At 39.6% G+C, this 72,089-nt stretch overlaps 1 protein-coding gene across 1 annotated transcript; it reads right to left on the bottom strand.

Annotated features, from left to right (window-relative positions):
- Positions 1 to 14,887: 14,887 nt before the first annotated feature.
- LOC148033488 (phosphatidylinositol 4-phosphate 5-kinase 9-like) lies at positions 14,888 to 48,615 on the bottom strand. The gene is made up of 9 exons (XM_087681426.1): positions 47,379 to 48,615; positions 44,849 to 46,581; positions 44,501 to 44,665; positions 34,230 to 34,395; positions 33,978 to 34,088; positions 33,672 to 33,859; positions 29,053 to 29,204; positions 16,101 to 16,248; positions 14,888 to 15,924 (listed from the first exon to the last, which is right to left on the bottom strand). The coding sequence occupies exons 2-9, from the start codon at positions 46,336 to 46,338 to the stop codon at positions 15,654 to 15,656; spliced, it is 2,691 nt and encodes an 896-aa protein (XP_087537552.1). The 5' UTR covers positions 46,339 to 46,581; positions 47,379 to 48,615; the 3' UTR covers positions 14,888 to 15,653.
- Positions 48,616 to 72,089: the final 23,474 nt, after the last annotated feature.

Genomic DNA, 72,089 nt, shown 5'->3' on the forward strand with positions numbered 1-72,089 from the left:
CCCCTCTATTCTTGTTCCACATAGTTTATTTATTCCACACTTAGATGCGCCCACCTCCACTTTCACTTCCACCATCACCACCACCACCACCTTCACACACACACACACACACACACACACTCTCTCTCTCTCTCTCTCTCTCTCTCTCTCTCTCTCTCTCTCTCTCTCTCTCTCTCTCTCTCTCTCTCTCTCATGTTTGCGATATGGAAACATTTGTGCAAACATTCTAGATTGATAGAACTTGTATTACATTGGAGTGTGAAATGTGTTGCAATAAACAATTATCTCTTTACTTATATATAGCTCTCTCTCTCTCTCTCTCTCTTACAATACAAAATAAATTTTGCAAGAAATAGTGAATCTAGATTTATATTATATTGATCTCTAGTGTACTATTGTTCCATAAAATGAGAGACAATAATACTAAAAGATTATCATAAATTTGATCATAGCTAACCAAGAGAGGTATGTCTATATTTTCTTAACAAAATAAAATGCATTTTCTCTAAGAATTAGCATTGACTTTGCTTTGCTAGTCACACCATGGGCAACGTTGGGAAAGTTCTTCTACTTCCAAATATGAGATGAAAGTTCTCTTTGGTAAGCATGGATTGGTATATTAACATGTTCACATTTGCATCCATTCCAAATAATCACTAAATATATTTGTTTATACATGGCTCTAGCAACCTCATTAAACATTGGTTTAAAAATAAAAACTCATTATTTAAAAATACACATTTGTGGATTATTTATTGTGGTGGGGCAAGAAGGGATATTGATTGGTGAAAACAAGTATAAATTCGATGCTCAATCAATATGCTTAATAAGAGAGAGCGAGAGAGACTATAATCTTGGTCTCTCATTGTGCATGTCTTTGCTAACTTGACATCATGTTGTTGTAATATTCATATTCATAGGCTATAAAATATAGTTATACTTCTTTGACTAATCATATGTGTGTGCATGTGTGTATGCACGTACTAAAACTTCCAATATACACACACAAGTACATGCATACATACATATGTATATATATTAATGAGAGAGAGGGAGAGAAAGAGAGAGATTTTTAGTGACAACAGTTTTTGAATAAGAGAAAGAGATAAGGTAGACACATCCTGTAGGAAAAGCATGAGTGACACAACATATAGAACAAAGCTTCTCAAGATCAAGCGCGTGCGAAACGTGAGCTTTTTTTGGCAACCTCAAGTTTTATTCCACATAGTCCGCTTGGTCCTGTTTTTCCTTTGGGCATATATCAAGCACCAATGCTGCTCTGCCACACTGCGGCCGCCACCACCACCACCACATCTTACTCTCCCCCTCCTCATTAGAGCCACAACCAATTCTCCTCTCTCTCTCCTCATATGTTGGGGACCAACCACTGACATCTCACTCCCCTTCAATAACATTACCACTACTAGCCCCGCCACTACACCACCACATCTTACTCTCCTCCTCCTCATCAGAACCACAATTCTCTCTCTCTCTCTCTCTCTCTCTCTCTCTCTCTCTCTCTCTCTCTCTCTCTCTCTCTCTCATATCTTGGAGACCCAAAACATGCATCTCCCTCTCCTCCTTCCCCTCAGTAACACCCTCTCTCTCTCTCTCTCTCTATCTCTATCTCTCTTTCTCTTTCTCTTTTTTACCTCCAACTCTCTCTCTCTCTCTCTCTCTCTCTCTCTCTCTCTCTCTCTCTCTCTCTCTCTAACAACACATTAGTAGTTCTCTCTCGTTCATTGCTTTACATCACTACATTAAGCTTGTGTGATTATTTTTTATAATAGTATCATAATGTTAGTGGTTGAATTACACATATACAAGCGATATCACACTCTGTATGCATTCACATCTCCCCTCTCCCAATTATTTGTATATATGTTATAATTACATTATGATATATTAGTACTTCTATTGTGCACATATAAGCAAAACCACATGCACTTACACATTCCTCTCTCTCTCTCTCTCTCTCTCTCTCTCTCTCTCTCTCTCTCTCTCTCATATGTTGGGGATCCAAGACATCCATTTCCCTCTCCTCCTTCTGAATAACAACCTCTCTCTCTCTCTCTCTCTCTCTCTCTCTCTCTCTCTCTCTCTCTCTCTCTCTCTCTCTCTCTCTCTCTCTCTCTCAATTTATTTATATCACTAGATTAATCTTATGTGCTTATCTTTGATAATATTATCACAATGTTAATAGTTCAATTATGCATGCATATGAGATATCACACTACATATACATTCACATCTTCCCTCTCTTCTTTGCACATATTTTATAATTACATCTTGATGTGTTAGTACTTTAGTTATGTACACGCGAGCAAACTGTAGACACATCCACTTATACTTGCACATTGCTCTCTCTCTTCCTCATTTGATTAGGCTTACATATAGATTGAAGTTATGCATTCGTTTAAAATAGACCCTTGCAAACAATTGCTTCACAATCTCTGTAAAATATAGCTATGTATCATTTCATTACTTGTAACTGTTATTCCTTTCAAGAATTCTTCATTATAAACTCCAAACTTCAACAATCAAATATTTTAATATACTGATATATTTCACATTATATTGCATGAACTTACTACAAAAACTACCAAAAAAAATTCTAAATCCACAAATGCATTTGCAAGTTAGTGAACTATTATATGCAAAGCAAATGAACATATTTTTTGTCGAACATGTGTTGCTAACAAATAGCTCTCTCTCTCTCTCTCTCTCTCTCTCTCTCTCTCTCTCTCTCTCTCTCTCTCTCTCTCTCTCTCTCTCTCTCTCTCTCTCTCTCTCTCTCTCTCTCTCTCTCTCTCCTTGTTTGCAATATATAAACATTTGTGCAAGCACTCCAAGTCAATAGAACTTGTATTACATTATTGGGTTGTGACATGTGTTCCAATGAATAATTCTCTTTATCGATATATAGTTCTCTCTCTCTCTCTCTCTCTCTCTCTCTCTCTCTCTCTCTCTCTCTCTCTCTCTCTCTCTCTCTCTCTCTCTCTCTCTCTCTCTCGTTTGCAATACAAAAGTATTTCTGTGAGTACTTTAGGTTTGATAAAACTTGTTTTACATTGGATTATGACATGTGTCGCAACAAATAGTTCATTTTTTACTTGTAAATAGTTCTCTCTCTCTCTCTCTCTCTCTCTCTCTCTCTCTCTCTCTCTCTCTCTCTCTCTCTCTCTCTCTCTCATATTTACAATACAAAAAATATTCTGCAAGCAATATGGATCTAGATTCACATTATGGTGATCTCTGGCAAGTGTACTATTGTTTCACAAATTGACAGATAATGACAGTAAAAGATTATCATAAATTTAATCATAGCTAACCAAAGCGAGATATGTTTGTATTTTCTCAACAAAATAAAAAGCATTTACTCTAATAATTAGCAAACTCTTTGCTTTGTTGGTCACACTATGGGCGACATTGGTTATTCTCTTTTCAAATATGAGATATAAGTTTTCTTTGGTAAGCATGGGTTGATGTATAAGCATATCTTCATTTGCATCCATTCCAAATACTCACTAAATATTTTTCTTTATACATGGCTCTAGCAACCTTATTAAACATTAGTTAAAAAATAAACACTCATTATTAAAGCTTGCACACTTTTAGATTATTTATTATAGTGGCAAGAAGGGATATTGATTGGTGAAAACAAGTATAAATTCGATGCTCAATCAATATGCTCTGTGTCTGTGTGTGTGACCATGATCTTGGTCTCTCATTGTGCATGTCTTTGCTAAGTTGACATAATGTTGTTGAAATATTAATATTCATAGGCTATAAAATATAGTTATACTTCTTTGAACTAATCATATGTGTGTGCACATGTTAAGACTTCTAATATATACAAATAAATATATGCACACATACATATGTATATATATTAATGAGAGAGATAAAAACAAGTTCTTAATGAGACACACACATATACATGCCTGCATGCATGCACACACACATACACATAGAGAGAACAATCAAGGTAGGTTTGTCTAGTGTATATTAGAGAACTAAAGACACTTATTGCTCATATAAACTCTAATCCACCTTAACTAAGTAATTCATCAATGGTTTGTCTAGTCTTTAAAATAAAAACTATATTCTAGATACTTTGAATGTAAGGAATTTCAATGGAAGGGTTTTAGGACTCAATGGAGAAGAGAGGGAGGACAGACAGAGAGATAAAAATAACTTTTGGATGAGAGAGAGAGAGAGAGAGAGAGAGAGAGGAGATATAAATAATTATTGACGAGAGACAAGAAAGATGTCTTTTTAAAAATCATTGATAAGAGAGAAGATAAATAAATGTGAAAAATAGTTTGGATAGAGAGATATCTTTTTCAAAGTAATGTAGGAGAGGCCCAAAAGTAGTATTGTAGTATTATAAGAAAGAGTGCTAGAAAAAGAATTCCTTCTTTGGCTTCAAATTTTCTAGCACTCTCTCTTATAATACTACCTTAGACCCTCTCCTACATTAATAGCCTTGGATCTTTACACACCTGCACACACACACACACACACACACACACACTCTCTCTCTCTCTCTCTCTCAATACTACAATATTATCTTTTGACTTTTCTTACATATTAATAGCTTTGAATTTTTATCAAAACACACACACACACAAAATCTCTCTCTCTCTCTCTCTCTCTCTCTCATGTGGCTTAAAAAAAATCTAGCAACTCTCTCCTATAACATCACAATACTACCTTTGAACTTCTCCTATATTAATAGCTTTGGATCTTTTTTTAACACACACACACACACACACTCTCTCTCTCTCTCTCTCTCTCTCTCTCTCTCTCTCTCTCTGTGCACATGTGTGTGTGTGTATGTGTGTGGCTCCCAAAAATTCTTTTAACTTTCTCTTACAATTCTACATTTGGGCCTTTCTTATACATTAATAACTTTGTATCTTCAACACACACACACAGTGTATGTGTGGCTTGAAACAATTATAGCAAATCTCTCCTATAATAATATAATACTACCTTTGGGCTTCTCTTACATTAATAACTTTGGACCTTTATGAAAATACACACACACACACACACACACTCTCTCTCTCTCTCTCTCTCTCTCTCTCTCTCTATAAGTGAGATCAAAATCCTCTATTTAAAAGTTTTTAGCTCAAGTACAATTAGACTAAAAAGTCACATTTTGATTATAGTTTTAATAGTATAAAACTTTTTAAAATATTTGATAAGGTTTTTATTTTTCCAAATACACAATGCAAAAGACAATAGCCATTGTATGTTATGTTAATTATTAGTTTTTTATGTTAGGAGAAAAAAAATTTCCAAAAGAGAGGATTGTTTTTTGTTCATAAGGTCCAAACTTTTCAATATGGTTCATTCAAAAAGTCTCAATTTACTATGTCTCACATTAAAGCATATCATAAATATACACATAATTTGATCTTCCTAGCTAATAATTATTTTTTATCTCTTCTCTCTCATCAAACATTATTTTAAAGCTTTCTTTTCCTCTTCTCTCTCTCTCTCATATATATATATATATATATATATATATATATATATATATATATATATATATATATATATATTCTCTTCTCTCTTGACTCTATTGAGTCCTAATGACTTTAGAGAGAGAGAGAGAGAGAGAGAGAGAGAGAGAGAGAGAGAGAGATTATCTGACTTGCTTTGACTTTTTTTGGGTCGAGAAGGGGGTTCCTAGAAACTTGTCAAGAAGAGGATTGCTTGCAACCCATTTTTTAGATTTTTTTTTTCACAAGTCTCCTCCATCATTTCTTTGAGGGGACTTGTGAAGTTTTTTTCCGCGGAATATATATATATGAGAGAGAGAAGAGGAAAAGAAAGCTTTAAAATAAGGTTTGATGAGAGAGGAGATAAAAATAATTAACATACAAAGCATATTGAATGAGCATCGAATTTATACTTGTTTTCACCAATCAATATCCCTTCTTGCCACCATAATAAATAATTCAAAAATGTGTAAGCTTTAATAATAAGTGTTTATTTTTTAACCAACGTTTAATAAGGTTGCTAGAGCCATGTATAAAGAAAAATGTTTAGTGAGTATTTGGAATGTATGCAAATGAAGATATGTTTATGCATCAACCCATGCTTACCGAAGAAAACTTGCATCTCATATTTGGAAAGAGAAGAACTTTTCCAACATTGCCCATCCAACTTTAATGTGACCAGCAAAGCAAAGGCTTTTCTAATTATTAGAGTAAATGCATTTTATTTTGTTGAGAAAATAAAATATATCTCGCTTTGGTTAGCTATGATTAAATTTATAATAATCTTTTATTGTCATTATATGTCAATTTATGAAACAATAGTACACTTGCTAGATATCAACATAATATGAATCTAGATCCAAATTGCTTGCATAAATTATTTTGTATTATAAATATGAGAGAGAGAGAGAGAGAGAGAGAGAGAGAGAGAGAGAGAGAGGGAGGGAGAGAATTATTTACAAGAAAAAAATGAACTATTTGTTGCGACACATGTCATAATCCAATGTAAAACAAATTCTATCAAACCTAGAGTACTCGCAAAAATACTTTTATATTGCGAGAGAGAGAGAGAGAGAGAGAGAGAGAGAGAGAGAGAGAGAGAGAGAGAGAGAGAGAGAGCGCTATATATCGGTAAAGAGAGAATTGTTCGTTGGGACACATGTCATAATTCAATAATGTAATATAAGTTCTATCGATTTGGACTGCTTGCACAAATGTTTCTATATTGCAAACATGAGAGAGAGAGAGAGAGAGAGAGAGAGAGAGAGAGAGAGAGAGAGAGAGAGAGAGAACTATTTGTTGATACACCTTTCATAACATAATATAATACAAATTCTATCAATCCATAGTACTAGCACAAATTATTTTTGGGTTGCAAAAGAGAGAGAGAGAGAGAGAGAGAGAGAGAATGTGTATTGTGTGAGAGGAGAGAAATAGAGAGAGACAAAGAGAATGAACTACTTACACGTAGAGAGAGAGAGAGAGAGAGAGTGTGTGTGTGTGTGTGTGTGACTGTGACTGAGTGAGTGAAGGTGGTGGCAAAGGTAGTGATGGTGGTAGAGCTAGCGATTACAACAGTGGTGATGACGGTGATAGTGGTGGCGGCAGTGGTAATGGTGGTGGTGGAAGTGAAAGTGGAGGTGGATACATCTAAGGCTGGAATAAGTGAACTATGTGGAATAAGAATAGAGGGGTTGCCAAAAAAAACTCACTCAAAAGCTCGCTCAAAAAACTCGCTTCTTGCCCTTCCCCCTCAAGATCCATCAATATCAATGGCCCATGCCTGTCACGATCCCTTCAGCATCAGCCGTCACATCTCCCTTCCTCTTCAACTAACCTAACATACTTTGAGTCTCTCAATCCCGCTACCTTGCCCAAGTAACATCTTTTCTATCACACCACACTATCCAGCCCTAACAAACTCCCTCATCAAGCACCCCAGAGCCCTTCACTAGTAGTAGCACCATACCCGCAAGAAGAAGACAAAGAAATAGGCCCACAATTTTTGGACAAATAGAAATTTTTGTAACATTTTATGTTGTTATTTTTATAAGAGTCAAGCTCACTCCCATGCAAATTGTATTTAATCAGCTAGCATCACAATTGCAACTTGTGTCATGTCTTTTTTCATGAAGACTAAGATTTGGTTGCATGTAAAAAGATCCATGACCAACTAGAAGGACTATAAAAGGGGAAGGATACCCAAGGGAAATGGGGAATCCCTAACCCTAATTTTCATGTATTTAAAGAATGAGAAAGAATTGAATAGGCTAGTCATGCATGTGCATACTTTGTGTGCTTTCCCTCTTGCTTTTCATTGTGATAGAGGGGGAGAGTGAGAGTTTGAGAGAGTTGAGAGGAGAGAGAGAGACTGAGGATGAGGGACCATGTGGGTGGACCCTCCTTCTTCCTCTTAAGTACTCTCATACCTATGTTCATGCTTCTTCCTTGCATGCTAAGGCTGTACAGAGTTGGAAACAAAGGAGCACATTCATGGATCATGGAGTTTCATGAGTGCATTCTTCATGCTTGAGGAAAGGCCATGCAAGATCACTACAAGCAAATCTTGGTATCTATAACTCATACAAGAAGCCATGCAAGCTCACTACAAGAAAATATTGGTGTCTATAATGCGAACCAAAGGCAAGGTGAGAGATAGTCATTGTCATTCGTGGTTGAATCTCTTGAACAAATAAGAGGGTGTCCAAAGTCCCATTATTGAGCTCGTGTAGCACAACACTTTCACACAATGTTGAGAGATAGATTGATGCATAAACTACATGTTATAGTAGTGCCTAGGGAGATGAGTTGGAGTATTTTGGCATTGTATAAGAGGGTTGTTGGTAGAGTATAGTCAGTTGAACACCACCACTGGGGTGAAGCAGGGATGCCCTCTCTCTCTAATACTATTTGGCCTATACATTGATGGGATTGTTGACTACATATCCTAAGGGGAGATGGAGGAGCTCCACTAGTTGGCACTTGGATACCTCTCCTCTTATATGCAAATGATATTGTATTGGTTGATTCCCCAAAGGGACTACAAAGACATTTGGATGCACTACACTGTTATGCATTGGATAGTGAGCTCTTAGTGAACCTTGGTTAACCAAGTTGATGGTGTTTAACACTACACCATAGTGGGCCAGAAGCTTAGGATCTAAACTCACATATGAGCGAGAGGATTTGGAGTATGTAGATTCATATACATATTTAGGGATGCTATTTACAAGTTCCACTTTCTCTATGGGGAAGGCAACAATACTAGACTAACACTAGGATATGCATCACTAGAGGACATGCTCAAAGGTGCAATTTCAAGAACCTAGCACTAAGATGTGGTTCTTTGATGCATTTATCATATCCACATTACTCTATGGAGTATAGGTATAGGGCCCTAATCTTAATCACCATAGCCAATCAAATTGCACATATGATGGATGGAGGTCGATAGAGAGGCCACTTGTATTCATGATTTCTAGGATGATCAATCATTGTAAGGCCACGATACCACACATGAGATCATTAGAGCTAAAGATAATGGATACATTGATTGTAGTAGAGGCCCTCACCCAATCAGTCACATATGTATATAGCATGTGGGATCTACCTAGAGATAGATATGCATGGCTCCCTCTTGAGTCTTCTCAACAGCGTGCCAAGGAGGTTGACACTTTGTGTTGGTATGCACAAATGTTAGCTTGCCTTGAGTTATAGGGCTTTATCATGAACATATTATCCTGCTTCCAATACTCCCTTGATGCACCATCACTTAGGTTGATGCACCATCTCTCTCTCTCTCTCTCTCTCTCTCTCTCTCTCTCTCTCTCTCTCTCTCTCTCTCTCTCTCTCTCTCTCTCTCTCTCTCTCTCTCTCTCTCTCTCTCTCTCTCTCTCTCTCTCTCTCTCTCTCTCTCTCTCTCTCTCTCTCTCTCTCTCTCTCTCTCTCTCTCTCTCTCTCCAATTGTTCATGATATTCTCAGCCACATGCTCACCATTTACTCAACCTTGTCCACCATTTTTTGCAGATCTAAAAAAAACATAAAACCCATAATTTTTTTAAATTTGGGGGTTTTCAAATCTTTTTGCAAATTCTCATCCATCTTGCTCATCTCATCCCCGATTTCAAAGAATTTTTCAATTTCCCACTCTCGTGCTAAGAAATTCGGGGGGGTTTTTTACCAATTTTTAAAACTTGTTGAAATTTCTTTGAAAATTTTGGGCCTTTTGTCCAATTTGAGCTCCCGTGCCACAATCTTCACCAAAATTGCCAACAATGCACAATTTCTTCGACATTAATGAAACAAATTTAGGGCTTCTGTGATTCCTACATTTGGCATGCATCCCAAGGTGCCTTGGAGTTGCTAGTTACTATCAACACGCATCCTGAGTGACACTCCATCAGATTTTTAGGCTATAAGTATAAATCTTTGAAATTTCTCAAAACTTGTTCACCAAAATTTGGTGCTTTTGCATGGCACATATCCCAAAGCACATTACGTGCAAAAATAGCATTATTTTATTGTTTATGTGACATTGGATAGAGAAATCACAATAGATCTAAAAATTACTGTGAAAAATTGGGGATTTTCAACATTAAGTTGCTGCATTTTTTGTTAGGCATGCATATCGATGCATATACAATTATACATCACTTAATTGTTGTAAATTGTACTTTAGGTGTTGTTTATGCAGTTTGGGCACATTCTTCAAGAAGAGAGAGAGCTTTGATAGTTTTGTACTTACTTTAGTATCCCGTGCTGGGATTTTGATACTCAGTTTTAGACTTCAATTTTGGAAGTGTTTGGCTGTTGAGTTTGTTCATAAATTGCAGAAATGTCAAATCACAAAACCCAAGATCAAAGAAACATTTTGGGAGTGCTCACTCAGGAGGACAAACTAAATGGCCCTAATTATTTTATACGGAGTTTTATGGTGTGCAATCTTCTCATCACAAAGGATATATGGGATTATGTTACAAGTGATTTGCTAAGACTGAGTGAGCTTTCTTCTTAAACACCTCAATGTGGTGCTAGAGGACAACTAGCTACTCCTACTATTGCTCCAATTGCTACCCCTACTCCTCCTACAGCTCATCAGAAAAGATGGGACTCAAAAGATGCGCATGCTTTGTTATAGATTTCCTTGCTAGTTAAGAGAGCCATCATACCTCATATACAGACATGCAGGACTTCTAAAGCAACATGGGATATTTTGGAGTGCATGTTTGCAACTCTTAATGAAGCCAGAACCTCCTACTTATGGAGAAAATTGGCTAATGCACATATGGATCAGGGTGAGAGCATGACTAATCACCTGACACACTTGCAAGATATCCATGAGCAACAGTTGAATATGATGAGGTTATTTTGGATGCGGTGATTGTAAATGTCACTCTAAGGCCTCTTATTACAAGAGGAATAGAATCATAGAAATATTGCTATGAGTTTAGGGGATGTTGCCATGCTCTCTAAATATAAGGGCAAGGGTAAAGTGAAGCAATTTGTAAAAAATCAGCAAAAGATTGATTTGGGACAACAATCAAACAAGGCTACCCAAGAGATAGAGAAGACAAAGAAAAAAGGGAAATGCCACCACTACAAGAAACCATGACATTATATTGATGAATGCAAGAAAAGGTTAGCCAAGGAGAAGAAAAAGGACTCTGGTTTGGCTATTCAAGAGACATTTGCCACACTCGATCTTTAGATGGGGATGCTACAACCAACTTTGTAGAGGAGGACTATGCTTTCTTGACATGTAGTTATAACACATCCATGGCTAATAGCGCATTTAATGCTATTGAAATGTAGCATACTTGGTATTTTGATAGTGGGACATCCATGCACATCACTTCATGGAAGTGTCTGTCCACATCTTTGCATTCAACCTTGCAAGAAAGCATATTGTGTGTGCCAATAATGGCAACTATGATGTATCTAGCATTGGTTCAGTGTTGATCACTACTGTAAATGGTTCAAGTTTCATGCTTCTTGATGTTCTATTTGTTCTTGGTATCTCAAAAATAACTTATTGTCCATTTCAGATTTTAATAAGGATGGATTTCAGGTCATCTTTGAGAATGACAAGTGTATTGTCATAGTAGACAGAGAGATGGATTATGATGTTTGATTGTCATGTACCTTGTTAAAGGGCCTGTTTTTGTTGAACACATATGAGAGAAGTTCTCATGATGCTCTATTAGTTAGCTTTCTTACGCTCGCAATGCAAAATGCAGAGCTTTGGCACACTTGCAATGGTCACATGAGCTTTTGGCAATCTCATGACTCTCGAGAGGTGTCAAATGGTAGATTCTTTACCTACTTTGGATACTTCACGTCCCCAAGCTTATGAGGGTTACATTCTTGGGAAAATGCATAGCTTTTCTTTCAAGAAGGATGGTGCAGTGTGTGCTATCCAAAAATTACAACTCATACACTCTAATGTGTGTGGTCCTACGAGGACTAGAGCACTTGGTGGTCATTTGTATTTTATTATATTTAGCCATGACTACTCTAGGTACACTTGGGTATATGGTTTGAAGGAAAAATCTAATGTATTTATGAACTTCAAACATTTACTTGCAAAATTGAAAATAGAAATAGGTCTAAAGGGTGCAAACTCTACACATGGATAGAGGGGGAGAGTATATGTATCGTGCATTTGAGACATTTTTGCTTGAGCATGATAACATTGCACATCAAGCCACTATGAGGATGACACCTCGATAGAATGGAGTGGCTAAAAGAAAGAATCACACCCATAGAGATGGCTAAATGTATGCTTAAGTGTAAAGGGCTATAGTGCAAGTTTTGGTTACAGGGTATTAAGTGCCAAATCATGTTTTGAATCATGCACCCACAAAGGCCCTAAAGACTATCACACACCTTGAGGCTTGGAATGGCAAGAAACCAAAGGTTGATTGCTTTCAAGTATTTGGATGCATAGCTTATGTGTATGTACCGAAGAAGCTTCATGGCAAGGTCGATGATAAGGCCATAAAATGCATTTTTATTGGCTATAGTTCGGAAAGCAATAGCTATTGCTTGTATGATCCACACATGAAGAAAGTATTTGTCAATATAGGGATGTGATCTTTGCTCAAAATGTAATATTTTTGCAAGATCCGTTTGAAATGCTAGCCACCTATGACTTAGATGATGTATTTGAAGGCCTTCTACCACTTTCTTGGGGGTCCTGGCATGCTAAAAATGGCTGAACAAATTTATTACCAGTTGTTGCTACACCACATGAACATGTAGTAAAACAAGAAAGGGCTACTATATATGCACAAAAATAGTCCTAAGATGGTTGTTACAGACTCTCCACGAGAGTTAAATAAATGCTCCCTTACCTCAGCACACTAAAAGGGCTGCTAAACATGCAATATACCATGTAGGGGGGCTTGTTTGGCTACTTTTTGAAAGTAGATGATTCTTGTGACAAATATGCATTTATGAGCTCACTATTAGATGGCGACAAGTCTACTTCCTTTGAAGAAGCCAAACAAGATGTACATTGGATGTAGGCCATGCAAGAAGAATTCAATTCTATTGCCACCAATCATTCGTGGAATCTTGTTGAGTCGCCCCATGGCAAGAAGGCTAGCGAAACCAAATGGATTTATAAACTAAAGCACAAGGTTGATGACACTATAGACAGATATAAAGCACATTTGGTAGCCAAGGGATATGTATAGAAAAAGAGTATTGATTATGAGGAGACATTTGCTCCTACATCCCATATGAGTACAATTAGTTGTATGATTGCAATGGTTGCACATTATGGATACAAGGTATACTAGTTAAACATCAAGATGACATTCTTGAATGGTGACCTACATGAGGATATTTATGTATCAATCTTCAAGGTTTGTGGTGAAAGATATGAGTACATGGTTTGCAAATTGCATAAAGCTCTTTGTGGTTCAAAAAAACAAGCTCCTCATGTATAGTATGCTAATATTGATGCTTATTGGGCCAACATTGAGTTAACAATTTATCCAATTGTACACTCTACATGGTTTGCAAGTTGCATAAAGCTTTTTGTGGTTTAAAACAAGCTCCACATATATGGTATGCTAAGATTGATGCTTATTGGGCCAGCATTGGATTCACAAATTGTCCAACTGTACCAACTCAACACTAAGAATGAAGGGAGAGAGACCATTTGGTTATCATTCTATATGTAGATGATATGCTGCTCACCCAACTAAAAGAGCATAAATTTGTATATTTCAAGGTTGAACTTAAATATACTTTTGGTATGTTGGATATGAATTGTTTATAATACTATTTGGAGATTATATTCACCCAAAATTGATATAACATCATCATGTCAAAATAACAGTATGTGGATAAGCTTTTGTATAGATTTAATATACAAGATTATAAGCCTAGTGCACTTCTATGGAGCCTACACTCAAGCTGTCCATGTATAATGGTGAAGAGATATCTAACGTTGTGATTTATAACGAGGCTATTAGCTGTTTTATTTATCTTTGCATCACGTCATCCTGACATATAATATGCAATATCTCATGTAAGCATGTCTACCCACAACCCATAGACAATACATTGGCAAACTGTCAAGCTGATCTTCTTTATTATTTCTCAAAGAGGAAGACTTGTAATTATAAGCTTACAAGGATTGAGATTAGACTGATAATTCAAACACTAAAAAGTCTACTAGTGGACATTGTTTCTTTCTGCGCCATTTAAGCATTTCATAGATAAGTAAAAACTATCCTACAGTGACTACCTCGTCTTATGAGGCTAAGTCTACACCACAACAATGAAATGTGTATGGTTGCATGCATAGATTGTTGGCTTCTCTATAGATTTCTTTGAAGGGTTCTCCATACATTTTTTTTGACAATCAATGTGTTATTACAATGATACAAAATCTTGTGTTTCATGCATAGGAAACACATTGAGATACATTATCATTATGTCAAATAGAGATGTTATGTAGGAGAGATCAGTTTGATATATATCCCTACACATGCGATTATTACAGACATTTTCACGTCCCTACAAGAAGTTTGAGGCTTTTCTAAAGTCCTTCAACTTGCTATCCTTTGGTGATTGATCTCCCTATACTTTTACCACATTGACACTACAAGAGGAATTTCAAGATTTGCCAATTCTATGGGCAATGATCAATGTCTTAATTATTTGTTTTGTAGTGTGAATAAAACTACATTAATAAGTTGTGTCACCACTACTAGAGTTAGTTTTATTAATCTAGAGGTACCATGCTGATTAGAAAAGCTTATGAAACTTTTTGTTAAGTCAAATTTTGACACTTGTAAAGTAGAACATCCTTGACATCCAAAATTTTTAACCAAGGGTGTGAGGCTAGTAGAAGTTGTAGTGGGTCGAGAGAAGGAAACTATATTTTGGCTTTCAAATGAAAACTACACACATTGGATTATGGCCCTTTTCTTGTTCCTTCCGCGACTTAGTGCGAAAACTACATACATTGGATCAAAAGCGGTTTTTGAAAACACCAAGGAGATGTGAACAAAGGCGAGATTCCTCTACTCCAATAGGCTGTTGACATGTGGCCAAATGGAGCTAGGAGATTGGTCCCTTCCATTCAAACGAAGGAATTTCTGCTGGTAAGCCTTAATCTAAGGAGGCTACGAAAAAAGATGCTAACAAATCACTATTTTACCACGCATGAGAGAGAGAACAGCCCTCGTGTGCGTGGTCTATCACGAGAGACTCAATAAGAGATAGCAAGTACGTTCACGTGAGACAAGCCGAAGGTCTCACTTGTTTTGCGACTGATCATTGTACATTGCAAGGACAATTCCTTCCTATGTCACGGACCCAGCTTGTTATTTGGATGCTTCAAGGTCGAAGATGGAGATGGCCTATGGCGTGATCTTTGGTACTCACAATAGAATACACTCTGACAAAATTGCTACCTTCGGAGGGAATTGCAGGTATCGCATGGCCGTTTTACAATGGCTTTTGAGGTGCCAGCAATTTTTGGCATGGCCGGTTTGCAATGAATTTTGAGTCCCAGCAGCTTCGGCATGGCCAACTTCATGTCAGGATGAGTAAGTCCCAAATTAGGGCTTCACCCTTGCCATGGCAGGCAGTGGCAAAAACACAGGCCTCCCAAAAAAAGCTTAGTACGAGGCCTCAGGGAACACGTTCCTGAGACAGTCCTGAAACCTCTGAGAATACAGGTGAGGATCTACAGCAGATATTGACACTGAATCAAATTGCAGTGATTTGTAGGCATGTTCTATCTTCTTCACCATGTTATACTCTTGCAGGGTGTCAATTATTCCCAGGCATAGAACCACGTCTTCGGTCTCCAAAACACTCTCCGTGTCTGCCACATCGGGTCTGCGGTCTGCTCTAGCCGGCATGTTGACCCCGAGCTGTATGCGCAGTCTGTACAAAACACAAACATCTTCTTCAATTAAGTGTATATTCTTGCATGTTGTTAGATATGAATCTTGCACATACAAGTTTTATACAGTGAATGCTGTGTCTGGGCAGGCCTGCATGCATGTGGAACATTAATGAACATAAAACCGTAGCTTTATATAAAAGAGGGATTAGTTGACCTTGCCGTCCCTGCAAGCAAAAGATCAACTTGTTCATCGCCCGCAACCGCTGCTCTGAGAGAGCTACCTCGAATGTGTGAACCTGAAGTTCTGTCATTTGGTTCATGCGTCACCAGCACTAGACCTTCTGGATAGGCTCCAGCCTCATCTGAAGAACAAAGTAAAAAAATACTACTGGAAGATTCTCTCTCTCTCTCTCTCTCTCTCTCTCTCTCTCTCTTAGCATTGGTAGCTAGGGCATATGCTTTTACAATGCTAAAGTTGACATAGTGAATCATTCTTCAAAATATGCTTTGTGAATGACCTGAAGGGCGAGTTGGTTTATGCCAGCAGTGTGTGTGTGTGTGTGTGTGCGCACGTGCGCGCGTGCCTTTGGTATGAGTTCGAATCGAGTCCCATGGACGGCTCAGTCTTCATCTGCCTCACCCATATGGGGGACTTGGCACCTTAATAAAAATCTAGTATTACAAATAAATATGCTTTTACAATGCTAAGGTGACATGGTGAATCGTTCTTTAAAACATTACTCCTCATCTAACTTTTTCATCTATGTCACGCCTCGTCTGACTGTGATCATGTTAATCCCTCCATTCAATCAAAATCCCAAAAATATCTCTGTTGAAATGGCTTAGTATGACCAAATCAGGCTCACCATCAGATGCAAAGGTTTGTACTTTGTTTTTGTTTGCCAGAAAACAAAAGAAATATGACCCCATTCACACACATCCCCCGCACCCACCCACATGCGCACGCATGCCCGCCCTCACACACACACACACACACACACACAGAGACACACACACACTCTCTCTCTCTCTCTCATATGCCACTCATATCACGTCTGTCTATCACGCACCAGCCTGTCATGCAACAGGTTGAATCGTTGCATTAGACCCCTTTGACTCAGCATCTTTTGTTTTAAGCTGCCTTGCACATGTGCCACTCTTTCAATAGCCAAACACCAATATGCATCTCCAAGCAAGCATTCACACCCCTAGCTTGCACTTTTCAATGTTGGTGGCATAGTTGTTAGGTACAAAAGTTATAGTACGATAAAATACAGTACTAAATGGTACCTTAAGATTTTATAAGGTGTGGTACGATACTAGTACGAAAAAAAAAACTTGATTATTTTGGACTAAAGATAATAGAATAGATATTTCAAGTCTAAATAGCAATGCTATTAGAGTATATAAGATGAATACTTGAGGGTAAAATGCCAAAACCTAATGTTGCATACGCAACATGCGCTATTGCTACCTACAACTTACATTGTTTGAATCTCAAATAACCTAATCTCATGGGAGAATCATATTAATATAAGGAGCATTTAGCTCATCTCCCAAAGTGCAGTTCGAATAGGAAAAGATGTATCCATTAAGTTGGTACCTTATGGTACTAATATGTAAGGTACGGTACCTTTAAGTATGGTATAGTATGAAACCTTTCGTACGTGGTGCTAGTGCAACTATAGTTGAGAGAGAGAGAGAGAGAGAGAGAGACTTGGGGGAGAGAAATAAGAAAGAAAGAAAGGAAAAAAAAAGAAATGAGAAAGAAAAAAAGAAAGTTGTAAGCTTGAAGGAGAGTGGCCAAAAAGTGCCTATTTTTTCGTACTAAATCGTACGGATATGTACTGTACCATACCGTACGGATCAGTTCGTACTAGGTACGAAGACAATCCTAGCTAGGCTGCCATTAATCTCTCTCCTATAGTTGCAACAACAACAGAGGGGTTTGTACAATAGGTTATCTCTTGAGAATCCTTGCACAAGGAGAGACGAAGATAGAAAATACAAATGGGGTGTGGAGTTATTCTAAACGCAAAGGTGCATAAATGCATTGCGCAGGATTTATAAAATGCAGGACTGTGAGTTAGAGATTCTTCAAAGCAAATGAAACATATTTAGATGAAATGTTAGACACCATGTAGGACGTCATGTAGACTCATATAGCACAAAGGCTCTCAAAATGCAAGGAAGAAATAGAGGGACAGATCTATGCAATTCATGTAATGGAAAGATAACATAGAGAAGGGCATGCATGAAAGGAATGTGTCACTACCAAGTTGATAGAACTCATGGAATGCAAAAGATAGTTGTTGACAATGAAGGATGACATGTCAGAAGTCAAAGGATTGAAAGGATTCAAAAAACATGCGGAATCATATGTATGAGAGGAGGGGGGAGATTACCCCAAAGGTACAAGATAAAATAAGAGAGATTCATGTTTACATGCATGTAGGAAAAGAAATAAACTCATGGTTTGAAATGGCAAAACAAATGCAAGCACAAATGAAGGAAACCACACAATTGATTGATGTAGTTAGGAACAAAAAATAACACCCATACACAAGGTAGAGATTATGAAAACCACTCGAGGCAAACCATGGAGTGCACACATTGTAGGTATGTGTGTTGAGCTACAAAATGCACTATAAATTGATTAGCTCTTTAAAACAGCCCCAAAACATGATTATTATTTAAAGTGACATTAAATGACCACTTTCTTAGAGGTGCATGTGTCCCATAAGCCAAACCCTAATTTGGGAGGATCCAATCATCCATAAATAGACAGGTTGCCTGCCACTGGATCCTCCCAAACCCTAATTTGGGAGAATTCAATCATCTATAAATAGATAGGCTGCCCACCGCTCAATCTCATCCCTTGTTTTATTGGTTACCCCAGTTCTTCCTAGCCTATAATCACCAAGCCTCTCATTCAACCTGTAGCCGTGGTCATCTGCAATTATTGCCCTTTAGCTTGTCAACTCCTATAGGTTGTGTTTTGCCCCAGCATGCTAATCATCTATACCAAATCGTGTCCCAACGTGTTAATGCCATCATCATCTACAATAGATCGTTTTTTGTATTTTCAGTTGTCACGAGGACATGAAATTTTATTTGCTTTACTTAACATTTGGATTAATTTTTAATCAAATGTTTTAAGTATGTGTTGTACATGTGAAGTGTAATTCAGATTATTTTACATTTATGAGCCAAGGACTCGAGGAAATCAGTGGATATCAAATGCAAAAGTTGTCTTAAGTAATATTGCATACATACTAGGTGGTATCTGGTGCCAAAAATTGGCCTCAAACATTTTATTAGCCATAAGTGCCTGTTGGGTGACACTAGAGATTTGACATTTAATGGTAGTTAATCCCAATCCGAGAGCTAAAGAAAACTTGGAAACACTTGGCAAATGAATTGGCCTAGCCAATTTAATTGTTGGTTGGTCAGTCTAAGTTTTTGGATACTAAAATAATTATTAAATTAATTTTTAAAAATTTAAAGATGAAAATTAATGTAATAATGTAGATAATGCTGAAAAATGGGATTACAAGGCAACAACTTGACAAAACTTGCCCTTGCAAGTAAAAAATATATTTTTGAGGAACAACTACTGCTCAAGGATACTTGGAAGACAATTTAGTCTAGGTAATTTAATTATTAGTTGGTGGAATTAATTTTTTGAGCACTAGAATAATTATCAAAATAATTTTTAAAATTAATTTACTAAGCTAGATAATGCTGAAAAATGAGATTATAATATTATCACTTGGCAAAGCTTGCCCATGTAAGTGAGAAAAACCTTTTTAGGGACTGGTAGAAGTCTATTTCAACCATTGTGAGAGAGAATGAGGCTATTAGAGAGCAAGGAGAGATTGTTGATGTGATTTGCAACCACCAGGGATTAGTCATACAGTATGTGATAGTAGTTTGGAGCCCTCCAAGAATAGGTGATAACAGCCTAAGATCCTTTTGCTATAGATGTCAGTATACAAGAGGGGGTAGCAATCTTTCTAGTGGTCCTATGCTATAGGTGACAACTTGCATGGTTGTTTGAGCAGGGCAACAGTAGCTTTTAAGTGTTTCTTATAATGAAACTCTGGTATTTCTTTCTCTACAGCATTCCCTCTCATTCCCCAGCCATCTTTCAAGTTATCTCGACATTTTCTAGTAGTTTGAGCAATCAGAGTAAGAAAATTTAGTCACTCTCTACTATAAACCCTAATTTATACAAAATTTAGGGTTTGACAATCATCTTAGAATGTATGCTCAAAATAGAGGGCCTAGGACTTGAATTCCAGCTGTTAAAATTAATGAATATTAAGGAGATTCAAGAGGTTAGCCAATCAATACTAGATTTGGGATTGAAATTTTCTTTCAAGGAACAGGATGAAGGCCAATTCCCAAGCAAACCAAGGGGCAAATTGGTTTTGAGGCTTGCTCGTCAATTTTGACAACATGAGGCAGTTCGATTAGGAGAGAAGGTCAAAGAGTCTTAGTTGTACTCCATCCATTTGCAATAAAGGTTAAAGAAATACTACAAGGGGCGCCAATTTTGGGGCCAACAAGGTATCCAATGTCCAAGATTAAAGTCGTAAAGTGTTCATTTTCAGTTACGTGAATTTTGTGCTTGCTGTAATTAGCGCTTAATCACATTATTTACCATCCTATTTGAGGAGAAAGGTTGTAATTAGTGCTGCCCTTGCACCTGGAGGGCTCCAAACTACTGTCACCTTACTGTAGGACTAGTTCCTGGTGGCTGCAAATCACATCAACAACATTTTCTTGCTCTCTAACAGCCTCCTTCTCTTTCGCAATGGCTACTGAAATAGACTTTCATCAATCCCCAAAAAAGTTTTTTCCGCTTGCATAGGCAAGTTTTGCCAAGTGCCAGCCTTGAAATTCCATCTTTCTGCATTGTCTAGCTTGTTAAATTAATTTTCAAAATGTTAATGTATTAATTTTAAAAATAAATTTAATAATTATTCCAATGTCCAAAAAAGTAATTCCATCAGTCAATAATTAAATTAACTAAACAAGAAATAGTGTGGGCACATGGTACCAATCAAGAGGCATTACTATTGCTAAGGAGACTAATTTGAAATTGGTATGACCCACTAGCTAAGATTACTAATAAGATGAAAATAGAGGATGGCTTGATCTTAGTTTGATTGGCATTCGTAGGAGCTTGTAGGGACATTTGGGTTGCTAGAGAAGCTAGTGTTAGTATTGTTGTAGCTAAAAATTTGGCTAGGCCAATTTGTCTCCTAAGTGTCCTTGAGCAATTATTGACCCCGAAACTAGCGTTAATTTAATTAATTAATGCCTAGTCTCTAATGTCACCATTGACATTAGTGGCCAATAAATTGCTCTAGGCCCAAATCTGACACTGGGTACAACCTAGTACACGTTAGACATAACTTATTACAACTTTTGCCTTTGGCATCAACTAATATCTCGAGGTCCTAGGCCCCGCACTATGAAACAATCAACTTGCACCTCACATGTGTTAGCCAGTCATTTCCTGGACAGTGAGTATAGCAGTGCCACGTCAGCACCTACAGTCTTCTATTTTTTTAAGCTATTTATAGCCATCTTGTGGCACACTCCAGCATTCATTATTTCAGATTCTGATCTTGAGATCTGTTGGCTGAGACAAACCATGCTCGAGCTGACGGAGATCAAGATCATCAAGTCGGATACATACGCAAATATTTCCTCTGCCCCCTTGTGTATTTCCGCACTCTTATACAGCAAACTACACCACAGATTTTCTGCGTTTACACTATCTCCTTTTCTTTCTCTCTCTTCTCTCTGTGTTCACTCTCTCTCAGTCTTTGTCCTGCGCTTCCGCATTGCTGCACTCTGACATGGTATCAAAGCAATGAAGATGGATTGACTGAGAGCTGAACCTATCTGAAGAGGAAATTTCAGTGCCACACAAGGCTGCGTTTCCAGGATTCGAGGGCGACCGGGAGGGCTGCGCATCGGATCAAGGCTGAAGCGAGCGTGGGCATGCGGGAAAGGAGTCTAATCAATGAACTTGCTGTAGGTTATTGCTGTTCGAAGGGAAGGAGGGCTGCGTTTAAGGCCTTCCATTGCAGATTTTACCTTTTCATCGCCTCCGACGAGTGAAGAAGGTTTGGGTAGCGGAGGAACCATCCCTAGAAGGCTGTGTTTTCATAGTCAGAGGGGGCTGATTTTGCATTTGTGCAGGTATTACAGGTTAACATGTCTACAGAGACTGAATTGGAGTTCCAGCCGATCATGGACAGGAGGCCGAAGACATGGAGATCACTTTACTGTCCCAATTGCCGCCATGATTCGGTACCTTTTATTCCGCTCTTATTGCATCAGGGCGGGAGTTGACTCTTCGGTGGGAAGAGTTGGTTCCTATGGTCTTGGACCAGGAGGAACAATTGAAGGGACAAAATGCTTCCAAATCGGAGGCATTGGTTGGTTAAGCCTCTCAGAAGAAGAGGAAGGACCAAAAGAAGAAGAAGAAGGACAACAAATCCAAGGACAAGGAGAAGGAATAGACTTGCTATAGTTGTGGAAAGACCGGTCATTGAAAGAAGGATTGCCCCGACAAAGACAAGAAGGACACCAAGAAAAAGGACACGAAGGATTCTGGAGCAGTGGTTGCACCCTCATCAGCTGCTTTTCTACACTCCGCAATCATTGAGGACTCTACACCGAAGACTTCTGATGCTACGATGGCAGCTCCCCAAGCTCGTGAGTGGATCATGGACAGTGGAACCTCCCGGCACATGACTCCTCCCATTGGTGTTGCCCATTTGCGACCTTCGTGTGGGCAGATTCTCATCAGAGACAACTCTTCTGTGTCTATTGATGCACGGGGTGAGATGCAACTTATTTCAGATGGACGTGGTGGTAACCACACCTCTGAGGTGTTGCATATGCCAGATCTGGGGTATCATTTACTTTCGGTCCATAAGATTTGTGCTCTTGGCCTCTTGGCGGAGTTTGACAGTGATATTGTTCGAGTCCTTGATTGTGGATCAAGGAAGATTCTCTCTGTAGGGTATGAGGAGAATGGCGTCTACAAACTGAAATCTTCTTCAACTCTTACTTCTCAGACACAGTCCGAGCTATGGCATGCTCGGTTTAGCCACCTGAACTACGAGTACCTTCAGAAGGCGTCACAAGGGTCATTTGTCCAAGGATTGCCGAACATAATGGTGAGCCATTAGCCATGTGTCTCCTGCATTCGTGTGGGAAATTGCATTGGGATGCGATTCCCACCAAAGCTTCTAGGCGGTCTACTTCACCCATGGAGCTTGTATCTACGGATCTTTGTGGCTAGATGAGGACCGAGTCCCTGAAGGGGAGCTTGTACTTCATGTTGATCGTAGATGACTACAGCAAGATGACTTAGGCCTATTTCTTGACTTTGAAGTCGGAGGCTTTCTCTCACTTCAAGAATTGGCTTCTCTTTGACGAGAACCATTCTGGCCGGTGACTGAAGACCTTGCGTTCCGACAAGGGCGGTGAATTTATGTCTAATGAGTTTGCTCGTTTTTGTGCAGATAGGGGCATTCACTAGAAGTTTGCTAACACCAACGCTCCCCAAGAGAATGGCATTTTGGAGCGGAAGAACCGAAGTGTGATCAAGATGGCGCGCACCATGATGGAGCACCGACAGACACCTCAGTTTCTGTAGGCCGAGGCAGTGGCTACCACAGTTCACATCCTCAATCGATCTCCTACTTCGGCCGTTGACAGGATGACACCTTTCGAGGCTTACTTCAGGACTAAGCCTGATGTCTCTTATTTCAGGATCTTTGGGTGTGACGCTTATGTGCACATTCTGAAGACACAATGTGATAAGTTCTCGACGACAAGTTTTTGTTGGCTATAGCTCCTGGTCCCAAGATTATCGTTTGTTTGATCCCGTCAAGCGGGATGTCTACACGAGCCGAGATGTGCGGTTCGTGGAAGTTCCAACCACAAAGAGGGGTGAGGAGCACCCCGTCCTCGGAGATCCAGGGAAGAGTTGGGCTCTTGAGATAGTTCCTTTGGAGCCAAAGCCTCTTGATGGAGATTCTTCTTCTGATTCAGAATCTTTTCTTCCATTGGTCACCCCCGAGAAGCTTCCGCCGGTGGATGTTCCTAAGCCTTCAGAAGATAGAGAACGACGGGGAGAGGTTCATCCTCCTCCTCGTTGGGCCCGCAACACACTCCGAGATTCAGGGATCAAGGGGGTCCCTGAGGAGTGAGAACTGTAGGATGGACCGCAGCGATCACGGAGGAACCAGGCACATTCTTCAGAGCTTGTTTGCTCCAACTATTGTTTGCTGGCCCGTATTATGCAAGATTGTGAGCCCACTTCAGTGAAGGAGGCTTTGCAGTCTGATCATTGGCGGAAGGCCATGGAAGCCGAGTTGGAGGCTATTGAGAGGAATGGCACTTGGTCTCTTGTGCCTTGTCCCTCTCACAAGAAGGTGATTGGTGTCAAGTGGGTCTTCAAGACCAAGTATCTTAGCGATGGCTCTTTGGACAAGCACAAGGCTTGCCTTGTTGCTAAAGGTTTTGCTCAGCACCCAGGCATTGATTTCCATGATACTTTTTTCCCCACTGCTCGTATGGCGACTATTCGAGCTGTTCTTGCCTTGGCTGGCCATAGGAGATGGCTTGTCTATCAGTTGGATGTGAAGTCGGCCTTTTTAAATGGTGACTTGCAGGAGGATTGAGCAACCTCCTGACTTTGGATCCTCGGATGGGAAAGTTTACAAGTTGAAGAAGACCTTGTATGGCCTCGAGCAGGCTCGCATGCATGGAACGAGAAGATTGACTCATTTCTTCAGTCGAAGTTGGGATATCAGTGTTCTACGGCCGATCCGCAACTTTATGTACACACTTCCGAGGTTGGTCGTGTGTTGTTTGTGTTATATGTTGATGATTTGATTCTGACGGGAGATCATGCACAGAAGGTCCGAGAGACCAATACAGCTTTCCATCAGGCATTCGAGATGACGGATTTGGAGCTTCTTCATTTCTTCTTGGGTCACGAGATCTATCAATCTCAAAGGGGGATTTTCATCTCTTAGCAGAGGTACATTCAGCAGCTCTTGGTGACTTTTGAGATGGAGACTTGTCGGCCCATTACTACTTCTATGGATCCAAATCGGAAGGCCACTTCACACTCAGATTCTCCCGTGATGGATGCTTTACACTACCATCAGTTTGGATCCTTGATTTGGCTCCTCAACACTCGTGTTGATCTTTGTTTTGCTATGGGTCTTTTGGTAGGATTCATGATGGAACCCAAACAGGTGCATTGGCAGGCTACCCTGAGGATTCTTCGGTATTTGAGGGGGACTTCTAACTTAGGGATTTCTTATCCCGCAGATATAGATGCTTCTGATCTGGTTCTTGCAGGTTGGAGTGACTTGGATTGGGCTGGCGATGTGGATCACCGACGATCTACTACAGGCTACTATTTTACCTTGGGTGCAGGTGTTATCTCTTGGAGTAGCGAGAAGTAGCCCACGGTAGCCCTTTCTTCTATTGAGGCGGAGTATCCAGCTGCGTCTTCCACCACATGTGAGGTTGTGTGGCTTCAGAGATTGTTGGCGGAGCTTGGCTGCCCCCAAACTCGTCTTACTCTTCTACAGTGCGACAATGAGAGTTGCATTGCCTTGGTACGGAATCCTATATTCCATGCCCGGACGAAGCACATTGAGATCCAATATCACTTCATTCGAGAGAAGCTTCTGGATGGGACCATTGATGTGGAGTATTGCAAGACGGAGGATAATCTTGCAGATTTGTTTACAAAGGTGCTTCCCCAGGCTCTTCTTCAGCAACATTCTAGATCCCTCAGTCTTTTGACACGTCCAAGATCTGAGAGGGGGTATTAGCTAGTCATTTCCTAGACAGTGAGTACAGTAGTGCCATGTCAGCAAGTGCCATGTCAGCACCTGCAGTCAGACAGTTTTTTATTGCAGTAATGCAGCCGACCTGGTGCAGTTATTTTCTATTTTTTTGGCTATTTATAGCCAGTTCGTGGCTCACTCCAGCATTCATTATTTCAGATTCTGATCTTGAGATTTGTTGGCTGAGACAGACTGTGCTCGGGCTGACGGAGATCGAGGTCATCAAATCGGATACATACGCAGATATTTCCTCTGCCCCCTTGTGTATTTCTGCACTCTTATACAGCATACTACACCGCAGATTTTCTGCATTTACACTATCTCCTTTTCTTTCTCTCTCTTCTCTGTGTGTTCACTCTCTCTCTGTCTTTGTCCTACGCTTCCGCATCGCTGCACTCTGACAATATGTTTAAGCCACATTAACACATTTGATTGAAATTTAATCAAATGCTAAGTAAAGCAATAAAATTTCACATCCTTGTAACAACAGTCATTGTTGGTAATGTCACCTCCATGCCCATTTGTGGTGTCATCTTCTCTGAGTTCATGGCCTTTCAAGGCTTCCTACCTAGGTTCTCTTCATTGAGCAAACCATATTCCTCAAGGACTCTTCATCAGGAGCTATTCTTGCAGCAAGTTGGCAGGAAAGAGGGATATACAAGCTTCATTCCCCTTCTAGAGTGGAGGGTCCTCCTCAGTCGTTTTCGATTGCCGCACCCATTCTCCTTTGTGCACCACTGTGGGATCTACACCATCCTCCACCATCTCCTCTAATGGTTTCATTTTAATTCACATTCCCTTCAGAGAGGGACAATATCTGCAATGTAGTTGTGGATTCCTTGCCCTGTGTATTTTGGAAGGAGGTTCCTAAGATCGTGAGGAGATTCTTCACAGAGTTCAGTTATCTTCAAGCCTTTTCTTCATGCGGCGACCTCTTTCCTTCATCATCAAGCCATTGCCTCCTTCCGCTTGCATACCCATTTCGTGGCCCTTGATTCTTATTGTTAATTCTTGGCAAGTTTTGATGCCTTTGATAGCTCGTTGAATCGTCACTCAATTGGGTCATAGGCTTGGCTCACTCATTCTCAAATGGACTTCTCAAGAGTGATCCATCCGAGGCCTCTCCACTCCCACTACCCCTTCAATAGCTTCTCATTATCATCTCTTGCTTGGGTCATAGGCTTGGCTCACCCATTCTCAAATGGACTTCTCACGAGTGATCCATTCGAGGCCTCTCCACTCCCATTGGCCTATAGTGGCCTCCTGTTGGATCAAGCTTTCATCTAGAGAGGTGGTCTTACTCGGCTGGCATTCTTCATTGACGAAGTTCATTGGCAATGACACTCCTACCACCCTCAGATTCGTTCCATCTTCTTTGGTCTTCTGCCACATCCAATATCTGAGAGGGGGTGTTAATAGTCATGTGTGTCATGTGTGGTCATCCGTGTGTGAGCCTCAATCTAAGTCAAACAAGGACATTTGCAGCTTTGGCATTGTGTATATCTATCATTTTATGTATCCCAAATACTTTTGGTGGAGTGTACACCAATGTATTTCATCTCTAGCACGGTGATCATTTGATCAATGGACATGTTGAACTAGGCGTCCATATTTTGGGCTTGGCTAGCTAGTATACCGATTCCCACTTCAGTTTGTCTATTTATAAGTAGCCTGCCTCCTCACTCCACTCATCCATTATCTGCTATTCATTTACCCAACCCTCCTCATTCTTCTATCTCATCCCCTTGCCTCCATTTGGTACCCACACTGACGCTCCAAGCTGCATTTTGGGACTAACTGTTACGACCTTTCATTCAATCCATACACACTCTCACAAGGACTTGATCGTCTAATACCATGTAAGCATAGAAAATTATTGAACATTGAATTAAATAAACAAGAGAAGCAAGAACACATAAACTCAAAGAGTGAAGACATGGGACATGAAATCCATCTTTCAAAGCATGAGAACAATAAGTACAAATCACATGGGTAATGGCTCCCCACAAGAGTGCCTCCAGTCTCCCTCTCTTCACAAGGTGTAGGCATTCAAGGAGATACACTTAAGAGTGGAGAGGAGTGCATATAAGTAGGCCATGGAACGAGACCCAAGACAACAAGTTGGCCAAAATCACATCACCCAACTACCCACTCATGCGCACTCTCAAATGGACAAAAAGCAGCCCATAAAACTTATCAAATGTCTAATGCCAACAAGAACAAGCCATGAATATGCACATGTATCATGAACAACCACCAAAACCAAAATTCCAACAATCAATACCATTATCCATACTAGTGTACAAAAGTTCAAATACACTTTTTTAGGGTAGGCCTTTTCTAGAAAGTTTTAAATAGGTGTTTCATAAGTTTATGAACTACACAAGTATGAGACAAGTTTCCTAACCTTATGAAATGGCTTTTTTGGCAACTATGGTTATGGGTAAATATTGGATCTATTGAGAAACATTTAGAATTTTGCACCACAAAAAGATACTTAAAAGAGTAGCTTTAGCCTTATCTCTAGTCCCTTTACTATTCGTGGATATAGACTCAAGGCCCTATTGTGTTGATCACACTCTTGGACTCTTGGCCTATAGGCCAACACATCCATACACTAGGATGGTGTGGATTGGTGGTATGGGATGCTAGTCCTTGTAACATGGTCATGACCCGGAATGCTACTTGCTCCTAGGCTTGGGGGTGAGCCTGTCTGGCTCTATGGCTAGAAGGTGAGTTTGATGTCCAATCCATTTATATTCAAGGATATAGCTTGTGTTGTGTCGCATGTGCAAGTTGGATCCTAGGCAGACGTTTCACTTGATAGAGGTTGAGTAGATCAAGGTTGCTTATGTTGAGATTGCCACACTCTCATAATGTGCCTTAATTAGGCCTTTTTTAATTATCAATAATTTTTCACAAAGTCATTTATGGGGATACTTTAGTTGTTGCACCACTAGCACGATCTTGAAGTGGTAGAGAAAGGGAAAGGCTCTTTTCACAAAAGATGAGACCTACAATTCAATGGGATGAATAACTCGAGGCAACATACAAGACATTGCAAACATTCAGTGATAACATGTCCAGCATTATGACTTAAGGATCCATGTCATGGTTGGCAAACATTCAAGCGATTGTGCCTTGAAGGGATTTTTATGAACTTAATATATAAAGAGCAAAACATTTCTAAAGTAGTAAATGTTGGATTCCTGGTCTAGAATATCACGCTCATGATCATATTGGCATTGTTAATTTAACACATACCATCATCAATTGTAGTTGTCATGTCTTCTTCTATGATACTTTGTTGAGCACTCAGCTTTGCATATTGTGGAGCTCTTCGATGAAGTCCCAATAGTAAACTGTAGTCCATAATTTGTTGGCTTTCAAGAAAGCTGCAATCGTCCTCAATCTGTCTGCAAAAGGGCCAGTCAAGTCAATGACCTCTCTCTCTCTCTCTCTCTCTCTCTCTCTCTCTCTCTCTCTCTCTCTCTCTCTCTCTCTCTACATGAGTGTGTATGCCTCCTGAATGCGTGAAGGTGTGCTACAGCAGGTCCTTGTTTCATGGCTTAATCTACAATCATGATGGAGCTGTGCTGCAGGCTGAAATCGTGATGCAGGCGGAAGCCCAGGAAGTCACGATGCAGACTGGACTCTGATCATGATCCAGTGGGACTGTCACATTGCTGTGACTGCATTTTGTTTGTGACACACTGCAGTTGACTTGGACAGTGGTCTGATGCAACAGTCTTAAATTGCAATACTGAGACAGCAGTAAACAGTTTGATCATTTGGGAAAGGCATACAGTAAACATGTACTGCAAGTTTAACCTGGGCTTAATCTAGATTGCTGAATTGCAGGAGTGAGCATTGCATACCATAATACTGTGACCAATACTTGTGGATGCATCGGTCATAGAGGATCATACATTTGCAAACATGGGTGAACCAGCATCAGCAGAAAAACACCCACGAGAATCAAAAGATGCTCTAAGGTCACAAAAATACTGAGAACATGCAAGGGGGTCTAGATGACATGAGGTCTCTCATAAGAGCTGAGCTAAAAAGAAATGTATACATCAATACATGATAAAGTATTGTTGGAGATAAAAGCACATATGAACACATGTATTATTGAGTGGGAGAATGGGAAATAAAGTGAAATAAAGGCTAAATTACAGGCTGAAATGGCAGATAACATCGTGAAATTAGATACAACTTGGAAGAATGAAATGAACAATGAGAAAGTACACTAACACATGCATAGCAAACAAAGAAAAGTAAATTGCTGAGTTGAAATCTCAGCTAGCAGCATATAAGCAAAGTCTTGATACATAGAAGCCATCATTGGGGTTGCACCAAAATTGGAAAAAGAGATGGAATGCCTTAAGAAAGACATGCATACATGAGTAGACATAGTCAAAGGAGCAAGAAAGAAAATGGAAACAATGGAACACATTCCTAAAGAAAATGCTTGATGGATTGAAGTTGCAAAAAAGAACAAAGGAGAGCATGCAAGCAAAGCAAAAGTGATGAATGGCAAATGCCACCATAGAAGAAGTAAGATGGAAAATTCAAGCACTCCGAATTGATGTAGTAGCATTGCACTGAAAAAGGCAGTCTAGAGTGAAAAAATGGGGTTGAAAGAGATATCCATTCTAGATGCATAGCAAGTGGGAGACCCAATCAATAAGAGAGGTTGTATCCTCATGCTGACATTTGAAAACATAGATAAGAAAAAATCCTTCTCACAAACAAGGGGCCCTCAAGGGAGAAAAATATAACTGCATGAGAATTTAACACCTACCTTGCTAGAACATAGAAAAGACAAGCATGCCTAGGATATTGGAAGCGCACAAGCAGGGAAAGTACGCAGTGTACAAAGATGGTAGGGTGATTATTGTAGAATGTTAGTCACAATGATAGTGTGTAGCCTATGAGACAGGATGTCAACATGGAACTACAATGGAGCACTACATTGGGATGCTAGTTATTTTGAGGACAGTTTTCGAAATATGGACATAGCCATGTATATAAAAACACATTAATGCAAAGGGAGCCGATTGCCAAACGTTCAGGGGTTCAAATAGAAAAGTACATTCTGCTCACAAGCTCGGACACCTAGCAACGCTAGGGACTTTGGGGATGTGGCCATACTTTTTCGAGAGGGTCTCAGAGATATTGTGTAGGTGACACACAAAGATGCACAATACATGTGAACTCAACTTATGCTTTACAAGATGGGTGCCCTTTGATGCATTATATGAGGATATCATGAGATATGCCAACTTGAGAGATGTACTATTGGTAGGGGATTTTAATGCATGAACTAGGGCTAGACAGAGTGACTTTTACATATTGGGAGATGCAATGTTCAAAGAGATCGATGCAAATGAGGTGGATCTACATAGGATGACCCAAGACAAAGAAGTATGCACCTATGGGACACACTTACTAGCTCTAGGAAGTACACATAGATTAGTCATTTTCAAAGGCATCTCATCCTAGCTAGGATCAGATACCCTGATATGCTAGAATCACAAGGAGGAGGTAAGTACAGTGGACTACCTCTGATAGGATCACCATCATTAATACTAAACATAAAAAAATTTTAAGCTGTCGAGGAGACTGATTGGGATTGCAATAGATCATGCCATCTTGACTTGTATAGTCTCTTGCAAGCACATGAGGGACACAACATCATATCTTCCTAGGCACCCCAAATATCACCTTGTATAGGAGTCTTCACATATATATAGTGGCTCTATGCATGATAGATTATATATGCTAGATTTGAGTAGATCCCTAGAATGCACAAGAGATTTGGTAGAGGTCTTATATACTTCAGCTATGTATGCATTCCCACACACCTTGGTCCCATAAAAAACCCCATGCTCTACGGCCCTGTGATCAATTCCAAAGGCTTTACAGTAGTCTTCAAACTCATTGGAGATGTACTCTCCCCTATTATCCGTCCGAAGAGCCTTGTTTCATAACTCGTGCTTATTCTCCACTGCTTCTTTGTACTCTTAGAACTTTGAAAATACTTGTGACTTCCTTGTGAGAAAATATACAATAGCATATCTAGAATAATCATCGATTAGTACCATGAAGTATTTTGCTTTGGTGAATGATGCAGGATTGATAGTACCACAAATGTTGAAATGTACTAGTTGAAGGGGTTGAGATGTAATTGAATGAGATTTAGAGTAGGAAAGGTGTGTGGCTTGGCTTAGAGCACAAGCTTAACAAAATGGAAGTTGAGAGAGAGAGGATGGGATGCCCAAGACAAATTTCTTGTTGATAAGTTGTTGGACATGTTGAGAGACATAACCAAGTCAAAAGTGCCATAGAAGGGATTCTTGAGGTGAGCTTGAGAGTGAGGTGGAATTAGCAGAAAGTTTAAGGATTGAGTAACCAAGAGTGTAAAGCCTACCTAATTTTGGACAAGTGAGTTTGAGAGAAGGTGAAAGTAGCTACAATATAGTGGTCCCCAAAGAAGTGAGTAGTAAGAGAGACTTGAGAAGTGAGCTCACTGATGCTGAAAAGATTTTTCTTGAGATTTGGAACATAATAGACTTTATGTACCTTGATTATGTGGTTGGATGGAAGCTCCACTTAAATGGTACCGTAGCCTTTAGCTTACTAGATGCTGTTGTCCCCCATGGCTACACTGAGTGGAGCAGACATCTCTTTAAATTTTACCAACCATTCTTTGTGGAAAGTCATATGATGAGTAGCTCCAAAGTCTAGAAACCAGGTGTATTCTTCTTTGGAGTCTTGATAAGGTATCCAGACACTTATAGCTAAGCTGGTGATGGTGTCTGATTGATCTTATGTGTCATAGTTTCCAATGCTAACAAAGTGAGCTTTCCCTCTTGAGTGATTTTTGTTAAATCTATCTCTTTGCCGACAACCCTTTTCTATATGACCTTGACTTTTTGTTGCATGCAGTTACAGCTAGGGCTTTGGTCGCTTGAGTAGAAGAAGTGGAAAGAGTATCCCTCATAACTTGTTCTTGCTTGATTCTATTGATGAGAGGCTGAAGCTTGAGTTTATCAGTGGAGGTTTAAGTGGTGATAAAGGCTCTCCAAGATAGAAGCAAAGTCCTTTGAGTTGATAGGGGTGAAACATGACTTGTTTTCATGTTAATGAAAGGCGTAATGCATTGTAACCCTGCCCTGTAACGACTGCCTGAAAGCAGCTGTACAAGTTGAGAGGGGCAAAACCCAGCTTGTTTTCATGTTAATCAAGGGCGTGATGTAATTTCATATCTAATCAGACTTAAAGTTGTCATACACTATGGCTCCCCCATCTGTGATGACTGTCTGAGAGCAGCTGTATTCTACAAGTTCTAGATTGAAACATTACACATTATGCATAAAAAGAGGCATTTTAGCAAGTAGCAAAGTTGACTGTTTGCTATGCTAGGTTAGACCAGTCAATGCCTGCTCCATTATATATTAGCTAGCCAATATCTATCAAGACACCTTTCCTGACAGATACTCTTGACTTATGGCAAGCCCATTGACTAATTAATTCATGAGCAAATTGTCTGAGATGACATGGCCATGCATCACATAGTACTATCCACAGGGATACAATTGGGCATTAGAACCTTGATTTTTCAAAAGAATATAATTAGCACATGGAAATATCATGGGTACAGTTAGACATTGATAATGAGGCTTCATACATCTTCCAAATCCAGTCCCAAAAGAGCTGCTATTCTCATTTTTATATTAACTTCATGAAGAAAATGCAAGAAGCTCCTGAAATATCAGAAACAACCTATCATATATCCTAAAGGCTACATTAGTTTTTTTAAAAACCATTATAGATGCCTTAATTGATACTCCCTCAAGGTTGAGCAGAATTCTTACTGGAGAAGAGATTCACGCCAAGTTGGTTCCAAGTGGAATGTAAAGTCCAAATCAAGATCTTTGAGAGTAGTGGTCTCATCAATCTCAATTTTGCTTGTAGACCGACCCAATGAAGACCCTTTGAGGTCATATCTACGATGAATTGCCAACTCGGTACAAAAAACATTGCCCATCACCACAAACCGCACCTTCGGTGGAAAACAAAAGGGTAATAATGTAAAACAGGATTTCACATGCTTTTCATAAACAAAAGATTCTTTATACTGAAGCTATCATCATTCATGGAATAAATGTGATATTATAAACCTTGTGGCCCCCAGCAAGTTTAATTCGATGAAGACCAAAAAATTTAGTAATCAAGGTGTTCTCGTATTTGCATACATGGTTATAATAGTTCCGTAGCATTTTCAATAAAACCTATGACATGATGCAGCAAGGTTAGGCACATGAATCGTAGATCAAAAGGTAAAAAATCAAACAGATCCCAAATCTTTCTCGTGAACCTCTATACATTTGAGGCAAAACTAAATGCTGAAATAGGAGAATACCCTTATTCACCTTTAATTCCTGCTTCCGTAGAGTCTTGATCAAGTAACGGTCATCATGGGACAAGAAAAATATACTCCCACTTTTTCCTGGTGATGAGAGCTCTCTCAAGGCAGCATTTCCACAAAGAGACATCATGTAGTCAGCTGCATCTATCTTGAACATTTCTCGTAACTTCCTGGATTACAAGTAACTAAAAATTGAATGAGAGTTACTCAACAATGTGCACTCAAGAAAACCAAGATCTCTTCCCTCCCACTCCCTCTCTCCCTTTCTATCTGCACCTTCTCTTTTTCCTATAAAAAAGCCACTTACAAAAGACTTGCTTATTGAAATCATATGCTGATTCTTGCAGCAAAAGGATACAAGTTCCTAGAACAGGACCCAAAAGGATTGTAAGTGTCTTGATAAATAATATTTCAAGCATAAGTTATCCATCAGAGTGATTTCTTATGGACCTTGAAAGCACACATCAAGAAGGATAAGATTTGAGTTAGTTTATGTGCCCAAAAATGTCATATTTGATAGACGTGTTGTGAGATTTGGTCCGTATTTCAAAATCCTAGCATTTAACATATAAAGGAGGGATTGTTGGGTGCCTTATCAAAGCCACAAATGGAAAAATTTTCATTTGAGGAATTAATTTCCTCAATCGTGTCATCCTTGAGGTATAGTTTGTTGGGCCACCAAAATTAAGGGATGCATTAGTCCCCAATTTTGCATACATTAATGCCTAATTTACTCTCCTTAAAACTGCCCAAAAAACATTTTTAAAAATTTACCAAAATAAAACACTTTACTTTTGAATAGAAGGACAAAATGCCCTAAAATTGTCTATATGCTGTATTGTGGGCATCCCCTTTCACCCTTGATCATTCCAACCAGTCACACTCCACTCCAACGTGCTCCCACACCCACCTAGAGGTGCAGTTGCCATCATCCTAGAGGAGCCCACTGGCATTTTGAAGGTCCACACCAGCTGGAGTAGCCATTCTAGCTGCTGATCAGCCTGCCCACACCATTATGCAACCTTCTCAAGACAACCTATGATGTTGCCAGCCTTCAGCCTGCTTCATCAGCCCCTCAAAGGTGTCACCCAACCATTTGCCATTATTGCCAGCTGCCTAGGAGGTTCGCCAGCTGCTGCCACATCATCACAACTGCTGTGGACTGCATTACCTGCCCCACAGCCTACAATTTTCCTGCTCAGAGCCCAGCCTGTTGTTGTCATCACCTTGCCATCATTCACTGCCCATGGGAGCTGCCATCTGAGCCAGTTTCTGTATTTTTACTGCCTGTAGTCTCCTATGATATCCTGCTGCCCTGAGGACTGCGTCCATCTCCCTCCACTACTCCCAATGACATCATCACCAATGGACTGCTGCTGCTTCTGAAACCAGCCTTCCTTCTTGGAATGGGTGGTGATAACCTAATTTAAGAGTTAATTACAGCAATAAATAAATGCACATAAAATGAAATACACACTTTACCATATCATTCTTGGACAGTAGACTCCTTGTTGGCCCCAAAACTGGTGCCCCTTGCGGTATTTCTTTAGCTTTCATTCAATTGGAAGGAGTACAACTTGAGATTCTCCAATCTCCTCCTGCTAACGAATTGCTCTTGCTGTCATAAATGACCAGCAAGCCTTTTGGGTCATTTGCCCCTTGATTCACCCAGGACTTCTTCTCCAATTTGACCCTTAGCTGGCCAAATGCTGCCAAATGCTGCCCCAAATCAATTCGGGATGGGCTGGCTCCTGAAATCCCTTGATAATCTTCAACTATCAGCTGTTGCTGATTTCAATCCCTTGAGCCTTCAATCTCTGGCACAAATCCCAAGGTGGCTGCTAAACCCTAATTTCTGCTGTAAATTAGGGTTTACTGCGGAAATTACAGATCAGCCCACCAAAAATGGCTGAGATTTCCTCCGAATGGCTGAGAATTGCTGAGAATGGCTGAGCATAGGCTGAAGGAGATGAGAGAATGCTGTAGAGAGAGAAAACTCTGAGATTTGTCGCAAAGAACTGATCAAAATCAGCTGCTGCCCTGCTGTATCAGCCCCAAATGGATGCACCAACAACAATAGGAGCTTCAGAGACTGTGATCTTCAAGAGAAAGTGCATCAGCAGCAATTGGCAGCTTCCCAAGGTCAAGAATATGCAATCTCCATCACCAAAATGGTCTCCAATGGCTGGGAAATGGCCCCAAAAGCTGGCAGCAACGGTCCAACACCTCTTCTCAACAGCTCCAAAATGAAAAAACGAGATTTCCCTCTCCCTTCAGCCCTATTTAGCCTTTCCCCCACTTGCATGGAAACGTTTTGCCAACTGGCAGCTTTCTTAATCCATTTCCAGCAATTTCTAGCCATTTAATTACTTTTCAGAATTAATTAATTCTAAAAATTAATTCAGTCCTTAATCCATGCCCAGAAAATTGACCTTGCCCATCTAAAAATTAATTAGCTAGGCCTTTTGCAACCCAAAGTGGTCCCATGCATTAATGGACCCTTGGACAAGCATTAATCCATTAATTAATGCCTAGTCCCTAGTATCACCACTGACACTTAATGGCCAATTAATGGTCCTAGGGGCAAACTGACACCAAAATTCACCTAGAATCTAACAAGTGTAACTTGTTACAACTTTTGCCTTTGACACCCATCTTTTTCACAGGGTCCTTCGGCCGTTAACTGTGAAAAAGTAGCTTGCACCTCACATGTGCAACACATGTGCATCTTTTAATTGCACATTTTATTAATCCTTTAATCAAATGTCAATTAAACATAAGCAAAGCATCAAATTTTCACGTCCTCATGACAACTTCTGCTATATTTGGGGATCTATCAAGAGTACAACACACTATTGGAGCTATTCTTGGTGTGTCTAGTGTGTCTAACACCATACTCAGCTCTCATCGCCGGCCCTTGAGACACCAAGGTTTGAGGCCCTACATTGTATCACCCCATCTTCATATTCATTCACTTTAATTGAGCATTCTATAAGCTGTGTTCCTCATGCTGTCATACATTTTGCATTTCTCTTTGTTTGCCCTAGCATTGCTTTACATGGTATCATGGCTAGGTGCTCTTAATTCACAACCTCCTAAACCTTGATAAGAAAGGTTGGCATGCAAGAGCATGTGAGAACACAAGAAGAGATGTCTCGTCCATCATCCCCAATGCAGTCCCCCTCAAAGCTCATCTCCTCGGTGCCAACATCCCCATCACTAGAGGCTCTAAGGGAATGGTACACTCAATCTCCTTCTCAAACGCAAGATTCCCCTCAAGTGGAAGGTACCCCTTCAAGGTCCATGTATCTTCTCACCCAAGATGAATATGTGGAGATCCAAAGCCAAAGACATGAGAGTCTCAAACAAGGGATAAATCCTTATACTCGTGAACTACTTCACCATTATCCTATTCCTTTGATGCATCATCTAAATGACCATATCTACAACTCGAAGGAAGGTGCACCATAGTCTGAGTTTGAAGCTATCAAGGATCTAGAACTCATAGCCCAAAGAGGACAGACCAACATGGGCACAATGTCATATCCAACCTATCCGGCCCCACAACAATCAATTCAAGGTATATATGTACACTCCACTAGCTGATATGCAGGCCATGATTATAAGTATTCATGATAATTTTGATGCATTCCAATATGTGAATGTAAAATAGAGGTGGGTGGAAGAAGATTAGGTAATACCTCTCACTGCTTGCTTATTCTAAAGATTTTGCTTTTGATGCATCTTATGCTTCACAAATCCTGCCCATCCCACCCATCACATAAGTTCCCTCCGCTGCACACATAGCCACCCATTCCATACTTCACCACATCAGGGTGTACACATCCTTTACACACATATCTTATAGGTGCATTACCTATCCCTTAGATAGGTGGTGGAGGTGCAATGGTCATGGGCGTTCCTCCTCTTGAAGCACCATGTGGGACCTACAAACACAAATATCCATCTTGTGTGTATCAAGCTGCGAACATCACTAAGATGCCCACACAATTTGCATATTACCTATAGCTAGTGGGCCACCCTCGGACTTTAGAACCTTCTACCCCACTCTTCTATGCGGTCATTGGGGTCAAGACTTCAAGTGGATTGTAGGCAATTGTTACATCCTTGGACATCTGGATGGATGCTAGTAGCATTGGTCTCAGTGGTCATGAAGTGACTTAGTGTCAATGCATTAATGGCACTTCAAGGTTAGGATAGCCAAGTTCTATATTTAGGGCTCAAGGCCCTGTTATGCACATCATTATGCAATTGCCACTCTCGGACTCTTGGCCTGTAGGCTGACATGTCCCTATACCGAGATGGTAAGGGCTAGTGGCATGGAACACCAGCCCTTGGAACATGGTCATGATAGCTTTCTTCATTTCTTTAGAAATGCTAATATGACTAACCATTGGCACAGGCCAATCCCCAGCTTCAGCAATGTATACTATGTTCCGACCCTTGAATTGAAGTGCAAGGGTCTTCTTAACAAAATTGGGAAGAGGTCTAATCTTGTAATGCCAAGGCATGCCTAAGATAACATCACAGTTACCTATGGGTGCAAGTAGAAAAGATTCTTGGTCGTGGTAATCCCTAATTCTAAGATTCAACTTCCCTTGAATAGGAGTAGAATTGGTTGTAAGTCCTTCAAATGCGAACCTGATCCAATTGGTGTTCCCAAACGATCCGGTGAATTTTGTAGCCTTTCAGTAGTATCTGCTGACACAAAATTATCTGTGGACCCTAGATCAAAGAGTATTAAAACTTGTTGATTGTTGAGTGTCCCCGAACCCTTTAAGAGTTGTCTTTTCTTCTCATTTGAATGAGTGTTAGCTTGCACATCCGGAATAGAATTTGAGGATGGAGGAGAAGGATCTTTAACCACATTTGCTTCCTTTCTTTTGTGAGGACAATCAGGCTTCATATGCCCTAACTCACCACAAAGAAAGCATCTTCCTTCCTCTTTGTACTTTTGTATCTCAGAGGTTGAGAGATACTTGCGCTTCTTCTTGTTACCATTTGGCTTTGAATATTGGTCATGGGTAAAGGTAGGTTTTCTTCGATTAGTCTTGTCTCTTGGTTGATCATAGAGCTGCTCTTGTCTAGCTCTATAAGAACTCATCTCCAACTTTCGAGATGTAACAAGTGTATGCAAACTTTCAGCTATGATGGCAGACTCCATCATGCAAGATAAGGTTTCATGTGGATACACCTTCATGGTTCTGTGTAAATGAGGGAGTAGGCTAACTTCAAACTTTCTTTTTTTCTCTTCATTGCTGATCTCCATGAAAGGAGTAACCTTGAGAAGAGTAGACCAAAACTTGTCCACATAACTAGTGACCTTTTCATGCTCTTTCTGGCCTAGCCAATCCCACTCCTTGACATCATTCTCAAAATCATGAGGCAAAAACTGAGCATAAAACTTCTTCTTGAACTTTTCCCAAGTCGTAGGTTTCTCCAAAATGAGAGTCAACCACCAATTGCTAGTGGTGTCTTTCAAGTGCATGCCTACATGCCTGAGCTTGGACTTTTCTGAGAAATTACCATCAAAAAAAGTAACTTCAAATTGCCTAACAAAGGCTGACGCCTTAGCAGGATCTCTCTTACAGGAGTAAGAGTCAAACTTTATGTCCTTATCCCCAGACTTGAAAGTCTTAGTCTTCTTAAGCTTGCTCCTCTTATGGTCCCTCTTTGTTCATTTGCAGATTGCACGAGACTTAGAACCAAGAGAGTAGAAACTAGAAGTTGATGAGAAGGAGGAGGAACTTGAGTAATCAGGGGAGTGGCTAGTTGTTGAGGAAGACGACTCCCTCCTTATCCGCCTCACTCAAGGTGAGGTCTTTTTACTCTTCTTGACCCGAGAGTCCTTCCTTCTAGGAAGCTTCTCAGCAATTGGATGCTTTGCATCTTCACCATCAATTGATGAAATGATGGTTCCTCCAGTATTACCATCTTTTGGAGGATTCGGTCCTTCATAAGTAGCTTCTTCCCTTGCTCTTAAATTGTCGATTGATTGATGTACTTCGGGAATCTCCAACAAGCTACGATACTCTGTCAATTGAGCCTATAATTACTCACTTGTAGGTGCTCCATCAGTTGCCATCTTTACCTTCTTCTTGCAAGGATCGCCTTTACTGTGAGAAAAGCAAAGAGACCTGCTCTAATACCACTGTTATAAGATCCGAGATACACACTTGTAGGCGCTTCATCAGTTGCCATCTTTACCTTCGTCTTGCAAGGATCGCCTTTACTGTGAGAAAAGCAAAGAGACCTGCTCTGATACCACTGTTATAAGATCCAAGATACACACTCAACTTTCTTATATACTTAAAAGTTTCCATGTGCTATGTGGTGAAATTTCAAGATTGTTTTCACCTATGGAAGGATGCAATTGGATGGAAAAGGGTGACCTAGCAAATTATTCTCAGTGTTGCATCTTACCTTGATGTGTTTCAATTAGAGCCAACTTTGGATTGGGCTCTTTCAGGTTCGGCAAAGCATAGAGAGTCTAGAGTATTGCCTAATGCTCAAGGGGAAGGATGCATCTCCACTCTCCAAGTGATGGACTGCTCAGTTATGTAGTGGATTTTGAATGTACTTGGTTTGCATCCAAGGTACTGTATGCAGATAGTATTTCTACCATTGGGATCACTATTCAGTATACTAGTTATTGTGAGTTGGTATGCAGATGTGTATGGTTTACACCTAGGCTTTGAAACTGTACATTTGCATGAGATATACGCGTCCAAGAGAAGTACATTTGTTGAGTAACATGCGGTCTGCAGATTGATATATGCTTTATATCCATATCATGTGATACATCATTGCTTTGAGGCGTTATTTATGCTTAGTTTATGAATTACTTTGCCTTGATGGTCAAAACAATGTTGGGTTTTGGCATGTGGATGCATCCCTTACGATTCTACAATGGTGGTTATGATGCATGTGTGCGGACTGTAACTAGTTTAAGAAAGGAATTTTAGACACACAGAGTGCATGAGCACGATTAAGCAACATGTGTACATGATGTTTGACTATGATGCCGGCATATATCTCCAATGGTCTCATTAATGCCTTTGTATCATTGCAGTGTGCAATCGAGGACAATTGCAAGAATTTCAAGGGGAAGTTCTATCACTGGATGTGTACTTTTAACGCTTAGCCTTGGCATTCTTCAGTTGTGCACATGCGAAGGGCAAAGTCAGTTAAGTCACAGCGATAGCCTAAGTACCCTAAGTAGGCAGTTGGTTTCAATGGCAAAGTTGCAATAAGTATATTCGACAAATACTTGTGGGTGCCTAGTGTCAGTTTGGGCGTAGGATATTAAATGGAACTTTAAAACGTATAACCATGGATATCCTAGCCTTAAGTGAACGTAGAACCATGGATATCCAAGCCTTAGGTGATCACATCCATGCTAAGGTGCCTCAAAGAAGACACTGATGTCAATGCTGATCATATTCAAATCCTCGGCATAAAAAGTAGAAATACAATAATTCTATGTAAGTAACAAACAAACCTACAAAAGCACATCATAACCACAAGTTCATCACCTTCAACCAAGGAGCCCTCCCATGTGATAACAACTAAGAGCAGAGCTAGCTTGTTGTTGAACTCCCATCATGGACTTGAAGCCACACAAGCTTTAGGATTACAAAATTGCAAGACAAACCAATGCATACATTGTCTTCTAATACCCCACTACACCATCCTCTCACACTTCCTCTCTAGCATGAAAACTCATGAGTGGCAATATCACTAATACTAGAACACAAATTCTATGATCATAAAAACCTTAATTGCTTGACCAAAATTAGAGTCAAAGTCAGAAAGAGGAACCACCCTTGCCCTTGGCCTCCTTCAATTGCTTCTTTGCCCCACTAGCTCCTAGTAGCCTTAGTGGAGAAGCCTCTTCTTTCCACAAAGGTAGCACTTCCACTTTTTCTTTTTATCACACTCTCCACTCAAGAGTATTGCCAAGCAGCCACTCTTGATGAAGAAGAAAACTTCCCTTGTAGCCTCAAAGCAAAATCGTGCTGAATCAACATAAGAGGTCATGCGTTGGAAGCTTACTGATGTGCTAGAAGTCTGATCCTACAATGCATTGACCATACCATTGTACTTAGGAGCAAGCTTGTCCACCAAATGTGCCTCTAGTAAAGCCGTGAACATGCTATGAAGTTGGTACTTATTAGTGCTAATTCATAGAAGAAATACATGCATGAATTCTCTATTCTCAAAGTGGAGGGTTTGAAGCTGACTACAAAGGGTCAAAACCCTCATGGTGATCAGTGCCTTATCCGTGAGCTAGAGCTAGGTTCACACTTCCAAAGTCATCTCACAAGAGGTAATTGTAGGTAGGACATCTTTGGCTCAAAGGTTTGTCTTGGTTCTATTGATACTACACACCCTCACATGCTCCTAGCCAAAAAGGGTAATTGTGCGGTTGGACAAAGGACATGCTGATGCTCTTTCATGTTCAATAGATTTGATGTGTAGCATTGAGCCCAAATGTTCTAGCAACTCCAAACCTTGGACTATTGTATCCAATGCCAAATTCATGATGGAACATGCAACATGTGTGATGCCACACAAGGGGATCCCAAGGTCATGCTTATGCTCTAGTGGAGGAAACTAGGTGTCATCATGGTGAGCTATCCATGGAGCTTGTGTGGCTACAAGAGGCACGCAGTGCCTTGCTTGACTACTTCAACTTCCAAGAGGGATAGTTACATTGAACTTCTTATTCAAGGTGTTTTTTGGCTAAGACACATTCAGTCTTGATCATGTTGGAGTATCCATGGTGCATTCTTGGTATTCTTGTTCACTGCTTGTTCACCTACACTCTGAGAGAGAGAGTTGTGATTTGGTCATTTCACAAGTTCACCGATGGCCATGCCCTAATTTATGGGTGGCCTCTTATTGTTTATTTGATTATTGGCCGACTATTCATGGTACATCATATGCTATCTTTTGTCTATAAAAGGAGGATTATAGCCACAGTCAAATGAGTCTTGTACTTGCTGATTCTTGGTGTGGAGAGAGCAAGCCTGGGGAGAGTGAGCTGGTGCCAAATCGTTGTGCTCTTTGATTATTATAGTGGATTCATGTTCATGTTTACAATTTGTGCATTGTCTCTTTCTTTGTTCCATTGTCATTTATTTCTCTTCTAACATGAAGTCCCTATGCTTCTATGCTTGTGCTATAAGGCTGTACATACAAGACTCCTTCATGTGACCCTTCATCATTGTCCTCGCTTCTTACAACCAAGTTCATCAGGAGTCAAGAGATGAGATGAGACTCCCCCATTGAAACGTGAGTCATCATTGAGCTTGCTTTTCTTCTTCTGAAGCTGCTGCTGAGAGTCCTTGAAAGGAGAGAGGTCTGATGAGTCCCTAAACAAAATGGTACACAATCTCACCCTGCAGCAACAGAAAATGTACCTGAAGATTGTATTGTGCAACAATCTTGTGGGAAAGCTGTTGCATCTGCTCCCACTAATGACACATATGCACAATTTGGGTATCTTTGGGTAGCAGATGGTCTGTCTGGCACACCCAAGTGTGCACTAAGACAAATTGTAACCTCCTGAAAAAGTCAAGAATCTCTGAACAGATGGTCATCTCGGGTGCACCCAAGTGTGCACTGAGACAACATTGTAACCTCCTGAGAACGTAAAGAATTTCTGAAACTTCAGAAGCTTATCATATTCCGTGACCGTCAATATCAGAGTGCATGTGAGGGAATGCTCATATGAGCATTCAGGAAAATACAAAAACTCCAGTGGTGTTACAAAAACTCCATAGGTATTGGTAACACTACCACCTGAAAAAAGCCAAATGCTGGGAGCTGACAGATTTTCGCCTGGAGGAGCAGGCATGCTGGCTGAAAAGGCGAGTGTTCTAGTGTCATCTCTAATACAGTTTAGTATGACTTTGGAAAGATCAGAAGCAAGGAACGTACAGCGGTTTTAATATTTTCATGTTGCCTCCAAAAGCCATGAACAACCTTGATGATCTTCTGTTTAAACTTGCAGCAACTCAAATTCCCTAAAGATAAAGATTCACCTAATGCAGCCCATAATACAGATTTTCAACAAAGAAGGTGAAGTTACGGCTTAGCTTAACTCTTATGCTCTTTAAGAATTCCAAACCCTTGAAGAGATCCTGTAACTATAAAGATGGGAACAACTGAGAAAGCCAGGAAAAACCTTACAAGAAGTCACCTTGCTTAGGACAAAATTTCTCAAGTAAATATGGGTATGAAGATCACCTGAAAACCATGGGACAGTAATCTTTCCACCTAAAATCTACAGAAGGGTGAGGGGGTGTCAGTTGAGACCCTTCCCTTGGAAATCTCATCCAGATTCTTGCTCGATGTCCAAAGTCGGATGGTATAAGGTCACGTTGAGGTCCAATGGTTTTTCCAACACTGTACCTGCATGGAGTCCAAAGCAGGAGTAATTCAATGCTTGCCATGCGGTTAATGAACGTAAGTTTTGAGGATATGTAAAACCTGAGGGGCCTCGTTACATAGTCTGAAGATGCAAACCAGATAATAAGCATTTTCAAATCATTATGATTCCATAAATCTGCAGATAAAGAATTTCAAGATAAGGACCTGATACCAAGTTGCAGGTTTAACATAAGATCGTAACTCCTGTGTCCTTTTATAATTGTTTCTCCCGGTCTTTTTATCTCCTTGCTCTGGCGTTTTTGCCTGCGCTTTGCACGCTTGGAGGGGAAACGCTCTTTCACAATCTCATTTATGAGAACGCCTTGGGCATATTCTCTCTCAACTATGGGAAGTACTGTCTCCTCCATCTTGAACTCATCATCTTCGAGTATTGGTTCACCTGCTATAGACGAGGTGCTTCCTACCTCCAAACCCATAAGTTTCATCTCTAGACTCCACTTTCTTTCTAGAGATACAGCTCTTGTTGGTAAGGACTCTGCTTTTCTCAAAAAGTTGGTAGTCGAGCTAGTAGAAGCAGCGACTTGTCTTTCCCTGTGCAGATCTTGCCCAACCATCTTACCAGAGTCCCGAGATGACATACGCCAAAGTCCAAATGAGCGTCTGCGATTCCCAGGCTCTTCCTCCACATCACTGCCAATGGATGATCCATGCAGAAGCAACCGGTATTTAGGTGGCTCTGTGCCAGGGGGGTAAAATGTGCCTTTCCCATCCTTCAAGCCTCTGCTCCATGTACCTACATAGCAGCCACTCTCCACCCATCTGTAGACACCACGACCATGCTCCTTTCCATCTGCCCACTGTCCCTCAAAAGTGTCACCATTTCTCCAAGTAAGCTTACCTCTTCCACACATAACATCACCTTTCCAATTTCCTAAGTAGAGGTTGCCATTTTTCCAAGTATATGTGCCAGTTCCCTCTCGTTTTCCCTGGGACCAGTACCCTTTGTAATCATCCCCATTAGCATAGCACTTCTCACCATAGCCATGTTTCAAGTTCATTATCCAATTTCCAGCATAGACAGTCCCATCTTCCTGAGTGTAAGTGCCAAATCCATGGAAACACCCATTCAGAAAACTCCCTTCATACATGGCCCCTGAGGGCCATGTAATCTTTCCTTTCCCTGACTCCATTTTATCAGAAACTTCTCCTTCAAATGTAAAACCATCGGGCCAGGTGTATTTCCATGATCCATCTCTTCCTCTTTCTTTACGACTTCCCAACTGCACTTCACCATTTGGTAATAAAGATTTTGCTTCAGGTTTTGGAATATCAACAACTGTGTCACCATCAGTAGAATCTAGATCACTCCTTGCTGGCAAAGTTAATATAGACAGGTCCTCAGAAGGATGGATTTGATCTTGTCTTGCCTGGATAGAGAGATATAACTTTTCCTTATCGTGAGTAGTATCTGGTAGGGAGCCAGACATGCAGAATACCATAGTTAGCACTGTTTTGATGAGGAGGAGAGAACCCCTATCACCTAATGCTCTAAAGAGCAATCTGCAGGTTTGAGGAAAACCCTGTGTATCAACGTTTAAGCATTGTGACCCTCCATCGAGCCAGACAGCTACACACTCCAATGTTGCTGCCCGTGTAGATGCCAAGACAGTAAGAAGGTGTTCCCAGCACCGCATCCAACATGCTTCTCTGGCCTTTCCAATATACCTTTATCGTAAGGTCTAAGAATTGAAATCCACAAACTATCAGGCAGTGCACATCTGCTTGGACTACAATTACATATGTCTACTTGGCCTTGACGGTCTCACTATGTTCAACTTAACCAGTAGAAGCTCCTGTCAGCCAGTTAATGGTGCATGAAATAGCCACCATCCTGACGATGATTTCCGTTTAAGGTATAAGTCCACCATGGAAACCGCCTGCCCAAGAAGTTCATTCATTAGCACTAACATGTGATAGCATTCTTCATCAAAATGGGAAATCACAAAAAACGAATAAGCAGTATTGTTGGATGTGGTTGCTAGCTACCATTATGGATTTTAACTCTGCATATTTTTATGGAACCACCAAGGAAGGATCAGAAGCACGTATTTTACAATTCAAACTGTAAGTACTTGGATGAAGAACACTAGATGGTTTATGTGCACATTGCAAGATCACCAAAAACGATGCCCGATCTATAAGAGTAGGACTTGTTCACGTGGTTAACAAAACCCCAGAATCCAATAACAGCAGATGACGAGCTTAATTCTCTCCTGTTTGACCTTATTCTCTGTGTCCAACATCCAGTCTGCATTATATGCATGATGATTGACCCAGTAATGATGTATAAAATAGGCTGCTTCCCTCCTTTTGAAAGAAGTGCAAAGCCAGTTGCCTGCTTGGAAGGAGATCTTGATTCAAGGCTAGCAAGTACTTGGATCAGTATTAGAAGTTAAGTAGCAAAAGATTGGCAGTTGTTTGCAAAGCTGTAGCACCAGGAAACTGCCTATTGATTGATGGATGCAATCATTGATAGTCTTTTGCACTTCCGAGCAATGAAAAATCTTTGGATTGTTAGTTTCTCATGTTGTGCTTGTGTGCAGCATCGCATTATTAGAAGCATCTCTCGATTATTTGCTTATCCGAGCTGCCCAGGCAATCATAAAGGGCCCGCATACTTACAATAGCCAAGCAAATCAGTCTTTTAAGAAAAGAGACGGTTGGAAAGACTTACACCCTTAAGTGCTCCCAAAATTTGGGTAGGTGTTGGCACAGAGCAATTTGGCAAGGCAGCTGAAGCGAGGAAAGAATCAAATGGACCTAGGAAAGAATAAAATGAACGCGAGGAGCTTCTTCCTGTTGAACACAGAGAAATGAAGGGGAAGGGAAGGGGCCAATGACTAGTCGCAAAAGGCTATTGAGCAGGTGGGCTGAAGCTGTTTATACCTACTCAGGAGACGAGCGATGGTGGTGGGAGCCCTGCTTCCGCCAGACAAGGGAACGAGGGAACAGGGGGAAGGGGCAGTGCATGTGTTTCGGAGAAAGTGGGTGTGGGCAATTCCCTCTGCAAAAGCCAGCTTTCCTTTCTTTTTCCTCCTTTTTTGTCTCTCTCGAAAGATTGGACAAGGAAAAAAGAGACTCCGGACTGCGAATGAGCCCCACTTATGAAGAAGACTGATGAATTTGGAGGTACAGAGACAGAGATAAGTGCGAAAATACTATTGGATCTGCGGTTTTGAAGGAGGCGACTTTGGAACTGAGTGTGGGAGAGTGATCACCCCCCCCCCCCCCCTCTCTCTCTCTCTCTCTCTCTCTCTACCTACACCGTGTTCCACATTCGGGCACTTCTGGACACTAAGTGCTCCGTACACTCAGAAAAATTCCTGTTTTGCGTTTGAAAAACCATCCCCTTCAGTAATCTAATCTAAGCAATCCCTGTACTCTCTCAACGAGAGAGAAGAAAGTAGGGGAGCGGGGGGAAGAGTAGCCTGCCGCCCCAAATGCTATGATGTGAGTATGTGGGTGTGTGTAGAGTGTGTGTAGATTGAGAGCTGACTTTTGCTGGAATAGGGATGTAAGGTCGGTAAAGATTGCTTGCTTTCTCAAAGATTTGCTTGCTTTGCTGTTGCAGAGGTAGAATTGGGCAAAAACAGCAAACCGAGGCTTGCGAGAAAGCGAGAGCTGCAGCCTGGAAAAGAGGGCACTGTTTAAGTGGGAATTCAGAGGTTGCGAATGTGGCCTGATTCCTGATTCTTTGCGCCACAAGATCAACTACTATTCGTTTGCAGCTGTGTGTGATAAAGAGCGAACTCAGACAGGAGGAAGGGGGAGGAGGGGAGAGAGAGAGAGAGAGTTTGTGTGTGTGTGTGTCCAAAAGCTTTTTTGCGTGCTTAGGGCAGTACGGAGACAAAGGATTCTCTTAGTGTTGTTGGGTGATGAATGGTTGTGCCTCTAGGGCCTTATGTAGGCCCTCATAGACTAGAGCATTTGGCATCTCGTCGGGACTCGGCAGCCAGCGAGAGAGAGAGAGAGAGAGCTTGTGTGCTGGAGACATATGGAAGCAGATTCTTATGAGCAGGATAAGAGAAGCGAAAATAGAGAAAAAGGTGAAAGACTAGGTATAGAAATCAGACTATGAGCAACAATTCACCATGTTGTGGTCACATCATCAAAGCCCTACCATACCATGGTGAAGGTCAACTTGCAAGTGAGCCTTTTCATACATGCCGCTAATATGGCAGCAAAGTTTCTCACACCTTGTTTGAACTATGGGGAAAATATGTGTCAAAGGGTCTAATCCATGTATCAGTTGTGTTGCCCTAGGGATAGTATGACAAACGCAAGAGTTGTGCTGCCCTAGGGATAGCACGACAAACACAAGTTCTGGTGGGGTTTTACTAGTAGGTGATCGCACCAACGGGTTTGTTGAAGATCATCTTGCAAAAAGTCTCTAAGAAAATGTCAAAGTTCGTCGACAAAATGTCAAAGGGAGAGAGTGATTGGTTGAATACCCTCTTTCCATTCAGCACACCCCATGGAATTTGATAGCTACTAGTGCTATGTTAAACCTTGCTTTTTCACAGGGGTTTGTGGGGCTTCTCGAGGTTAATAAAACCCTAGTTGCATGATAGGCACTAGGTGCAGCTGTGTTGTAGTGGGGGGGAGGGGGGTTTGCCTCCCCCAATACCCACCAGATGTGTGACTTGGCCCCAAGACTGGTGGTCTAGACATATGGCTTAACCTCATTTGTCATTTCTAAGAAAGTGACTTTTTTATATCAAAAATCTATGAGCTTCATTTGCACCCAAATTGCTTATGGAGATATTATTGACAAAAAGTTACTATAGCCTTTTGCCATAGTACCTCGTATGCAAGGCTCATCAAATGTTTAATCATCAGATGAATCAAAAACAAATAACCATGTGGTAGGGGCTATCTTTTCTAAGGCATATCCATAACTTTTTCTCGCCAATGTGTATTTTGAACCTCCAGTAATGCACTCTCCCAACCAATGTGTAGATGAAGAGATCTCTATGTGGTTGGACAAATCCCCCCTTTTTCAATGTGTGAGTCATTGTTGTCGCTTTCTTTCTCCTCCCTTGTCATCTTTTCCTCTCAACCTTCTATTATCTATTGCACTTCAAAAATTGTTGGCTCCATGTAAGAGAACCTTGCAAGTGTCTATGTTTAAGAGTTGTCTATCTAGTCCAAGATACAAGTCAATAGTTTGCACATGATTGAACTCTTAGGGTAATCTATAACTTGCATAGATTATGTTAGAAGTTTAAGTTAGATGAATGGGAAACATATCATCCATCGAGTTTTTTTTTCTCCTTTTGTGGTTCATGAGCCTTGGAGGCTGGGGATTGGGGGTGGGGGTGGGGGGCGCCAAAGTTTCCCCAATTTTAGGGTAAGTTAGATGAATGGGAAACAAGTCATCCATCAAGTTGGGTTTATGAAGGGTGGTAGTTTCCCATGCTTAGGGTAATTAGGGTAGTCTAATAACTTAGATAGTTACACACCCAAAAATATTTGTCAAAAAAGTGGCAAATCGATGTGGGGTGTTTCACACTTAATCACCAACTTAGTCAAAAAGGTTAGCAAGGTAAAAAGGTATGCCCACTTAAGGTAAAGGGGCCAATATATGCTAGAAGTTTATAATCACACCAAGAAAGGGGTGGGGGGTTTACAATAAATTAGGGTGGTTTAATTACTTGGCTAGTTACAGACTCAACGATATGTATTGAAAAAGTGATAAATGAGTATGTTTCACACCTAATCACCAACTTAGTCAAAAAAGATTAGCAAGGTAAAAGGTATTCCCACTTAGGGTAAAGGGGCCAATAGAGTAACACTTAATAATCCCCCATTGAGTCTTTTTTATCCAAGTGACTTGTATAATCTTCTTTTTATAGCTAAGCTACATATAGCATATTATACTCAAATAAAAGATATGAGGCACTGATATTTTTATGAAGTAGACCTAACTATAAACAAAGGATTCACAAAAGAGTGATAGTGATGGGCCGATACAATGATACTCTACGATGCATTGCTTTCAAGTTTTATATATGAAAAAACTTGCATGGCTCAATTATTTTACTCATATTAATCCTATGTCAAAATGGTCACTAAAGTGGGGTGGGATGCACTTTACTTTTGGGGGACATCACTTTATTGGCCTCGTTTACCCTAGTTTCTCAAACTCTTGATAACTTAGAGTGGATGCGCGTATGAAACTCAAGGTAGCTACATGGATATAGGTTACAAGGGAAAATTGTGTGACAATGGCAAGTTACAACACAAATAAAGCATTAATAGAGCCTAGTAGTACAACAATTCCAAATACATCATGCATGTGATTGTTCAAATATGCAAAAGTTTGCTATATTGGCAAGTTACAATACAAATAAAGCATTAGTAGAGGCTAGTAGTACAAGAATTCCAAGTATATCATGCATGTGATTGTTCAAATATGCAAAAGTTTGCTATATTGCACTATTAGTCCTTGCATGTCTCTACAATATGCTTTTTTTTAACATGTGGTTTTTGTTCTTCAAAATTTGTTCATGCCAACAAATGGTAGGCCATTTTGTTTCAGGTCTTCCACATCTTGCATGCTCTCCTCTCTTGCCCAAGTTTAATGGCAAGGGTAGGGTAGGTGTAAAACTACAGTGCTCCCACCACACATATTCACCCATATGCTCAAAGAGATGAGCAAGACACTCCGGTCTCCACATTTGCACAATTGATGATTAGTTGCAACATTTTGATCTACAAAGTTGATGGCCCGTGGCTTGACTTCTATTATTCACATAATTGCATTGACATTCATTTATCTAAGGGAACGTGAAATAGACCTCAAGCTAATTTCTCAAAAGGGACATTGCTTTTCAACCTTTCAAATTACCAATCAAAATCACAAAGACAATATTTGTGTTTCAGTGGGAATCAAGATTGTCAATAGCCTTAATCCTCGAGACCAAAGTCCTAATGCCACACAATATTGACTAGTAGAACTGTTGCACCCATACTAATATTCATCACACTTGATCTAGACAAAAGAAGGCTAGCACATACAATATCAATAACAAACATGTTACATTGCTTTGAGATGTTATTATGAAAACTTCACAAAAGCTACAAGATAAATAATGGCTTCAAAACTAAGTGTACTTATTAATGCATCTAATTATAGTCTCATAGGTCCACCCTTCCACACATTAACTAAAGAGGGATGACATAGTTGAGAAGGATTTCTTTTTAATTTTTCACCTTATTATCCTTTTGTTTGAAAATTGAAATACTTTTTCCCTAGTCCTTTGAAACTTAAATGTTTTTCCACAAGTACTTAAGATGAGAATCACAAGTATTGCATATATCATTAAAAGGCACATAAAAATGGCTAAATTGACTTGCGTTTCTTCCTACTTATTAAATCCACCTCTCAATACTTTTTTCCTCAGCAAGAAAGGCTTTGACACTTAATATTAGTGTGCTTGCAAGGTGAAGCCCTAAGGAATCTCACAAGCCCTTTCAAATCACCAAAGGCATGAGCCGTAATTACACACTTGGAGATATCGAAAATGAAATGCGTGAAGATTTGAGTGTAGTGACAAATTTGCAACAATTGAAGTACAGAGATTTTGAGATGATGCCTATCTATCACTGGTTTCTCTCAAATAGTTTATCAAATCCCCTTTGAAAAGATTGGCCTAGAAGTTGATATCTGTTTATTAAAGTTCAAGGTCCACAAAGATGTGACAGCCCTAAGGATGCACAAAGAAGATAGTGGAAGTGTTTCAATAACATCAATGAAATGTATTCTCGTGCCCTCCGAAGGAAAGAAGCTTTAAGAAACACATAGTACAACAATAAGTGTGCAAAGATAAATGCACGAGAAAGACTTATAAGAGCAAAATCATGCAAGGATGAAGAAGAATATGCAAACTTTGTGGTGATCATGAGGTCCTTCTATAAATTATAAGGCTTGGGTGGCATACTTTTGTTCACAAAAGGTTTAAGTTTTAAAATGAGAAAGGGACCCCTCAGCCCACAGCAAGGGAAGGTAGGCTCTTACTCATTGCGTGCGTGTGCACATGTATAATGTATAAGATTTAAAAAATCATATGCAAACATAGATAAGAAGCACTTAGACTTTTGAGGTTAGGACATCTTGAGCTTAATTTATGACTTTGAACACCCAAAGAAAGTAACAATTAAGTCCATCTAGACCAATAGGATTTCCCAATGTCCCCACCTTTAGATAGATGAAGAAGAAAAATGTAAAAACTATTATAGACCAAGCATTATGGAGCACAATGTCCAATAAAAACTATGGAGTAATGAGAAAAGTGTTGTGATGGAGTATTTGGTGTATTGAAGTCTTGACGGGTTAGCTAAAAGCTATGGAACCATTTTTTGTGTGGGAATGTGGTATGGGTAGAAATGAATTTGTTGCTTAGGTGGGCCTTGTAAACACCAAAGTTGTATCCTAAACTTTCTAGGGAATGCGGGTCATGTAAAGGTCACCAAGTTGTATCCTAGTGTTTCTAGGAAAAGAATTGAGATTTCAAGGTTTTTTAAATACTTGTGAAATGTGAAGCCAAACTTACCACTTGGATATTTCTTCCTCTTGATTCTCAACTTTCCCTTCTCTCTTGGTCCCACAATTGCTCCCATCATGTACATGTGCCTTACCTACATCAAAATCAAGTCTCACTAACTATAGTGCTACTTGACCTCTTTTCTTCCTTTTGTGTTATTTTACTTGAATAAAGTAAGTCAATCACAAGTGAACTTCACACCTCCTTGAGCCGGCCTTTATACCTCCTCATGCCACATGGTTCTTAAATCCAACCTCTAACAAGCTTTCAACTATACATGGCAAAGAATCACAACCTTGTGCTATGTCCTAAACCGACCATGACCTTTTTGAAATGGTTAAGCCAAATGGAATCTGAATAACCTTTCTAAGAGAGAGCACATCATGATTTGGCTTTTAGTGTTCCTCATTGTGAACTATCATCACTCATGGATAGCATGTATGTCATTGGAATGGAGCTTAATACTATAATGATCATTAAGTTTTTTAATTCCAAGAATTAATGTTGCAAAAACTTTGAATGTGAGAATGACTAAAGAAGAATCATGATATGTAGAATACCTTAATACGACAAAGCATGGCATCAAAATAGCCAACTAATATGTTTTAAGTCCATGATGGCTATCTTGTTTCATAAACTAAAACATGAATAAATTAGCACATTAAGAATAGTATCTTTTTAAGGTACCAAAAAGTTGATGATTGAACTATAATTATATTCAAGTGCCTACATTATACTCCATTGGTTGTTTGCTTTCTTTATTACCTACTCACCGATTTACATGCATATACATGTATGCATACATTCCTTCTTCCAAGTTGTAAGGGGCCTTCTATGTCCTTCTTGAAAGGATTAACCTACCATGCCTTTCACATAAGGCAAGCTCATAAGGTGAAATGAATTTGAATAACCTTCCTAAAAGAGAGAACTTCATTGTTTGGGTTTTAATGTTTCTCAATGTGAACTATCACCTCTAATGGATAGCACATGTGCCATGCAAGTGGAGGTAAAAACAAAATTGTTAATTGACATATTTATTGTAAAAGTTTTGTTCAATAAACTTTGGACATGAGAATATTGCATTAGAATTGTCATATGTAGAATGTGTTGATATAACAAGGCTATGGCATCAAAACCATTGGCCATTAATATAACAACTTGACTAGTGGTTTCGGTATAGCAAAAAAAAGTACATTAAAAGAAGGTAAGCAATAAGGCCATGGCATCAAAAAGACAAAGTTTTAATGCATGAGAAGATCTCCTGGAGGTTGCTATATTTTAAAATTGCATGTAAAATCTAGATGTTTCAACTTTACCATTGAGTTGAAAATGTTTCAAACCCTCCTGAAATGGTGAATCATTGAAATCTGATGCCAAATATGTGAGATATTAGTTCTCTTAACTCTTATATTAGTATAGAAGCTATGCATGATTCAAGATAGTCCATATGAGTAAGAATCTACTAAGAATAGTAAAGCTAGCCAAGGAATGATAGCTTAATTGGTAGGGGTGGACATGTTCATTCCTAGATGTTCATGGTTCAATTCCCCTCGATTGAGCAACTTCAAAACATCTTCATCACACAAGATGATATGCTTCAAGGTGTTGGTTGGGCCTACTCAAGTAAAAATGTCAAAGGGCATCATGTTCAAGGAGAAGTAAAAGAAAAGGATTACAAGCTCATCGTAATCATCAAGGTATCTATATAGGCATATAAGTAGTATGGCCATTAACTAACTATAACTTATACACAAATTTTAAAGAGAACTTACAAGACTATCAACAGTAAGGTGATGCCTTTCATAAATAATATTGTGAATTGTCACATTTAATCGTTATGATATTGGATACAAAACATCACATAATTAGATCCAGATGCAATTAATGCATGCATTTCTTATATGTAAAACAATCATGCTAAGATTGTTGCATAGACAAATGAAAATAAAAGTGCTTTGTCAAGTTCAGATTTTACAAAGTTCTATGATTTCACTCATGAAGTGATTGATTCCTAGTTTGAGATTAAAACATGGAAAACCAATCACACATGCTTGGCATTTGCTATGTTTCTAAAGGATATATGAAAAGATTCTTTATAAAATGATGTGAGTATTCTCAACAATTTGTAACTATATTGGGACAACTCCAAAGTAAGTGCTATGGTATTTCCAAGGAGGAGGAACATTGAGGGAAATTGGATGTTGTTAGCCTTTTGTTGCCAATGTTACACTAATGGGGTGCACTCAACTTAAGAAGCTACTTATTTCTCCAACATTGAGGGAAATTGGATGTTGTTAGCCTTTTGTTGCCAATGTTACACTAATGGGGTGCACTCAACTTAAGAAGCTACTTATTTCTCCAAATATTTTTTAAATATTTATTCCGCCATTTAGTGTTCTTGTCTTATTCTATTAGGCTATAGAGAAGCTAAAAAATTGAGACATTGGAGAGAGACTCTTACTCTTTCAAGAGCTCTGTACACCTAATGCTTAACTATTTCTCACCTAGTTGGCTTATATTCTTGCTTCAAACCATCTAAATTTCCTCTCTTACTCCTCATGAACACAACTAGAGAACCAAATGTGAATTAGACTCACCTACTTACCTTCACCATGTTCTAGTTTGAAAAGCATGGAAGGCTCATTAATGGTCTTATGATTCATATGTTGCTCCTCGAGCTAACTTCTCTCCTCCTCCTTATTTGCACCACTATAGCTCCAATGCTGAGGGAAGAAGATAGAAAAGTAGAAGGAGAAGAGCTTCTCTCGGTTCATCCCTCACTCTTCTCCTACACTCTCCCTCACACACTACCTCTCACTCAATCTTTTACCCTTCAAGCTATGGAAGCAAGAGGGGAAGAAGAGATGGAAGCAAGGAATGAAGGTGAGCTTCACCCTCACTTTGTCTCCCACTCAACTCATACTCTCACTCTGACCCTCTCTCACTCTCATGGTTTTCACAAAATAATGGAAACTCAAAAGTTGCACACACAAGAATGAGCTCTCTATTCATTTTTACACATTACATCAGGGTTAGGATTTCCACTTTAAATTGGGCATTCTCTACCCCTTTTTCACTTGTGACTAGTCCTTCTCCTTTTCACCTTCCTCATTGGGTATTGCGGATATGGTTTTGAGGTAAAAGAAAATAGAGCTACCCACAATCTCTTCATCCATTGTGGGTCTTCTAGTTTTACTTTGAGTGATAATACATCTTCTCATTTTGTTTCTACAAAAGAGTCCTAGGAAGTCATGCACTGATTGACCTTTGTTGCTTCTAGACTCTTACATTGTTATATTTAAGAGAGGTTATTCTTGGTAGTCCTTGAATTAGGTTAACATTTTTCCCCTCATAGAAAGTGTTTGTCTCTTGTCATTCTCCATTGATGGTAGCATGCTTGAGTTCACACTATAGACAACGTGTACTGAGGTTATGGAAGGAGTGAAGGGTGCTATTGAGGTGAAGTTTGATATTTTCATAGATAAGGAATGAGGTTGGCTTTTCTCTTAGATGGGATTTGAATAATTGATTAGACATAAAGATTGATCAATGTTGTGGGTCTTATAATTGTTGGTACATTTTGGACTAGTGGTCCTTCCATGTTGGGTGGATCTTGAAAGGTTAGGGAGGAAAAATTGCAAGGTGCCAAATGTGCAAGGCTTTCTATATCAATAGAGGCAAGGGCTTAGGGTCCTCCACAAACTTCTATACCTATAATTAAAAACCTTGTGTACATTCACTTCCTAAGAGGAGAGCTAGTCATTTGTTCTTGTGCACAATACATGTTTTGTTGGATTCAAAGATGGGTTGAACTCTAGGGGATCCCAAAGTGTTGTCCCACACTTTAGAACCCAATCTACGACTAAGTTATGGTGCAAATATTATATGAGTGCACGTGCTTACTATTGCACTCTACTAGCTCAACGTTGGGAACATCGAGCATACCCCTAGTCATTCAAGGGTTCAATACATGAAGCCATAGTTATTTCTCACCTAGCCTACTCACATGCATATATGAATCTAAATACTCAATGTGATGTAGCAAGGAAACTCACCGACACTTACCATGTCATCATTATTCGGATTGGCAAGTTATGCTCCACAATCCATGCACACATTAGTTGGCTTGCCTTCTTACTTTTGTTGTTGTCCACGCATTTGAGACGAGTCAATGCTATGAATGAGAGGAGATGAAGAGATGGAGAAGAGCCTCGTGTTTCACATCCCTCACTCTCTCACATGTTCAACACTACCTGCTCTTGCTCAAGCACTTAAATTACCACAAAGGGATAGAGATGAATAGAAAATAAGAGAATAGATGAAGCTTTACAATACAGGAGTCCCTCATTCCATACACTCTCCCTCACTCTTTCTCTTTCACTCTCATACACTTGGACAAAAGAGTAGCAAGAGAGATAAAAAGCCAAGTTAGTACACACAAGAATGACCTCTCCTATTCTTTTTCATCCTTTATATATGTGATTCTTAGGGTTAGGGTTTTTCCATTCCCCTTGGGCATCCATCTCTATTTGTGGCCACATGATCGGTCTTCCCTCCTTTCGCATATACCTAAAACTTAATGTAAAAATTAGATTGTGCACATCCTAGACTTATGGTGCCACTCAAATTGTATATACAATGAGAGGGATCCTAGGCTCTCACTAAAGCATTTGATTAATCAATACAATAGTTTCTTTTAAAACATTGTGCAAAATTGTGAAGACCTTTCATACTTGCAAATAATATTATGCCACTTCTCCACTTCTAGACGAGTAGCTTGCTATAGTAGGTGTTGAAGGTGAGGAGTGCTAGGATAGTCAGTGAGAAAGTCCTGATAGAGGAGGGATGGCCATTGCTACTTAAGAATTGGGTAAAAATGGATGAACTTGTAGGGATCAAAGGTTTCTTATGCTCTGATAGGGCTATGTCAAAGAGTGTGAGGGTGGTGGTTGTTTGGTGGATAAAGGCACAATGGATCATGGCTGACGTGGGCCACCAATGGTAAAGGATCTACAAGAAGTCCATTGTACTTGTTATGTCACTCGTGCTCTTCTTAAGGGGTGTGTCTATCTTAGTTATGCAGTGATTAGCATGCGCGCATGTGCAACTAGGAGTTGGATTGAATTTTAAGAGAACTTGGAATGTTGTCCCCTGATTCAAGACCCAATTGGTGTTAAAATGTTGTGTTGTGCCGATCTCAGGGTGACAAGTCATCGGAGCAAGCCCAGGGTGTCTTGCCCTTGATATATCCTAAGATTATGACATGGGGTTATGGAATAGGGGGTTAAAGACAGAGCTAGTTGACTAAGGCCATTGGATGTTTCTAACTTGAGGATCCCTTGGTGCAATGAAAGTGTGACGTACATTTTTTTTCCTTTTTTTCCTTTTATTTGGGTGGAGAAAATACAAATGAGTGCATGGAAGGTAGTGGACTACTCAAGAAGTGGCCAAAGTGTTATTTGGAGGCATCCTTTACTTGAGAAGATATCCCTTTACAAGTTCATGAAGCTACAAGGATGACTTGGGGAAGAACATATGTGTACATATGGTGAACTTGCTATCCACCATGTCTTTTAACAATTGCACATAGAATGTAACTTAGAGGTGGATTCAAATCATCACTACTTGATCAAATCTTGTATTTATGTAAAAAAATAGTAACATGAGTGCATCTTTATATCACATAGCTACTTGTTGCAGCAATTTTATTAGGAGTTTGAGTAATTGTATACTGTGATGAAGAAGGGGTCTATGTAGTTGGTGAATTCTCTCACAAAATGACTGAATGAAGAAGGGGTCTATGTAGTTGGTGAATTCTCTCACAATATGACTGAATGATGGCACTAGGTATGTGGGCTTTACATTTGGAATCCTAAGAAAGTTATACCTATTATATTTGCTTTCTTCATACTCTTTGCCCTAGATTTTCTCATGTTCATGTGAGTAGTAGAAGACTTTCCGTACCTTTTTGTTGTTTACTAAGATGGGGTATTGCCACTCTCATTGACCTAGCTATGCTTGCCTTGGCTTTTGCTTGAGATATTTGCCCATGATTTCATGTGCATGGTAAGCCTTGGATAGGTTGTGAGATCCAATAGGTTGAGCCACTTGCTTGCTATACTCTTAGCCACCTGAATGAGCACTTCTTTTATGCATAAAGATAGTGGCCTTTTGAACCTGCCTTCCTTGCTCACCTCGAAGGCAAACTACCAAGGAACTTGTCGATCTTTGTCTTTCCTAGTACCTTTTCATAGATCCTTCTGGATTTTCCTCTTATTCTTGTGGTAGGAGCTTAGGGGGAGGAGAATATTTAGTCAACTTTCAAGAGTATACTCTCAATGTCTACATTATGATGGCATATGTCTCCTTCTACTCTTGATTCTCTTCTTTTGCTCTTTGGATTCACCTACATGGCAATGAGAGATTTTTTGACATACTTGTAAGCTTCCAATCGGATCTTATGTTGATCTTTACTATATAGTGCTACTCCTAGGTCATTGGATATCTTGACTAATGTTGTCTCCTGCATCCTTTGAGTCTCATTTTCTACTAGGCATACGACCGCTACTAGGCTAGTGGCAATTGACTCCCTACATATGTATCCTTCCATTGGCCTTATACTTGTTCATACTCTAGGATTTATCTCTCATATAATGTTGTTTTTGCCTTCTCTTGGTCTAGGTGGACTGTAATATCAATCAATCAATGATATGTTTCTAATAGTTGTTTTCATAGCCTCTCCACTTCTTTCTCCATAACCTTAAGTGTTGAATCTTTTTCTTTTAAGTTCAAAGTCTTTCTCTTGAAGTTTTGAGGCTTTTTCTTGGAATTATGTTTAGAGCCTATGTACTTGCTCATCAATTCTACAAGGAACTTCCTATATGCATCTTGGGTTTCATTCAATCTTTCTTGAAGTTCCTGTGTGGATTACCTCTACTTTATCCCTTTTACATTCCGTAGAGAACTACTGTAGAGCTCCTATTTTTCCTATTATGCCCTGCCTTATGGAAGGCTCCTATGTGCTCTTGGGGGATTCATGAAGACATGGTCTATTTTCTTGGTTTACCGTGACAACTTCTTTTGCATTGATGAGCTTACTAAATTGTGCCTTCATGCTCCCTATTTATGTCATCAATTCAAGAAGGGTTGTAGAGTGAGAGTATTATGATTCATATGTCACTTTCTCTTTCCCTTAAAAGATCTCTCCCCTTTTTGTTTAAATTTTAGCTACTTGCTCTATGAGATAGTCAGATCCTTTTTGCATATTACCTCTTCAATAGATATCGTCTTATGGCCCATCTATACTCTTCCTGGCTTTTCTTAATTCTAGTTTCTACATTTTTCCACCCTTTTTTAAACCTCTTTTTAGCAACATGGATTATCATCAATGAGTGCACCAATGATTACCACCTTAGCCATGGTTAACAGATGCGAAGGTAAGCGGGTGGAATTATGAGGCCATTCTCCCATCTTAGGCTACTAACCATCCTTGTCCTAACATTAAAGCTTGTAGCGAGAAAATTAGTTGAAAATTGATTGTACCATTGCATGCATTGCTCCATTTTCTCATATCATATGTGTTCAGCTCTACTATGATGGATGTGATAGTGTCCCTCCATTGATAACTCATGTAAGTAATATCCTAGAGGATAATATCATTTGATATGGCTGTTATTAAAGTGTTTAACACTCTATCCTTCCAAGGTTTCTAACTTTGTTACTTCTCGTTGATGGCATAGATGCGATAGGGTTTGAGGCCTTGGAGTTTAGGCTTTTGTTTATGTTCTTTGATCAAGTATAATAGCACTAGATCTCCTTTCTTGAAGGATCATTGCTTGACATATTTATCAAGCCGGACCTTCCATTGAGCTTTTTTGGCAAGCAAGGAATGAGTTGCTAAAATTTAGATTTCAATGAGGCATTCAAGTTCAGTAAGATGTTCAGTACCTTCCCAACATTCTTATGCCATAATATGAAGATTGGGGATAATGAACTTGATTGGCATGATTGTGTCAATTCCACAAGTCAATCTAAAGGGGCTTTGGCCCATGGCTATCTTGTAAGCTATTTGATAAACCCATGGTGCTACCATGACATTATGATCCTAGTTTGATCATGAACCTGAGATAGTCTTGGTTATAGGGCACTAATGAGAATCTTAATAGTGGCCTATGCTTGGCCATTTGATTGAGGGCAGTAAGGAGTAGATTTTGATGTAGGACCATGAATGTGGATAGGAGATGTTCAATGATCTCATTTAGAAAATGAGTTCCTTGCTTGCTCACAATCTCAATGGGGTAGCCAAGCTATGGGATGACTTGCTTCAATAAGAATTTCACCATGGTGCATGTATCATTCTTGCGAGTGGCCCTAGCCTCTGCCGACTTAGTCATGTAATCTCAATGGGGTAGCCAAGGCGTGAGATGACTTGCTTCCATAAGAATTTTGCCATGGTGCATGCATCATTCTTGTGAGTGGCCCTAGCCCCTACCCACTTAGTCATGTAATCGCTATAGCCACTATGAGGAGCACACTTGGGAATACTACGCATCATGACTAATGGGTCCATGAAGTCTATACCCCACTTCTTGAAAGGTTGCCATGACATTACAAGGGAGAGTTTCATTTTATCCTTCCATATTGATAGTTTGGTTCTCTAGCACTCATTGCAACATTTGACAAATGGATCTCATCCTTGAATAGGATTGACCACCACAATTGGGAGTGAAAAATCTTCCTGCTTGTGGTGTTTGCATCAAAATTTCCACATGCAATCCTTTCATGTGCTTCTTGTAGCACATTCTCAACTCCATGCTTACACACATAACTTTGAAGAATATCTTCATACCCTAGTTGATATAATTGATCATTAATCATTTTATAGGGTTGGGTCTTGATCAAGAGATGGGTGAGCCGCATCTTTTCAATGGGCTGGCTAGTAGACCTTTTCTAGAATGTGAATAATATCATTCACCTGAGAGGATGTGATGTCTATCTTAAATAGTTGGGCTTCTTACAGGATGGGAAACAAATGGATATTGAGGAGATTGTCATCAACTCCAATTTTTCTCTCTCCATTGGTGATATGAGACATGTTATTGACAATAAAATGTTACTTTCCTTTGTGCACAAACATAGAGAAATTGAATTCCAGTAGAAGTAGAAGCCATTAAGCAATACACTCTATAGCATGGGTTTATTCACCAAATATAGAAGTGCTTAATTTTTTATAGAAAAAGTGAATGGTGTACCCAATAAGTAATAGTGAAACTTCTCAATGGCATACACCATTGTTAACCATTTCCTTTTTGTTGTCAAGTAAGTCAATTTTGTGTTTGCGAGTTGTCTTTTGGCAAAACTCATAGGGAAGTCCATGTTATGTTCACCAAGTTGGCACAACATAGCTTCAATTGAGACTTTTGAAGCATTGATAGACAAATGAAAGGCTATCATTCAATTTGGGGCTCATAAGACCAGGCTGGTCATTAGAGCCTTGTTTAGTGTTTTATCTAAAGCTTAACATTCATCAATCAGTTCCTAGATAACCAACAAGTTATAAGGTAGTCTTGCGATTGAGGCATAATTCAACACAAAGCGTTGGTAATACCCAATATGTCTTAGAAAACATTGAATGTCCTTTTACTTGGTGGGTGGTGGGTGATCCATTGTTGTCTTAATCTTTTCACTATCTATTGCAATGCCATTCTTGGATACTAGGCCCAAAATGATGTCATGCTTAATCTAGAATTAACATTTCAAGGGATTCAAGGAGACTTGATAATGTTGACATATTTCAAAGACCAAGAAAAGTTTATTAAGGTGCTCCTCCCAATTGGAGTGGATAAAAAGGTCATTGACTCAATATATCCTTCAAAATGGTGCACATAAGACATTGGGAAGTGGTTGGTGCTTTGGTCAAGGAAGGGCCATTGTGTTGGCTTTGCCTAGAAAAATGGCATTTCAAAACGATCTTATAAAAAATACCTTAATAATTGAAGAAAATGGCATGACAATGTAGGTAAACACTCCCCATTCAGTGATAAAGGTAGTCTTTGGCCTATCATTTGGGTGAAGCTATACCTAAAACCTATCCAAGAAACTGTAAGCTTCCTTGTCTCTCACTCATTTGATCATGTGATCAATGTATGAAAGTGGATACGCCGTTTGTATGCTCATTCTCATAAATGAATCTTACTTTTTGCAAGTTCTTTAGCTTTTTTTGAACATGGTGTGCATAGCAAGGATTCATGGGGTAGATAACCAACAAGTTATAAAGTGGTCTTGCTATCAAGGCATAATTCAATAGAAAGAATTAGTAATACCCAATATGTCCTAAAAAGCACTGAATGCCCTTTTAGTTTAGTGGGCGGTGGGTGATCCATTATTATCTTGATCTTTTCACTATCTATTGCAATGCCATTCTTGGATACTATCAGCCCAACATGATCTCATGCTTAGTCTAGAATTAACATTTTAAGGGATTCAAGGAGAGTTGAAAATGTTGACACATTTCAAGGACCAAACAACGTTTCTCAAGGTGCTCCTCCCAACTAGAGTGGATAAAAAGGTCATTGACTCAATATATCCTTGAAAATGGTGCACATAAGACATTGGGAAGTAGTTGGTGCATTGGTCAAAGAAAGGGCCATTTCTTGGAAACATGGCCTTTCAAAAATGCATTGATATAAATGGAAGCAAATGGCATGACAATGTAAGCAAACACTTGCCATTCAGTGATCAAGGTGGTCTTTGGCCTATCATCTAGGTGAACTTGCACCTAAAACCTATCCAAGGAATTGTAAGCTTCCTTGCCTACCACTTATTTAATCATGTGATCAATGTATGTAAGTGGATAATGGTCTCACTTAGTTGCATAATTGAACTTTTTATAGTTAATGCATACTCATATCTTACTATTTTTCTTGAGTACCACAACAATGGGTGATACCCAATTTGTATGCTCATTCTCATAAATGAATCTTGCCTTTTGCAAATTCTCTAGCTCATTTTGAACATGGTGTGCATAGCAAGGATTTCTGGGGTATGGCCTTTGCTTTATGGGCTTGGCATTGGGTTTAAGTGGGATTATATGTGTCAGCACTTGGGATGGTATGCCCTTGAGGTTCGAGTAGCTTCAAGTGAAAAAACCACATTACTTCTTTAGTAGATTAATGAGATGTTTTTTGTCCTATGTGCTTAGACCCTCGGTGACATAGACTGGTATAGAGGGTTCCCCTGGTTTAGCGAGGTTTAACTCCTTCACCTTCTTCAAGCCCTCAAGAGGTTCCTTGGACTGTCATCTCTCTTAGTTCAAAGTAGGACACTCATTTGATCTCCTTCTTGTATTTTGTAACTCATTTAGGGAGATCTTGTGGTTTTTTTTCACTCTTAGCATTGGACTCAATATCTTGTACTAACATGTTTGTGCCTAAGATGAATTGAGACTTTCGTCTTAAACTCATGAGATGTTGTGGGTGAGTCCTCTTTCCTTACATTTTTGAGCTAGTATTTCTCATGGGAGCATTGAAGCTTTATCAGCTATTATTAGCATTTTAGAGTTAGGAATCAAATCAATGGATCAATTTTCCATTTGCTCGTAATCAAGGACTTCTAAGCACTCCAACAATTCTAACTCTGATTTGAGTCTAACTACATTTGCATCTACAAGTGAACCTTCTATCTAAGAAGGCTTGCAATGTGCTAAGGTTTACTCTATCGTTTGGCCATCAATGTTCTACTCAATGGATTCGATACCAGTTTTATCTTTACTTTCATAATTTGTTAGTTCTTCCCCCTTTATTTCATTTTCCTCCTCAACCTCCACACCTTGCTCTTGCCTTAGGAGGAAGACAAAGAGGTTGTTATGGTAATCAAACAAGACTTGATGGAGGTTCATCCATTGCCAACTAGGGCCATTGAGCAACTCACTGAAAGTTGAGAGGGTTTCTTTGGTTTTATTGCATGAACATGACCACCATTATCTTAACATTTTGCCTAGCTCAAGTATATTTATAGGAATGGGATAGCCCTTGGTATGGTTTTGTGGTCACTGAGTTAGGGGTTATCTAAAGAGAGGCAATAAGATACAATCTATTTAAGGATTGGTCATTTGAACTATGCATTCTCATGCTCCTTGCTGGCTTAGATGTTCATATGTTTCTCAATACATTGGTTTCTTTGTGAATGGCATGTATGTGCACCAATCTTGCTTATCCTCGGGGCATAAGATGCATCTAGTGAGAGGTTGTTGGGTAACTAGTATCTCCATGCAACATGTTGCAAATTGGATCAATATCCACTAAAGAGGTTCTCCAAGTCTCCATTTTGACTCGCACTATATCCTTTCTATTCCATAGGAAGACTGGACCATTGTTTGAGTCCTAAATGGATCATGCATTGTGCATCGAAGGATGCCCAAGCAATAGATCATTGTCAACCCCTTTTAGAACAATGAAATCTTTCAACACATCCTATCGGTGAGCTTGGAATCCATTGGCAACATTTAAATTGAAATGTATAGGTCCACTTAATGGGTTTCTCCATGCACACCTTATTTTGAACCCACGTGATGCACACATATATTCATGAGTAACTTACCCGAGTACTAACCCCATCTCCTCAAATGTATAGGTTCAATTGATAGGTTTCTCCATGCATGGAGTACATCTTGGTTAACTATGCTAACTCCAGCTCTCATATCAATGATTGCACATCTAATAGAGTCTCTGGGGGACTTCCATTAGGAGGAAAGCGTGATGCTCTACTCCTTCCCAAAAGATATTCACCCCCAAGGCTCCTGAAGTTGCTAAGGTTGAGAAGCTAGGTTTTGGCTCATGTATTGATCGTGCGGTTTGATCTATCCATCTAGTTTTTGAATGCTTGTCATATGATAGGGCTTCATTTCATCAACTCCTAGAATCAAGATTTGGTAAATGGGGCAAGGGAGGTGAAACTAGATTCTATATCTTGATATTGGAAATGGTGATGCCTTGCACCTTGCAGAATCACTAGTTCTTGCTCTTGTGTGTATTGACCGAAGTATAGTGGGTCGATGGTAGACTTGTCAATGTTTGGGTTGAGCAAGAGGAGATGTATGTGAGGTACGGGAGAGGCTTGGGAGACTAATGGTCTCCATGGCTATCTCTATAGTAGGTAGTTCCTCTTGCACTACTTTAACCCATTCCTTGACATTATCTATGGTGGCCAATTGTTGCTTAGGATCAGAATGCTCTCCTACTTTTGAATGGAAACCTTCTTGGTTTGGGGTGCTATTGTCACACTCTCTACACTTGAAATAGGAGCAATGCCTTGAAACAGGATTAAGACTTCAACTTTCAACTTAAGATAAGCACGATTTTTCCTTTTCTTTGCATTATTCTTTCCTATATTTGACCCATTCACTATGGTTAGTCCCTCAATGGTAATCCCACCTTTTTAACTTTGTGCTTGGGTGATGCGATTGATTGGAATAAAGATAACATCTTCATCCTTAATCACCTTAACAGTGAAGAGAATCAAGGGCACTAAGGTTATGATTACCTTGCTACTACTAGCCTTGTGCCTAAAATAATCTTGATACATGTGAGTGATTCCACACTCAAGGCATTGTTGGTCTACTTCATATTCTTTAGTTTCTTTTTGTCTTTGAGGATAGTTCAACAAGTGTCTTGGCTCTCAAGAGTTCTAACAAGGTATTGTTTCTCAAGGCTAGATTATTCTACATCCTTTTCCTTGTCCCAACATCATGATTGCCACATTTAAACAAGATTACCCTCTTCATCAGAGCAAATAAAGGAACTAGTGTACTTCTCATCCTCTATTGGTCTTTCAACATAATAAACATGAGCATTACTAGGGGGTGAGTAACGATGGAACATGGTGATCTAGGGATCCTTGAGGGATTAAATTCAGCTCCATGTGCTATGTGCCTCTGCTCCTAAGGAGTTGCGACGCAAATGATGGTGCTAATTATAGCTATTTTAGATAGTTGAGGTTGTGATTGTATTGTGGATAGCCAAATTTATGGTTAAAACATGGGAGTCTTTACGGAGCTCTAGAATAAGTGGCTTCATGCCTAAAGCATCCACAATTTGTGCAACTACGTATTAGTCTTTAGCACTCCAAAGGGAGATGATCTATGCCATAATGGATGCATTGCATATTCTAGTGATAAGGTTCCACTATCTTTAAGAGCTCTTATTGCTATTTCTTAACATCAACCACAAGGTGTTGTTTGCTTTAGCCTTGCCTCAACTTACTTGGGGGTCTTGATTACCTATGGCTTTCTTGTCTATGCTTCTCTCTATGTGTAGGTCATCTATGTGAATTGCCTCAGTGAGTACATTGTTGATGCTAGAGCAATTAACATTTAAGTTTTCTACCATAGTCTCATAAATATTTCCATCATGAATGCGCTTGAGGAAGGCTTTCACTATAGCCTAAATAGTGGGTCTTTTGCAAACTAGGATATGTTTAAAGAGGCTCCTCACCTTTGAGACATACTCTTGCATGCTATCCTCTTCTTGGTACTCAATATTCATTAATCAAACAATGAAACAATTGTTGTAATCAACCTCTACAAAGCATTTGATAAAGAGATCTTTGAGTAGTATGAACAAGCCTTTCTCAGTGGCATCAAGCTTGGGGAACCAAGAGATCTTTGAGTAGTATGAATGAGCCTTTCTTAGTGGCATTAAGAGATCTTTGAATAGAATGAACGAGCCTTTCTTAGTGGCATCAAGCCAAGGGAACCAAGTTCACCCCTTTTCTTGTAGGCACATTTTGAATTCTTGTGCCTACCTAGCATCACCTATAAGGTTGTTATGCTTGCCCATGCCTAGCATCACCTATAAGGTTGTCCGCTTTTTTGCATAGTTACTCAAACTATTCAATGAAGCTATAAGGGTCTTCCTGACCCCAACTTCTTGCCCACTAGCAAGATTTACACTTAATACTTATTTCCTATAGTGTTTTCCATTTTGATTAAGAGGGTTTGGCAATGTAACTTCATATTTATAGCATGTTCATGTGGTCAAGCAGGCATCATTGTTGGAGATGTGATAGCAAATCTTGTGAGGATCCTCTAGCTTTAGTATTCAATAACATCCTTTGGATGCTATCCATACCTATTGCATGATTGCAAGCTACTATCTAGTATTGTTGTTGATGTTCAACAATTGATTGAGAGTGTTTGTTCCTTTCCCTTATATCTTTATGAGTTTCAATTCCATGGCTGGAGGGGCCATGCTTGAGACATCAAAGTCAATAGCATGTTGGAATGTGCCAATGGTGGCTTGGAAGTCATTGGAGACTCCTCTTAAAATTTTAGTTATTTCCATCATGTTAGAAATAGTACCAGTGCTCTCTAGATTGATTAGTTGAATAATCTGATTTATAAGGTCACAGATAAGGGTGTTTTTGATATCAATGGGTTCACTAGGATTGGGGTGTTTGCATGTTGTGGGAGTTGGGAGCTTGTGTCCACTTCAAAAGCACGTGTATATATACTATGACTTTGAGTCGCAGGTCTTGGTATAGGTGTTAAAATGATTGTTTTTCCTTCTTTGTTGTTTATCACCATGTTTTGTTTCGTAAAGTTTTGGCTTAGGGTTTTTTGTTGTCTTCCACAAGCAAAGATTTCTAGTTTTGAATTTTGGTTGATGTTTAAGTGTGTTCAAGTGTATTGTGCAAAAACAAGTTTTCTCCTTTTTTCAAATAAATATATGTGATCACAATCTAATACCTTACAACACCTTTTATACAATTAGCCCACAAGTTAATAATATTTTAAGTTTGGGTCTCAATGGTTTTGCTGGTGGGTTCTCAATGGGGTACTCTTGATTGTGGTGTCTCAGCCTTTCTAGTTTGTTCAGTTTCTTCAAGGTTTTACCCTCTTATTTCACTCTGCCCTCTCCTATCTAGTTGATGTTCATGGTTAATGTTCCTTGGTTATGTGTGCAACGGTGTGCTTGTGCACATGCATACAATGATGAGCTACCTTATATACCCTAGTTGTCATGGGTTGTGCATTTAGGGAGTATTCCAAGGTGTGTTAATGCATGTGCATGTGTGTGCATGTGCACTAGGCTATGCATGGGTGTAGGGTCTACAATATATTAGATGCGTGGATGTGGGTGTCATATACTAATGTGTAAGTTGAATTCTGCTAGGAAATTTGTGCACAAAGGTTTTTATGCCCAAATTAGTATTTTTTAAGTTAATGCATAAGGAGCGTACTAGTGCATGTGCATGTGCATGTGTGCATTGATGTATGTGTATTAGCTTAGGTGCAGTGAGTGTGAGAGACTATTGAGGCTATATGTAGGTAAAGGGGTGGTGTGCAAGGGTCTGTGTGCAAGTGTTACATGCACAGGAGCGTGTATTAGGGTATGTGTATGTGGGTTGTAGTGCACTAGGGTTGTGTGCTAGTGCACCATGGTAGTGCACTAGGGTTGCATACTAGTGTACTAGTGTAGTGCACATGCACTAAGGTGTGATGATATGGTGGTTAGTGCACAAGTGCACATCAAGTGTGCACTAGGTAATGTAAGGATGGCTATGTATGCTTGTGTAGGAGACCAGTGCATTGTGTGGTACACTATGCTAGTGTATTAGGGTGAGTAGTATGCACTAGGATGAATTGGGCTACCTATGTGAAGTGATTTGTATGTGGGGTATGCAAGGATAAGTGTACTAAGATAGTTTAGGATAGTGTAGTAGCGGCAACAAAATATCATGGATAATGAGAAGCATCATGTAGATGAAGTTGTTGAAGTTTTTTCCTCTTTTCTTTCTTGAAATGGAGAATCATGGTTAGTTTTGCATGAATGGTCAGTAGAACGATCATCCCACCATTGCTATATTATTCTTCAATGGCCCAAACATATTTTCCATTGTGTTGGGGTTAAAGGTGCATTTGCTTGCGCTGCCATGTAACTACTTCACACATTGTGATTGCACATTGTATATTGTAGGTGGCGGGCACCCATCATTATCACTTTATTTTTTATTCTTTTAATGACTATTGAATAAGGGAAGGCCAGTCATACATTGTGACTATTGGAGTTTACACATACTCTCTCTCTCTCTCTCTCTTGCTCCACCCACCATAGTTCTTAATTTGCTCTTATTTCCATTTGTGTGCTTTCACTTGGGCTTTATCTTTCAATTAGTATTAGAGTAAGCATTCAAGGAGCTTCTTCATCCTTTGCTTTACCGCATAGATTCATAGCTTCAACTCAAGGTTTCATGGCAGCCATTATTTCTTTCTCTTGAGGTATGCATTGAAACTTCTTTTCTTTGACTTGTTCTAGCTTGCTCTTAGCTTATTGAGGAGCTTCCTAGGGCTTGGCTAAGCCTTGTTGAATGCTCATTGAGCTGAGGAGGAGTAGTCATTCTATTCATTTTAAGTGGATATCGTGCATGCTTCATAAGTCATGGATAGCTATGGTAGCTTGACAACACTTTCATATTTTGGCCATAGCGTTTGTATATGGTATCAGATTCATGTATTATAGCTAGAAACTAAGAGTGAGATAAGAACTATAGATGTGAGTACTCACAAAGTCAATTCTATACAAATTTTAGTCCTCTATTTTGCACAAAATAGAATAGTTTTGGTTTGGATAGCAAGCAATAAATTCCATAGTGCATGCTTGATGCTTTAGGGATGCTATTTTGGTATCCATACATTATGTTATGCTTTGAGATGCTATTTGGATTATTTATAGCTTGATTAGCTTAGTTTTGTAGAGGTTTATTGTTGTCATAATAGTTTGGATAGTAAGCATACAACAATGAACTTCATGCTTTGAATGGCTATTGTGCTTGCATGATATTTTGGGTATGCTATATGTCTATGGTGATATCTATCATTGATGTATGAGCATGGATATAGTTATGATATGCTTTGGCACTTGGATTTGAGCTACATTTGAGGTACTTGGGCTTAGGTCGATTGCTTTGAGCTTTTATGCTTATGGGTATTGAAGCTTCATTGGGCACTTATGCTCTAGGATGTATTTGCGATGTGCTTGGGCTTCTCGGATGCTTTGATGTCTTGAGCTTTGCTTACCCACTTTGCATTTCAAAATCCCTTCCACTGGTATGGGTGATGTTTGTACTTACTTGAAAGAGCTTAATTCTTTAAGACAGTGGGACTCTTGGTTCATGTATATGCTCTCTTATATGATATTGGATATAGTTACCTCCACTTGTGGGCTGATTTGATTCCATATGCCTTGGGAAAAAGACATTTACCTTGTCAACAATTTGTTAATTTCGCACCAGTGCTTTATGCTTAGTCACTATTAGTTGCATTTTTTGTATCCCGGTTGCTATTGGGATATCCCTAGTAATGGGAGCTTGCTTTCTTGGCTATTTGACCATAGGTGGATTGACATATAGTATTGTCTTTATTTCACATTATTGTAATTATGCTTCCTAGCATTATTTTGGAGAGCAAACATTGTACTTTGGTAGTCTATTCCTTGTAGTTGGTGGATAGCTCTATACTTTGATTTTTAATCTTATTTTTTCACTTTTTTTGGCTAAGTTTTGTAGACTAATTTGTAATCATTTACAGTAGCCCATTCTCTTGGATTTTACATTGGTATACTATCATTATGGATTGTTCTTCGAATGATAGTGCTATTTTTAATATTGAAAAGCCTGATGGTATAGTTTCACCTATTGAAAGATGCAGATATAACATGTATTGGTTCAAAAGAAGCAAGTTAGGCCTTTAAAAACCAAGAGTATAAAGCTCGAAGGCATTGATTTGGATATTTAAGATGAGTTGGATGAGCTAAATCCACTCTTATATTGTCATTGCCAAAATA

Source organism: Lygodium microphyllum, chromosome 7 (assembly GCF_053477565.2).
Source record: "Lygodium microphyllum isolate KBCC chromosome 7, Lygodium_microphyllum_v1.1.10, whole genome shotgun sequence".
Taxonomy (NCBI): domain Eukaryota; kingdom Viridiplantae; phylum Streptophyta; class Polypodiopsida; order Schizaeales; family Lygodiaceae; genus Lygodium; species Lygodium microphyllum.

What these genes read in the sequence shown, in the direction of transcription:
- LOC148033488 (XM_087681426.1), bottom strand. Translation starts at nt 46,338, where the DNA reads ATGCGGTGCTGGGAACACCTTCTTACTGTCTTGGCATCTACACGGGCA. An exon ending in TACTGTCCCATGGTTTTCAG is followed by an intron (nt 34,396 to 44,500) that starts GTGATCTTCATA and finishes CTTGTAATCCAG; the next exon opens with GAAGTTACGAGAAATGTTCA. An exon ending in TGGCGTGAATCTCTTCTCCA is followed by an intron (nt 29,205 to 33,671) that starts GTAAGAATTCTG and finishes GCCCTTTTGCAG; the next exon opens with ACAGATTGAGGACGATTGCA.